The 72,089-nt window shown below is 40.6% G+C and overlaps 2 protein-coding genes and 3 long non-coding RNA genes across 5 annotated transcripts; 4 read left to right on the forward strand and 1 right to left on the reverse strand.

Annotated features, from left to right (window-relative positions):
* Positions 1-9,578: 9,578 nt before the first annotated feature.
* Positions 9,579-11,066, forward strand: LOC148937493 (uncharacterized). Its single transcript, XR_016138297.1, has 3 exons — positions 9,579-9,894; positions 9,961-10,209; positions 10,304-11,066. It is a non-coding gene; the product is annotated as an uncharacterized LOC148937493 (long non-coding RNA).
* A 9,416-nt stretch (positions 11,067-20,482) lies between these two features.
* LOC148937494 (uncharacterized) lies at positions 20,483-22,790 on the forward strand. Its single transcript, XM_089072418.1, has one exon. It carries the CDS (start codon positions 20,483-20,485, stop codon positions 21,848-21,850), a length of 1,368 nt encoding a protein of 455 aa, XP_088928544.1. The 3' UTR covers positions 21,851-22,790.
* A 747-nt stretch (positions 22,791-23,537) lies between these two features.
* On the forward strand, positions 23,538-31,027 carry LOC148937495 (uncharacterized). Its single transcript, XR_016138296.1, has 3 exons — positions 23,538-28,094; positions 28,182-28,329; positions 28,524-31,027. It is a non-coding gene; the product is annotated as an uncharacterized LOC148937495 (long non-coding RNA).
* A 4,919-nt stretch (positions 31,028-35,946) lies between these two features.
* LOC148937496 (uncharacterized) lies at positions 35,947-40,517 on the reverse strand. Its single transcript, XR_016138298.1, has 3 exons — positions 39,029-40,517; positions 38,109-38,956; positions 35,947-37,973 (listed from the first exon to the last, which is right to left on the reverse strand). It is a non-coding gene; the product is annotated as an uncharacterized LOC148937496 (long non-coding RNA).
* A 5,146-nt stretch (positions 40,518-45,663) lies between these two features.
* Positions 45,664-49,310, forward strand: LOC148937497 (uncharacterized). Its single transcript, XM_089072420.1, has 3 exons — positions 45,664-46,890; positions 46,977-48,917; positions 49,045-49,310. The coding sequence occupies exons 2-3, from the start codon at positions 48,803-48,805 to the stop codon at positions 49,242-49,244; spliced, it is 315 nt and encodes a 104-aa protein (XP_088928546.1). The 5' UTR covers positions 45,664-46,890; positions 46,977-48,802; the 3' UTR covers positions 49,245-49,310.
* The last annotated feature ends 22,779 nt before the right edge of the window (positions 49,311-72,089 follow it).

Genomic DNA, 72,089 nt, shown 5'->3' on the forward strand with positions numbered 1-72,089 from the left:
CTCTCGGCGCTGGGACGTGACATCTCCATCCGTGGAGAAGTTCGGTCCCCGAACTTTATAACTTATTCAACATATTTAATATTTCGAGTGTTTAGGCTACATGTGGATGGGATATATAAAAAAAAATTATTTTATTCGTGTGTAGGCTTACTATTATTTCTTTATTATTAATTAATATTATTAATTTGTCATTTACGCAACTCGTATGTATATGTATATGTATGTAATAAAATATCGTATTGTCTTTTTCTTCCTCCACCTTTATTATAATACTATCGTTATTTAGATTGTTAAAGATACTTGTGAAAAGATTAAAAGTAGAGTATAAGTTACTTGCATAGATTTTATTTATTTAATTATTTGTCTTTTAAGAGTAAGAAGGATTATCTATATATATATATATATAATGATCTGCATTATTTATTTTCAGAGTAGTATATTTGTATATTTATTTCGAGTATGTTCGATTCATCATTTTTTTTTTTATTTCCCCCTTTTTTTTTCTAAGTCCTTGATTTCTCTATATATATTTCTTATTTGCTATCATTATTTCTATTATTATTATTATTGTTATGAGGGATATCTTAGAGGATGGACTTCGGAGTGATTTTGGTAGGGTTAATGTGCAAACAATCCTTTCCCATCACCTTTTCACGTTAGTGTTTTTATTTATTAGTATTTATTGAAAGAAAAGGTTGTATATATAATGTATGTGTACGTGTATTCGCTTATGGTATAATAGTCGAATGTGTAATAATAATGATTTATAATGCAAAAGAAGTTACTTATAGCTTAGTGTTATTATATGTGTGTACGCGCGGTCATTGTCCGCTGTTAGATAGCCTTGTGTGTTATCGCGGCGCATGTTACAATATCTCATATGGAATAACTATCTCACATAACGTCGTATATACCAGGTGGTCAACTCGACCTTGTCGGTCAATCACATATTGTCGACATTGATAACAATCAATTGCACGTTTCGCTTGTAATAACAATTTATAACACCGTCCGCAATGCAATGTGGTATTTTGTAAAGTACGAGAAATCGCGTGCAACTGTCGCCAAAATGCGCGCGGGCGATTTAAGATACAAAATGTATGTTCCGCTGTTACGCACTCCGCACAAAATATAACGTCGTTCGATACTTGCACGTACCACGCAGATAGACAATATAATTTATACGCCGGCATAGAATTTAGATTTAAATAATCGCGATAATAAGGGGGCACATGAATCTCTCGTGATCGCTCGAGTGGGGGAGAACCTTGCGGAATCGGGATAGCTCGCTCACCTACGGCGTGTTCTCGATGTCGTGGTGATTCCAAGTTGTCATACGTCCTCCTGGATTGCTCCTCCGGCCGCGTCATGACGTTGCGTCTGTAGTTGCTCGGCTGTGGATCCATTTCCATGTATTCTGGTGATGCAAGGCCACTCGGACTTCCCGTCGCGGCGGCGGAAACAGACCGGTGATACTCGTCCTCGGCAGCTGAATCATCTTCACGTGGCCTCGGCGGTAGATCGGGTGGCGACCGCGGCAGATTGCCAGCGGCATCTATCCTTTCATCGATCTCATTCAATAAATCTCGAATGAGATCGGATGTCGGAGTAATGGTATGAGGTTCTCGTGGGGGAATAGCCTCATATTCCCGCCTGAGAAGTTGCACGGGCTCTCTAGCGTAGACTTCTGGGTCAGTCGGCCCGATGTCCATGCTTGGTCCGATATCTCGTCCTTCCGGCATGGGGGATGAAATTTCTTCGTTATGGCCAGATGGTGGATTTCTAGTATAAGAGCGGCTGACTCGATAATGTTGGTCCATGAGGATATCTGTGCTGCGATATAGTCGTCCTAGCACACGATGCCAACGTTGTCTTTCAGCGCTAATGCGTTTCTGCATCTGCTCTTAGTCCTTGTAAGCGGAAAACCAAAGAGTTAATAATAATATTTCTTACCCAATGATTTCGCACTTACGACTCGGCTTTATTTTTTTTTCCTCGTTGCGATTGTCTTCAGTGTTTCCATCCGGTGGTAGTTTTTCCGACTGACTTGGAAGATGCTCGGCATCAGCGTTTTTATTCGCAATCGAAGGGTAAGAGGGGGACGCTTTATTCCTTTGTCTTTTAAGACAGGATCGTCTGTATGCTTGTGATATTGCATTACAGATCCAAGAATTTCTGCAGGCCAAGGACAAGGCGAACAGGAGGATTCCGAGTAATCCAATACTGTATGCAGCTGCACTATACATAGTGAAGCGTGAATTTTGCAACTTTCTTTCTTTGATCTGGCGTGCCTTTTCTATAATATCGTTACACGATGCCTCTATATTGCTATATTGGTTATCCAAATTTCATGCGCGGCTTCCGTGAAATTAATTTTATATTCCCTTTGGATAGGCTCATATAATTCTAGAATGCTTAAATTATTCGTAAGGATGAAATGTTGAGCGAATGTTGCAGTCTGATAAGCTGGATGACTCATAGTGGCCGTTCTCGCTCTAATTTTACATCCTTGTTGCACAGAAATTATTCCAGAATTATTTATTTCAAATTGCTTTGTTGTATGACGACAATTCAGTCGCACAATTTCTTTTTCTGTTGTAGAGTAAATCCAATTTCCTGGAGTAGTCAGAGCTTTCCAATATGTATCTTGAAGTTCCATAATTTTTATTTTACATTTATTAAGCTTTATATTTTTATTCAATAAAATCTCGACGTCACAGCTTGGAGTTTGCCTTATCTTTTTCAAGGGGAATGTAGCTGGGCAAATAAAGACACTGTTGGATGCTATGCATTCCTCTAGCTCTCCTTGACGGAATTCGTAGAAATTATCGGCGTCTTCATTTAATGCTATATGCGTTATCTCGGTTTCAATTGTTGCAAATTTTGTTGTGTCAAATGACTGTCTAACGGGTAATGGTATTGATTTATAAAGTTTATATTTTCCAGGTGTTAGCAATGGAATTTGCAAAATATAAACAAGACGATTTTGTAGATATGCAACGTGCAGGGTAGAAATTTTTATTAACTGATCGATTCCCTCTTTATTAATAGCTACAGGAAATTCAGCATACGGAATTTGTTCTTGAATGTGTTTAGAATTTCTTATTAAATATTGTGGCGATATTATTCGCGGATGTATTAATCCTTGTTTTCCGAATAATATTCCGTCTATTAGAATATTCAAATCGATTTCATGTTCTAATATTGCTATATTTATATCCTCTATTACTCGTTCGATATCGTCATTAATTTTATTTCGAATAATTACGTCGGTTACATTTTTATATTTTTCATCTATATACTGTCGAAGATCGGCTAGCTGCGTTTTTATCTTCAGGGTCACGTTGTACAGTTCCCCGAAACGTGAGCGCGTTGCGATAGTTTGATTGATAAGTAGCGTCGCAAGATCGTTGGTTTTATTTTCGACATGTTCTATCGCATTATTAATATAATAAAAATCTTCTGCAGTTAGTGTTCCAAATAAAATTTTACTCAATTGCCCGATGAATTCTAGGGGAGCTCTTTTCATTCGTGATCCTATGAGCAATTCATGAATATGAAATTTATATTGCTTTATTTTATTAATTTTCCTTGTTAACTCTGCGAGTTGTTTCCGACCAGTACTACATGTATATGGAATTTGGTCGCATTGCAGTTTCGTTCGGTTTATTTCACGTCGAAGCCCTTCGGACACGCCTATGACGTCATCTAAATTGATGTACATTATCATTTTCCAAGATATATCTGACGTGCGCAGCTCGCCTAACGCCTCGTAGAATATTCCCGGATTATTTTTTAATTCCGTTATTGAATATTCGTTCTCCGTCATCCCTGATCTGGAATGCGAGCAGGCTTCGTTCTATTTACATGTATAATTTTGGTTTTATTTCGAGAGATTAAAATTTTTATATTATTATTTTCTAAGACTTCTATTATTTTGTACGGGCCGGTATATTCATCATCAAATTTATGACTCTTTTTTGGCTTTAACAAATAAATAAAATCTCCCTCCTTATATCTTTGTGTTCTTAATTTTCGATCATAATAGTATTTATAACGTTCTTTAGAGTTGCCTAAATTTGATGCTGCCAATTTCCTTAAATCTGCTAATTTGTCAATTAATTCATTCACGTAATCATTATAAGTTTCAAAATCGTCATCATTTTTTATTTGAGAAGGTAAACGTGCTATTTTTCCAAATACTAATTCATAAGGAGTAAATTTCGTTCCCTCGTGTACGCTAGTATTATACGAAAACATAGCATGCTCGAGCCAATTATCCCAATCTCGCTCGTTGGTAATATAATGCTTTAGATATTCGGTTAATACATGGTGACTTCGTTCTATCGAACCATTTGATTGCGGATGAAAGGCGGATGTACGATATTGTTTAATTTTAAAATATTTTGCAAATTTCTTCATCATAGAACTCGTGAAATTTGATCCTTGATCCGTCAATATTGCTTTGGGGCTACCGAATTGACAGATAAAGCGTCGAGTAAATGCTTTTGCAATTTCCTCTGAATTTGTCTGTACGAGAGGCACGGCAATGGAATATTTTGTTAGCAAATCCTGAATAGTTAAAATATATTCATTGTCATTTTCTGTTACAGGTAGCGGTCCTAGAATATCCATTGAAACTTTGTCGAATGCGTCGACAGGTGTATCGGTTATTATCATTGGCTGTTTTGTTTTTACGCGTACTAATTTTTTCTTTTGACAGCTATTGCAAGCTTGAATATAATTTTCAACTTGTTTCTTCATGTTATGCCAATAATATTTGTGACGTATCCGCGCCACTGTCTTCGCGATTCCCTTGTGTCCTCCGACACTGGATTCATGACATTCATGTATAATATGCAATCTCTCTTCTAGTTTCGGTATGCATATTTGTCCCTTACATATTGTTATCTGTATATTGGTATTTAGGAATGTTAATCGCATAATGTTGCGTATTCTAAACCACGGCACATTGATATTACTTTTACTCTGCGATATATCTGCGTGTAAAATATTCGATCGTATCATTTCACTTTTTAATTCTTTAAAGGCGTTTACAATATCATTTTCTCTTATTCTATTATTTAATTCTTCTTTAATTATTAATCCGAATATTTTTCTATTGTTCTTGTCCATAGTTAATACATGTCCCATTATTCCTTTAAAATTTGAAGGTCTTTGATATAATTTTCTCTCTATTAATTCCTGACCTATTTCGTCTGCCGGTTCTCCTTTTGTGTTTACAAAACATATTATATTATTATTTTTCATCCAAATGTGGTCTCGTGATTCTAAAATATTGATTGGAACTTCAGAGATTTCTTTGATTTTTGGTTTTGGTTTTTCCTTGATTATTTTATTCTTTTTCGCAGACTTTTTATTTATCTTTTTATTAAAAGACATTGGCTTAGATAATTTTTGTATTTCTCTATTTTTATTCTTACTCTTCTCTAATGAGCGTGGTTTAGCTTTACGAGAAGGTGGTGAAAATATTTCTTCCGATTCGGTTTTATCGGTATTATCGCTTGGCGTTTTTGGATTTCGATAATTCATGGGACTATTCTCAATTTCAAATTCCATTCGTTCGCTACTGGATGAAATTTCCATCGCTTGGATTTCGTCTTTATTTAAAGGGATATTTTCCTCTAATATTTGGATAGAATCAGTATTTTTTAATTTTGATTGTGACCTTTTTATTTTTTCGTGTTGCGTTCCTATAGAAATTTTAAGGGGTGAATGGACATCAACTTTCACTTCTATATTTCTTTCAACTTTAAAACTATCGCTTGAATGTGTTGCAATATCCATAGGTTCTTCTTCTAAATATTTATTTTTATGCGTATTTTTATTAGGTTTCTTTTTATATGGATCACCCGTTGTATTGTCTCCGCTCGCGCGCTTGCGCGTTGCTGCAACGGCGCTGTAGTCCATCGGCGTTTCCATTTCCTGACGCTGTCGCGTGGCGGCGTCGTCATCGGTATGACGCTTGACCGAATCACGCCCTTCAGCCGTATTCAGGCCTCGCCATTTCCTTAACGTTGTCGTGGTGTTTTACTATACTTTCAGAACTCGAAGTTTTAGAAAGCTTCCGTTTTTTTCTTCTTCGTTGCAGTTTGCGATGTTCCAGATTCGATGAGCTACTCTCTCGCTTTCTCTTTTCTCCCTTTCTAATAATTCCTGAGCCATCGGTTTCATAATCAGTGTCATAATAATATGATGCTGTACTATCACTGTCGCTGCTTTCTAAGTCAGCTATAAATTTACTTCTGGGCGGTTCTTTTAATTCATCATCCGAATCTTCATAAGGGGATAATTCTTCAGGTCTTAATTTTTTGTGTGGTGCGGGATTTCCAGATCCCTCACTCTCCCACATTCTTTTAAATTTTGGATGTGAAATTTTTTGTTTTTTATAATCGGCTTCCATGGAACCTTCGCTTGAAGATCGTGCACGTTTTGCTTGTAGAGGAAATATATTTTTAATATTTTCCGTAGGGTTTCGTGATAAAGGGTCGGCGTTTTTATTTTTCTTTCCCGGTTTGTATTTTATTTGATAATCATATTCCGCTAATTTAAGCCTCCATCGCATTAATCTCGAGGTAGGATCAGCTATTGAATTTAACCATTCTAGTGGTTTATGGTCCATTACTAATGTGAATTTTCGGCCATAAATATAGGGACGAAAATGTTTTACTGCATAAATCAGTGCTAATAATTCTTTTTCTGTTGCTGAGTATCTTGTTTCTGCGTCGCTTAGAACTCGAGAAGTATATGCTATTGGAAGATCATTTCCTATTTTTCCTTGACTTAATATAGCTCCAATTGCATATCCAGATGCATCTGTTGTTATAATAAACGGTTCATTAAAATTTGGATACTGTAATATCGGTCTGAACATAAAGCGTTCCGCAACTCATCAAATGCTTCTTGTTGTTTCCGTTGCCAATCAAAAGTAACTGATTGTTTTGTTAAATCAGATAAAGGCTTAGCAATCTTGGAAAAGTTTTCAATAAATCTTCTATAATATCCTGCAAGTCCAAGGAACTGTTTAATATTCTTTCGTGTTTTGGGCCTAGGGAAATTTTTCACAGCGCTTATCTTTTTTGGATCTGGCCGTACGCCATCTTCAGATATTATGTGTCCCAGATATGCTACTTCTTTCTTCAAAAATTCGCATTTATCAGGTTGCAAATATAAATTAGCTTTAGTAAGTCGTTTCATAAGTCTATGAAATTTTGTTTCATGTTTTTGAAGTGAGCGGGCGTAAATTACTATATCATCAAGATATACGAACAACTCTATTCCTTGTAATCCTGTCAAAACTTGATCCATTAGTCTCTGAAATGTAGCAGGAGCATTCTTTAGTCCGAACGGCATACGATTATATTCAAAATGTCCATATGGCGTTGAAAATGCGGTTTTATGTTTATCTGTTTCGTCCATAGGAATTTGATGAAAACCAGATGCTAGATCAAATACAGAAAAGTATTTTGCACTTCCGAGTTGATCTAATATGTCAACGATATTTGGAAGAGGGTAAGCGTCTCCGATAGTCTTTTCATTTAAGGCACGGAAATCTATTACTAGACGCCATTTTTTATTTCCTAGGGAATCATTCTTTTTGGGAACAATCCATAATGGAGAATTGTAAGGCGAACTTGATGGTTCTATAACACCTTTATCCAGCATCTCGTCAACCTGTCTTCGTATTTCCTCCTTGTGTATTTGAGGATAACGATATTGCTTGACATTAATCGGACGATCATCGGTGGTAAATATTCGGTGTTTAAAAACATTTGTCGCGCCTAAAGGTTCTCCTGGCAAATGAAATCTTTCCGCATGGGATGTTACTAGGCTAGTGGCACTAGTGACTTCCTCCTCGTTCAAATGATCGAGACGTAGTAATTGCAATATTTTATTAACACGTTCATCGTCGTTATCTCGTTTATTACTAAAATTTTCCTTAATCTCTTCTCTTATCTCTTCGAATGGATATATCTTTACAGTAGGGATCGCTAATTCTATATCCTCATTCGACGAGTTAACAGCATATAAATGCGCTATTCCGTGATGATTTGATACGACGACGTTACCTAAGTACACCTGCGGTCCTGCGTTTAACTTTGGAATATATCCATTTTTTATTTCTGGATTGGCGATTCGTACAAATATTTGTTTTCGCGTCCTAGCGGGAAGAATAACGGTCTCATCATTATGAAAATAATATGGCTTGCCATTTACGATCAGACTTGCCCTCGGGTAGTCTATGGTTGCTCGTTGGCTCTTAAAGAATTCAGTGCCCAAAATTCCATCCTGTCGAATAGGGAATTTATCCGTGACTACATGGAATAATATGTCGACGTCGAAAATGCGTACTTTTGTTACGCCTATCGTACGAGTTCGACCTTTAGTTATTCCACTTAGTTCAAACACCATTTTGGTATCGATGGGCATGTTTTTATGAAGGCAGGTTTCTTTTATTATATTAATATCAGAACCTGTATCTATCATAAAGTTTGCTCGTTCGTCAACCAAATTTTTGCTTGGTAGTATAACGGAAGGTGGTTTCCCAATTTTATTACATGCGACGTTTATTACACTGGCGTTTCCTCGCGGTTCTCGTTCGGAGTTACCAGGCGCACTCGCGGGCGTTCGTTCAGCGCTGCGCCGACTCGCTGTGCCCGCTCTCGGTTTCCCGGAGCTTCTTGCGGTCTGTTACGTTGAGAATTTTCAAGAATTCGATTTTCCAACATTCGGTTTCCGATTCGATTTTCTTGATTTCTCACATTATTGTTGTACTGCCTTTTTCGACATTGTTCCAAGCTATGCCCTGGTATTTTGCAATATCGACAAATTAATCCCATATTTCTTGAAGTAGGGAAATTTTGTCGGTTGTTTTGATTAATATTATAATTTTGATTACGCGGGTTTACATTGATTCCCGGATTTCGTGGATTTAAAATTCGTGGTTGTAACGTTCTGCATTCAGCTCGCGTATGACCAAGATTTTTACAAAAAGAACAGACCTTAGGCTGCCATTGTACGTGCGAAATCTGAGCGAGGGGATTAAAAGTACTACACGACTGAGAATTATGGCCATATCCAAGACAATTATTATACCTTATAGATTGCATTAATCCCTCTGTTATTCTCATACGTTGCATATGCTCGTTATATTCGCTTTCAGCTTTTATGGCAGATTCTATTGCGTTGTTTAATGTTCCCGGTTCTCGTGGGTGGATTCGCGTATATATATCCGTTTTTAATCCAGTTAAGAAATTTCTCACAGCATTGGTTTCTGCCGAATTTACGAATTGGATAGCTTGGTTCGGATTTTCGGTTTGGTAGCAAGATTTTAGTTGTTGTAAAATCATAGATACTCTGCTACCGTAATCTACCACAGTCTCATCCGGATATTGCGTTATTTTAGAAAGCTCTCCGTGCAATTGTGACGTAGAATAAACAGGTGCGAATCGCGTTTTCAAGACAGCCAATAAGGATTCGATGTCGTTATACTCTCCGCTTAAAGCCACTCTCAACGCTGATCCGACTAATTTATTTTTTATCATTTGAATCCATATTCCGCACTAGGAGAGACCATATTTCGAGCATGCAGACAACTATTAGCGAATTGCGATACAGGCATATTTTTACCATCGAACGGGAGAATTGTCTCGGAAGCATCACGTAAACTGGTATATGGCATATTCGCATTCGTACGACGGTTTGTGTTAACGTCATCGTTAACGTTTATACCGCCTATCTGACGAGTCAAAGAGTCTACCTCACGATCAACCATTTTTATTGTTATGTAATTAAAATTTTATAACGGATTTTTACAAATACCGAACGATTTCGAGTCTTGTTACAATTATAAATGATAATTTTGACTTACATGTGAGTCGTAGTAAAGTAAAGCAAGACAAGCGTACGCAATTCCATAATCGAAAGTTCTTATCGCAGTTCAATCCCCGCTATCACTTGCTTGAAAATCTCCTCTTCAATTCTTCGTGAGATGAGGAATATTCCACAAGATTCGGCTATCCCAGATAGTGAAGGATCTCGCCGAGTTTTGGATATCCCAGCAAATGAGGGAATCCCACCGCTGCCACCAAAAAGTACTTTGTCTTCGTGTGACGTCCTGGGAGGTCCTGGTAGATCGGACGGGGCCGAAGTCAACAGATCCTCGACAGCTACACTCACACGTTATTTGTGAGATTCTTTTCCATGCGGTTAAGAGGATAAAACCTCAGGATTAGATACTGCGAAGGAAATAGGTAACAGGAATGTCGAAATGACTTTTCAGGAAAGAGTTTTCGATTTTGGGAATAAGGAATAATATATCACACTTGTGGTATTTGAATTGGAATTTATTCACTGTTATAAATGATATATATATATATATATATTTAGCGAATGCGAGTGGAAGTACAAGTGCAAAAATGTACGTGCGCGTACAAGAATGCGAACAAAATGTAAGTGTCCGTGGATGTGAATCGCGAGTGGGTACGAATGAATGAATGCGTGAATGCCTGCGCGAAAAAGAGGCTCCAAGGTATCGTCGCTTGAGGTTTTTATATGTTGCCAAAACATGGAAGTAGGGGTGACCTAAATTCCAATGTTATGATTCTACAGGTCTGAATAAAGCCTTTCATTATGAGTCAGCTATGATTCACGCATTTAAGACCTTCTAGTTGTCCTTGACATAGTTTTCTATTGGTCGACTTAGTCTACATTTACTATGAGTCAGCGATGACTCGTGGTATTAAAATATTATGGCGCCCTTGACATTTAACGTTGGCCTACTTTCGCTTATAAACTGACCATGAGTCACACTTATGACTATTCGGTCGACCTATTTTGTTTTCAAAGAGTTATACTTCGTTATAATAATTCCTTTCATATAGTTTGCTTGAATTTAAACTTTTATCGCAATATCGTTTTAGATATACTTTACAATTTTTATAATAATAATGATTACATCATATAATTAGTATATCTAAAATATATCAGTATAACTCTTTTTACATTTGTAATACATTATTTATTAAATGTTTTTAGATACAAAATGGCTCTGATTGTGATTGGTTGAATTGTTAGGGTAGTTTTCCATGCATATTAATATTCAAGATTTTTGTCATAGCCATAGGATTAGTGTTAATGAAAAAAGGGAAGTAACAATTATAAATATAAGTCTAGGATGAAGGTTTCTACAAGTTGAACTGGTTTACCACTAGCGGACCGTATTGCAGAAATCTAGTGACAGACATAAATGGTTCGCAAGTCTCACATTCGTAATACGTCTTTCGAAATTTTAGATACATATCGTACAGTACTGCGAACTTGTTTCGCACGAAATTTAGATTCATATCGTCGTAGGGATAGAACTCGGAATTCAAATAGAGTTTTACATTAGTCAACTTACAATTGTCGAATCTAGAAATGTCTTCTGACGGTACGTTTTTTTTTCGGTCTGTAGCACAAAGATCACGTATCGCGGTTTCTTCAATTGCGTTGTCGCTTTTACCGCCCAGGAATGCTTGGTCGTGTCACGTCCCAGCGCCGAGAGTACCTCTAGTCATGTCTAATGTAAATTTTTTCAAAATTTTTAATTATTTATGACTGACTGTGTTAGGAGACAGCACCGTCAGGCCTTTAATATACACATAATAAAAGAATATACCGCTTAAAGTTATTTAAAAGCTTATACAAAATGGCCGCTCCTTACCACAACCGTATGGCGCTACTACAGCCTTAATGTTCCTAGTAAATTTTCCCTAGAACCTCACTAACAAAAAACAGAACATACTGAAATCACTTCTCCAGACTGTTCAGTAAAGAAAATAGAGCTTAATATCGCATCCTTATATAAGCATTTCCACATTAACAACAAAATCTCAACAAATAGTAAATAATGAATAAAAACAAATGTAGGAAATAAACCCTCGCCCACGTAATGCACGAAAACTATAACGAAACATTTACACAATTACACAATTATCGGTACATTGTAATATCTTTATTATCAATTAATAAACAAAATCATATAATTATATAAATAACAAAATACCAACCAATTTCTTTATATCGTCAAATATAATTTCAGAAATTAAGAAACTCTTGTATATCAAACACTTTCACTTTTGTTCCATTTTAATAATGAATATAAAAGTTAATAACAAAACTAATAACAATAGAAAGGATATGAATAAGGAATAAAAGTCATAATGACAATATAACAAAATCCATGACAAAACATTTATTCAACAGTTCACCTGATACATATCCTTATTTCAAGGATAAATTTTGTTGATGTCCTTATATGGATATCTTTTCCTTACATGAATACATTCTCCATCAAAAATCATTTCGAAAATATAATTATAGTTTGTGGTTACGATTCTTAATTCTCAAGATATAAACAAAATTAAGGGTATATGAAAGCACACACACATGTATACATATATACATACATTATACATTTCCTTATAAGATATAGTTTTCTTTATGAAATTATATAAACAACCCGGATAGAAACATATTTTATCTCAGAAAAGAAATTCTACGATTTAAATTTCGTTTAATAAAATTTATAAATAAATAAATTATTATATTAACAAATAATTATTATGAAAGATTTGGACAACACATAGGAAATTCTGCAACTTATCTCATTACACATACCTACCTAACTCGCACCGTTTAGAAGATATTTAAACAATTATAAACTTCCTTACATACACTTACTTCAAAAACTCAAATCAGTTCAGCAGGCAAATCTCCGTATATAAACCAGTTCTTGTAGAAACCTTCATCCTAGACTTATATTTATAATTGTTACTTCCCTTTTTTCATTAACACTAATCCTATGGCTATGACAAAAATCTTGAATATTAATATGCATGGAAAACTACCCTAACAATTCAACCAATCACAATCAGAGCCATTTTGTATCTAAACACATTTAATAAATAATGTATTACAAATGTAAAAAGAGTTATACTGATATATTTTAGATATACTAATTATATGATGTAATCATTATTATTATAAAAATTGTAAAGTATATCTAAAACGATATTGCGATAAAAGTTTAAATTCAAGCAAACTATATGAAAGGAATTATTATAACGAAGTATAACTCTTTGAAAACAAAATAGGTCGACCGAATAGTCATAAGTGTGACTCATGGTCAGTTTATAAGCGAAAGTAGGCCAACGTTAAATGTCAAGGGCGCCATAATATTTTAATACCACGAGTCATCGCTGACTCATAGCAAATGTAGACTAAGTCGACCAATAGAAAACTATGTCAAGGACAACTAGAAGGTCTTAAATGCGTGAATCATAGCTGACTCATAATGAAAGGCTTTATTCAGACCTGTAGAATCATAACATTGGAATTTAGGTCACCCCTACTTCCATGTTTTGGCAACATATAAAAACCTCAAGCGACGATACCTTGGAGCCTCTTTTTCGCGCAGGCATTCACGCATTCATTCATTCGTACCCACTCGCGATTCACATCCACGGACACTTACATTTTGTTCGCATTCTTGTACGCGCACGTACATTTTTGCACTTGTACTTCCACTCGCATTCGCTAAATATATATATATATATATATATATATATATATATATCATTTATAACAGTGAATAAATTCCAATTCAAATACCACAAGTGTGATATATTATTCCTTATTCCCAAAATCGAAAACTCTTTCCTGAAAAGTCATTTCGACATTCCTGTTACCTATTTCCTTCGCAGTATCTAATCCTGAGGTTTTATCCTCTTAACCGCATGGAAAAGAATCTCACAAATAACGTGTGAGTGTAGCTGTCGAGGATCTGTTGACTTCGGCCCCGTCCGATCTACCAGGACCTCCCAGGACGTCACACTAGGGGTACTCTCGGCGCTGGGACGTGACATTGCCGCGTAAATAATTCAGCTGCCGACAATTATCCTAATAGCGCCGAGTTTCTCTGTTATCGTTGTAAGGAATTAATACCCGAGGGCACCCTCTCTTACCGCTTGGAATTAACTCATTCATTTCAATTCGGATTCACCGGGTCCTAAGATTTCTGCGAGTGTTGTCATACCCCGCTTTCGTTAATCCGCGAAATCGAGCACTGCGACACGTGTTCCGAGATTTTCGTTGTTGCCCTAGAAGTACTTGAAGAAGAGGGAGAGGCTATCGAACACGTCCGCGCTCGATATTATCTTGACGATACTAACGCTGCTTCAGACATCATTGTCTCGCGCCGACTCACGAACTTTTCTGTCTCGTTGCTTAACGGTGAGGAATAATAGCTAGACGCGATCGCGCTAATACTAAAAATTAGATTCCCTGCTGCTCAATCGCACGTTTATTCTAGTGATCAAGGATTCGTACATTAATACTCCTTAACTCTTCCGAACCGCTGCTGGTGATTTGCCGCTCGATTGCTGGCAGCGTCGCCGAGAGGCGAGCGTATTCCCGCCTTTGTCCGGTGCCACGTGGTGATTTGCTTGGCAACATCGCCACCGCCCGCGACGTGACATATTCTTGGTGACAGCGGTGGGATTCCGTTAATCGGGTCGAACATTTCGGCGTATCTCACCGACCTACGCCACTTTTCGCATCGTAACGTCTCATATGTTACACACGTAAAAGAGAAGGACGGTAATATGAATACGCGTCATACAAAATCCTAAAAAGCCTCTTACCAAAGAAGAGTTAGAGCGGATTCGAGCCGCGCAGGAGAAACGCGCCGCGCAGTTAGCCGCCGAAACCGACGCGTTAAACAGAGAAAGAGAGAGAACCCGCGCGGAGAATGCCGCGATGTAGCGAGACCGCGCCGACGTCGAGGAGAATCGGGCGGCTATGCGTGAAATGGGCGACATGCTAGCGTCGCTGCGCGCCGAGTTACACAATATGCGGCGCGAGATGGATACGCGCCGCGACCCGCCTCTGCGAAGCCCTAGCATCCCGCCGGGCCAGCCGTTCGGCGAAACCTCTCCGCTGTTCGGAGACGATAACGACTCAAATATCGAGGGCCCCGCGGTACCCAAAATTACCTATCGAGAGGCAACCGAGTATGTGCCAATTTTCGATGGGTACAATATATCATTGTCGAACTTTCTCGGAGCGTGTAGGCAAGCCCGCGATATATTGTCCCCGCATTACGAAAAGCCCCTCACGCGACTATTAATGACCAAATTACGAGGGCATGCTCATTCCGCGGTCGCCGACGAACCTTGCAATACGGTGACTCAACTCTCTGATCTGCTTAATAGTGCCTTCGGGTCGGTCAAGAGCGTAGCTCAGTATCGGGGAGAACTAACCGCCGTGCACCTCCGAACGAACATATCCTGGACTATAGAGACCGCGTCAAAGAGATTAGGTCTGCGATAAGAGACGGGGAACGACGTGCTCGCGGCATCTTAAACCTCGCTATTACCCAAGAAATAGACGAGATTACAGCGCAGTGTTTCGGCGAGGGGTTACCCAGCTCTGCAGCTGCGGAGCAGTACCACTCGCCCTTCGAAGCATTCGCAGCTGCCAATATATCGCGAAGCGCGATGAAATTAAACGGCAACGCTACGGTCTGCCCGCGCGGCTAGGACAACCGCCGCCGCGACGACCGCCCGACACTCCCTGACGCTCACCCGAGCCAAACGCATGGCGTAACTCGCATTACAGACCGGCGTCACCGCCGGAAAGACGACGCTCACCCCCGCGCTTTGATGAATACAGGGGTCGAGAGCGGAATTACTCACTGCGCCCCGAATGGCCGGAACTCCGCGAAGAAACGCGATCAACATACCGTTATGAGAACCGCGCCCGGGCCGAGAAATGGAGAAGGGCCGCGTGACTCAGCACCGCCGCGGAATGACAAATGGTGCCAATACTGTAAAAACTGCGGCCACGAGATTGAGGAATGCTGAAAACGGCAATATAACAATAGTCGAATCAACGGTCCGGCAAACGGTCGGGATCCGTCTCGCAGGACGGACGCGGCGCGCGCGGATCCCCCGAGAAACCCACGTCCGGTAAATACGGTGAATACAGCGAGCACGGTGGATACGGCCCACGAAGAAGCGTCCGAATCGCTATCTTGAATCTGTCGGAACCATCTCACGCCCCGTCAGTCCTGCTATCCGCTAGCGGTTTAGTGGGACCGACCAATTTCATGGTCGACACGGGAGCCGCGCCTAACCTCATCAAGAAACGATCCTTACACCCAGATACCCCCATCGCGAGGGACGATACAATCCACCTTACAGGGATCACGAGTGGGCAAATAGAGACTCTAGGGTCTGTAGATATTCAGTTCAAAGGGAATAAAATAAATCTACATACCATTCCTGATAACTTCCCCATCGCACAGGAAGGGATCTTAGGATCCGACTTCCTTCGCGACGACGCCATCATCGATTTCGGTCGTGAAACGGTCGAGTGACGGGGAATTAGCTATCTTTTGCGCATCCAGGGAAGCTTCACGTGCCCGCGCGCTCACGGGCCACCTTTTACGTGAATGTGTCTAATATCGAGACTGAAGTCGGATACCTTCTGCGACTTAGCGTCGGAGAGAGGATTTTCTTGAGGGAAGCAATTGTTACAAACAGAGAAGGAAAAGCATACGCGCAAATCGTAAACACAACAGAGTCAGAAATTGCTATCCCCACAGTTCAGTTAGAAGAAATCGAATTAATCGCATCGAAACCCGCGCACAAGCGTCGTGCCGTCAACTGCGTCACTATGTCTCGATCAGAAGAAACACCGCGCGAAACCGATAGGGCTGCCTTGATCCGCGACTTACTTAGATTAGACCACCTCAGCGCCATAGAGGCGGAGCACGTTAACGCTCTCGTGGAAGATAACGCCGACCTTTTTCAACTCCCCGCAGACTCGCTGGGTCACATCAACGCAACTTCTCACACCATCGCAACGACGGACAACTCCCCGGTAAAACAATATATACAGATACAATAAATACAGATTTCCGCCGATGCACAGGGAAGAAATTACCAAACAAGTAAATAAACTTTTAAAAGATAATGTTATCGAGTATTCGAACTCGCCATACAATTCCCCCCTGTGGATCGTGCCCAAAAAACCCGACTCTCAGGGAAACCGGCGTTGGCGCATAGTGATAGATTTCCGCGCGCTAAACGAAAAGACAATAGGAGACGCATACCCCTCCCTAATATAGCCGAAATACTTGACCAGCTGGGGAGCGCTAAATACTTTAGTGTCTTCGACCTCGCATCGGGTTTTCACCGATACCGATGCATGAGTCGGACGCGCCGAAGACGGCTTTTTCCACGCCCTTCGGGCATTACCATTTTAAACGTATGCTGTTCGGACTGAAGAATGCCCCGACGACGTTCCAGCGACTCATGGACCAGGTGCTGACCGGCCTGCAAGGAACGGAAATGTTCGTGTACTTAGACGATATCGTTATATACGCCAGCTCCCTGCGAGAGCACGAAATCAAATTCAAGCGTTTGGCCGATCGCCTGCGAAACGCCTACAGCCTGCAGCCAGACAAATGCGAGTTCCTCCAGAGGGAAGTCACGTACTTGGGCCACGTAATTAGCGAGGACGGAGTAAAACCCGATCCAAAGAAAATACATGCCGTGAAAAATTTCCCGCATCCGCGCACGGCAAAGAATATAAAACAGTTTTTGGGCCTGGCCGATTACTATCGTAGGTTTATTCCAAATTTCTCAAAAACTGCTAAGCCTTTAACCGACTTGCTAAAAAAGGAAGTACGTTTTCAATGGGAAGACCCGCAGGAACGTGCATTCGAAACGCTAAGGGCGGCCCTTTGCTCCGAGCCATTATTGCAATACCTCGATTTTACGAGGCCTTTCGTTGTAACAACAGACGCTTCGAAATACGCCATCGGCGGTATTTTAAGTCAGGGACTATTAGGCAAAGATCTTCCTATAGACGCTTCTCGACTGTTGAGCCCACCCGAGCAAAACTACTCGACAATCGAGAAGGAACTCTTGGGCATTGTTTATTGCGTAAACTATTTCCGCCCGTATCTTTACGGTCGAAAATTTCAGCTGGTCACCGACCACAAGCCTCTGACGTGGCTACATTCGGTCAAAGACCTGACGTCGCGCTTGGTACGATGGCGCCTGAAACTTGCCGAACACGAGTATAAGGTGATCTATAAGGCGGGCAAAATGAATACAAACGCGGACGCGCTTTCGCGAAACCCCGTGCAGGCGATACCCCTAACGGCGATTCGAGAACCACCGATCGAAATAAGCGAAGCCGAGTCCGACGAATCACTATTTAATGGCTCCACGCCACGGAACCCGCGAACTTCCGCCGCCGTAGATAGTAAGGAATCAGGAGTAATCACCAACAATAGCAGCGATGAGGAAGATAGCGACAGTGATTGCCCGACTGAAAACGATTTTGAAGCAGACTCCGACAGCGATGTCGACGAGCGCATGAGCGACACGACGGGAAGCGAAGATTTGTTCGATGGTGATAGTGTGCCATACCAAACACATCACCTTAGGTTAAAGGAAATCAGGGATAGCTTCGCGAATCGCAGAGACAATCTAGTAGTGTTTGTCGACGCACAGAAGAAACCGTGCGACCTGGGATCGAGGATCCTAAATAAACAAGGCCTCTTGCCTGAACCCTGCGACGTTATGGGGCGCGGCAAGACGCGTAGGCAATAAATATGTTATCGCGTTGCCGATCGAGAGGAATGTCTCCTCTCTTACCGTCCTCGAGGGCGTCCGAGAAGCATTAAAGTCGCTAACGGATATAATCCAGGAGCTAAATCTGTGCACGATCTCAGTCTATAAGGGCGACGTTAATAACGTATCATTCGCGAAAATAGATAGGGCGCTCCGTACCGCCCTGTGAGATCAAGACCTGGAGGTATCCGTCTGTACAAATGAAATCGTGGTACCACCCGCGGGCGATAGGACCCGGATAATCGAGGAGTATCACGCGTTAGCTGTGGGAGGCCATAAGGGCGTGACGAAGACGCTCGCGCGAATTAAAGAAAGGTACTCCTGGCCCGGAATAAAAGAGCAAATCGGTCGGTACATAGCAAGCTGCCAGAGTTGCCAGCTGAATAAACTCAAACGGGTAAAAGTTAGACAGCCCATGATGCAAACAACTAACAAACACGCCAGATAGAGCATTCGATAAAATATCCATGGATATCATGGGGCCGCTCTCCACTACGCGCTCAGGCAACGCATACATCCTGATATAAGATCTCCTGACTAAACATTCAACCGCCGTTCCCCTCAAAGGCATCTCCGCTATCGACGTCGCGGATGCCTTCGTAAACGATACATTTGCGCACATGGTGCCCCTAAAGCAATCCTTACGGATCAGGGTACACACTTTATTAACTCATTGATGAGAAATATCGCGCGAAAATTTAGAATCAAACAATTCAAAACTACTGCGTACCGACCACAATCCAACGGGTCAATCGAGAGGTCGCACCACGTTCTGTGGGAATACCTCAAGCAGTTTGTCAATAAAAATAAAAACTGGGATGAAATACTAAAATTAGCCAGTTTCTCGTATAATATCAGCGTGCACGAAGGTACTCGTTTTACACCCCACGAATTAGTGTACGGGAGCGCGCATACCCACTAACGAGTCCGGAGAGATCGAGGAAAACAATGAGAATTACGCCGGGTATTATGCCGACTTGTCCGCGAAGCTCTGCGAAGCACAAACGATCGCGCATCGAAATCTCAATGCTGCTAAAACTCGGTCGAAGAAATATTACGATCAGCGCGCGAATGCATGCACTTTCCGCGAGGGCGAGCGAGTCTACCTACTCAAAGAGTCTCGGAAGGATAAATTAAGCCCGCAATATACAGGGCCGCATACTATTGTAAATGTACTCGATAATAACAATGTAAGGTTAGAATTAAGTTCAAGTAAACTGCGCACAGTACACGCAGACAAACTGAAGAAGATAGGGAGTCAGAGCCCCACCACGCGTCATTCCCCGCCATTATCGCCCGAACCGGAAGAGAGTGAGAGACATCGACGCGACAGTAAGGCGAAGTCAACCAACATGGAACTACGCCGACTAACTATCTTCCTAATCCTGCCGGTCTGCCAAGCCCTCCTGGGCTACGATTGTGGAGGCAGCGGCCTAAACATCACTACACTGTCTCTTCTGGATATTGGAACGTGCAACGACAGACTAGAAAGCAATATTGAGACCTATATTCAACTAATGCAGTCTTCAGAGTATAACAGCGTCACCGCCATCCAGTGCAGGTTAGAGATCGACCGCACTATCTATTACTGTGGAATGCACTCCTACGTCTCGATCGTCTCTGATGGCCATAAGGAATACGTCAAAGAAATCGGACGCAAAAACTGCCAACGCATCCACGACACCGGGACGTCGGGATCGCGATCGTGGATCGCCTAAAAATAAACGCCACAAACCACAGGAGTGTTACCATGGTCGGTCAGACTCACATCGATGGGCGCCGGAACTCAATATTCAGATGGATTTGGGATTTGGGAGAATGTGATGGTGCAAGCCACGCTGAGAGTGATTCTCCGCTCATTCGACGCCTCGTACAAGCGATCAATAGGTGCAATCATCCTACCAACAGGAACGCGGTGCCAGGAGCAGCACGGGAGCTGCATCGATTACGATGGGACCGAGACCTTCTGGATCGTGGCACCAACAGACAGCTGTCATTTCGATCAATATGACGTACTATACGAGGGCATCGCCACCAAGCTATCTCCCAGGGAGAACCAGACGACGCCAATCGTCTATACAGTAACAATCAAAGAGACGACCTTTGTACTAGCGAAAACTACTGAGTTCAACCTCTGTGGATATCAACTCTATCGAACAGAGCATCCAAAGCTGATTATATTGGAGACACAAAAGGGAAAAACGTTCGCTGCCAGATCACAGATCCCTGTCAATAACCTAAATATATTTGCCTACGTGAACTCGAAGTTTGTTTACGTAGAAAAACATGTGAAGCATCAGCTCACCCGGCTCTATCATGATATTATGGAGCAAAAGTGCGCACTGGAGAGGCAAATCCTGCAGAACGCCTTGTCCCTCTCCGCGATAGCTCCTGACGAGATGGCCTACCGAGTGATGAAGTCGCCTGGGTACACCGCTGTGACCGCCGGTGAGGTCATCCATATCATTCAGTGCGTGCCAGTGACCTGTAAGCTGAGACACACAGAGACATGCTACAATGAGCTCCCGGTTACATACAAGAACACTACGTATTTCTTGCTGCCCCGCACTAGGATACTTACCCGCAAGGGTACGCATAACAGCTGCAACAAACTATTGCCTAGCATGTATAAATTGAATGACGTCTGGTACAGGCTAACCACTAAGCCATTAGAGTCACTCCCACCTCCAATTATACAGTCGCTCTCCACATCCAAATGGAAGTATGTAAGTCCGGACGCGCTTGCGACGAGCGGGATCTACTCCACTGACGATCTCGACCGCCTAAGGGACCATATTATGTTCCCGGTTGAAAAACCGTCCACGTTGAATATAATAGCGCGGGGAGCGCTGGGGCAAGACATCCCGGGAGGTAACATCTCGCTAGTCAATCTACTCGATGAGGAAACCTTCGACAAAATTGCAGAGAGCGCTGGAAAGCGAATCTGGAACGGGTTCATAACCTTCGGCTCCGCCAGCGCTGGAGTCCTAGATATTCGTAATAGCCAGAGTAATCAAGCTGGTTATAGACACTATCATTCACGGATATGCGCTGCACAGCATATACGGTTGGAGTATCCATTTGGGAGCCGTTTGGTCCTCAATCACCAACCTGTTGTTGCACATGGGCAGAGCCGATGACTCAACACGACGCACACAGTACCGAGTGCCTCATGCTGCCTCGACGAGAAGCTGGTGACGAATCTCCGCCAGCCACCGCACCAGGAAAGGACGACAAGGATGAGCACACACGTTCCTACAGTGAGCTGTGGAAGTACTTACGCGAGGACATAGTATAGAGACAAATAAGTGCGATAACTACTTACCAGTGCTAGCATATAAGACGAATAAACGTAAGTAAAACAATTGTAGCTCAAAACTTTCGCAACCTAACCTCTAGTAGAGCAGGAGAAACGCAGGACACCTGGCCATATATTTCTTCTTAGGGGGGAGGTGTAACGTCCGGAGAGCCGCCATATATTTTTTTCCCTCTTTTTCTTCCTACCGCGCATGTAGTATCGCCTTAATGTAATTCACCGCCGGGCCCACGACGGAGAACGACCATTGGCTCTCCTGCCGTTCTGCCTAATATGGCACGCCCCATCATTATTATGCTATATAGATGTAATATTATTTTAACCTTCTTCGATAATTATAAGCATTAACATTTAACAACACATATTCGATTATGCTAACCATTTTCCTAGCCATAAACAATAGTATTTATTATAATGCATGAAAAGTTTTATAATTATACTTTAAATATAATGTTCCTTAAACCTACCTAAACATAATGCCTATATCAATAATGGGATTATATTAACGACATCAATATTGCAATAATGCCTGCATCGTTGCTGCCGCGCATCATCTCCTGCCAGTCGCGTTCTGATTGGCCGATTAATGCACGACATAGACATGTACATCTGGCTTAGCTGCATAACCCGCGCCACGCCGGCGCCACGTGCATTGGCGTACCTACGCCATCCGCTATCTTACTCCACAGCGCCGCCGCGGCCGAGCGCTGCAGTGTCCGTCGAAACACCGACACTCTTCTGCGCGTCGTCGAACATCACAAGCATCTTGCTCCGATCTCTGGTATGTAATTCAAGTTCAAGTTGTTTATTCAATTTCTAGTTCGTAGCCGTTCTAGCTCATATTCCGCTACAATTTCTAGTTCTAACTAATAAGCGATTTTGATTGTTTATCTCGTATTAGTGAGTAAAGTTTCGTGAGTGTAACCTTTAGTTAATTGTTTAAATATATTAATATTAAATTCAAATTGCCACATGTTTGCTCTTTCATATAGTTCATCACTGCGTCTATTAACGGAAGTGTTCGCGAGGGCACGAGGCGACTAGGTGTTAATAGCAAGTCCAATATTGATTAATCGATTAGTTCATAATTAAGGCAAGAATTCCGATTGTTTCTGGGGGCAAGGTGTTATGCGTCATCCGCACTTACCACGAAGGAAACATCGGACTTCAAGCACGTGGTAGCTCCTGCATTCCGATGCGACGCCGAACCAATGCGTAATTGGTTCGCAGCCGAATGTGATATCCTAATCCTAACTTTTTATTAAATATAATATATACCTAAAGCCTCCATCGAATGCCTAAGGCACGGAAAAATCGCGCGAGGCGTAGTAACGCTATACGACATTTCGAATACGATCTTCATGTGGCCGATTTTCGATCACAACGCAATTATCGGCGAAGAGGTAATCTTCGACGGGGAGTACGAGCTTCTGGTGCACGACCGTCTCTGGGGCGCCCTGCCCGCGCAGCCTGCACCAGCCAGCACCACCCAAGAATTCCGCTCCCAGCCGCGAATCTCTCTCCAAGACTACTTGCAGAGAGCTTTCAACGAAAGGTAAGTAGCTAAATTGTTATAACAAATTATTATAAGATATATGTATACGCGTATATTTCTCGCGCTATTTTCCCTGTTGCGTCAGCCGAACGTGTCCGTGCAAGTTCAACGATCGCTTCTACAAAGGGAAAGTCTGACCGGAAGGGTTTACGACCGACCCCTTTGTTTTTTTGGGCATAGTTTTTGCCCCGTCCGACGACTTCACTCGGAAAATGCACTCTTAAATGCTTGTTTCAAACTTTCTAGCTCCGATAATATTCCGTAATATTATTCAACGACATGCAGGGACGCGTTTTACCTTCGCGGATACTATTAATTAATTAGTGTAATGTGCTTCCTTCGGTCTGATGCCCGCGGTTCGCGCACGCATCCAGCTGCCGTACTCCAACATCGCGTCGGTTCAGTGCGCTGCATTACTTCCTTCGGTTATCGCCGCGTAAATAATTCAGCTGCCGACAATTATCCTAATAGCGCCGAGTTTCTCTGTTATCGTTGTAAGGAATTAATATCCGAGGGCACCCTCTCTTACCGCTTGGAATTAACTCATTCATTTCAATTCGGATTCAATTCGGGTCCCAAGATTTCTGCGAGTCGTACCCCGCTTTCGTTAATCCGCGAAATCGAGCACTGCGACGCGTGTTCCGAGGTTTTCGTTGTTGCCCTAGAAGTACTTGAAAAAGAGGGAGAGGCTATCGAACACGTCCGCGTTCGATATTATCTTGACGATACTAACGCTGCTTCAGACATCATTGTCTCGCGCCGACTCACGAACTTTTCCGTCTCGTTGCTTAACGGTGAGGAATAATAGCTAGACGCGATCACGCTAATACTAAGAATTAGATTCCCTGCTGCTCAATCGCACGTTTATTCTAGTGATCAGGGATTCGTACATTAATACTCCTTAACTCTTCCGAACCGCTGCTGGTGATTTGCCGCTCGATTGCTGGCAGCGTCGCCGAGAGGCGAGCGTATTCCCGCCTTTGTCCGATGCCACGTGGTAATTTGCTTGACAACATCGCCACCGCCCGCGACGTGACAATGGATTGCAGTACTGAGGCATAAAGAGCCCTCTTCTTCTGGCCCGGGCCTCTCAGATTCGGCATCAATCGACCCATACCCAGAGAGATCTTCTTGATTCTAGGAATCAAAGCATGAAAATGTTCCTTAAAACTTAGTCTCGCATTAATTATAATGCCAAGATACTTGATCCTACCCCCGATTGGAAACCTCAATATTAATCCTTAAGGATTTAGTACCAGGTGTGAAGGAAAACCGCCCGTCAACAAAGATAGTAGCCTCAAACTTAGAAGGAGCTACAGTAAGTCCAATACTCTTAATTTTGTTACAATGATGGTGAAGGCTAACTCTGCACGTATTTTGGCCATTTTAAAATCTGCCACAACCAAAGTATCGTCTGCGTAACAGCATATTGAGCAATCCGGAGAAAGGAAACTCTCGAGTATACGATTATAAGCTATGTTCCACAAGAGTGGTTCAAGAATCGACCCCTGTGGAATATCGTAGTACACCTCCATCTCGACCAATTCGCCACTTCTGTTGACATAGACAATTTTTCGATCCTTCAAATAATCATCTAATACATTAGTACAAATAGGCAGGAATATCGAGTTCTTTTAAGGCATTCAGTATCTCATTCCATGGAATCGAATTGAAGCTGTTCGATATATCAAGGCTAACCGCGACCACGTAATGATTATTTCTAGAAGCCCTTCTCACTATTTTAGTAAACTGGTGGATAGCGTCGATTTCAAATCTGCTTTGGCGGAAGCTAAACTGCCGCGTTGATAATAGTTTTTTACTTTTTATAATTAGTGAGAGTCTATTAGCTATGATTTTTTTCAAAAATTTTGCCAAAAGTGTTGAAAAGGCACAAGGGCCTATACGAAGAATGCAAATCCGACGGCTTGTTTGGCTTCTTGAGCAGAGCCAGTCTGGCATATTTCCATCCAAGTGGAAACATACCGCAAAAGACCAATGAAAAGTGAGCAAACTCCATCGCCACAATACTCCCGCCAAACGCTCCCGCCAAAATTTTGTAGGTTATGCCATCAGGGGCCTTTCCATTACCTCCAAGTTTCTCGACAACTAATTATAACTCAGTCAATGTAACCTCGGATATTTCATTGGTGTTCCTACTCCTACTCGGCCTATCATTATCGTTAATTAATGGAAATAACAATCGCGCAGTCTTATGTACGAACTCCGGTTCCAAGGATTCGCATATAGGTAAGGAATAGCCTCTCAATTTATTATTAACTATTTTATAGGGAAGACTCCATGGGTCACATTCTAAAGATTCTAACATCTCACTCCATGCTCGATTCTTCGCTTTAGCGATGGCTTGTTTTAATGCTTTTTGTGCTCGCTTGAATTCCTGCTGCATCGGCTCCCAGATTAATCTTGATTTGCGTGCTCTAGCTCGGGTGTATTGTCTTCGCAGTATTTTGCATTGTTGCCGAATTTCCTTAATCTCATTATTCCACCAGTATATTGGTTTTTTTACAGGCTTTTCGAACACGAGGCATAAAGAAATCGCAAGCATAGCGAATAGTAGAGGTTATCCTCTTCAGAGAATTCCCTAGGTCTTCTTCATGAGGCTACGTTCAAGTTCCAGCCATCATTGCCGCAGCAAATCCTCATCGAGTTGTTTCATGCTCCAAGTAGTAAATATTGTCTGTTTATCTGTTGTCCGAAAAATAGGAGTGTCTATTTGATAGACAATCAACACATGATCAGTATACACAAATTCGCTATCTTTACATAATTTTTAATTGCTTAATTAAAGAACTCATGGATGATGTGCACAAAGTGAGGTCCACAATAGAAGAACCCTGAGGGCGGATGCAGGTAGGCATTCCTATTTTATTAAGTAAAGTTAGATTCAGCGAAGATGCCCAAACACATAATGAGTTACCTCTAATGTTGTTACATCTATCCCAGGCATGTGATCTGGCATTAAAATCACCCGCCAGTATTACCCTCTTATTCCTGATGAGGGCTAAGGATAATTTAAGATCCTCAAGGACAGAATCAAAGTATCTTATGTTTCTATTAGAAGAGATGTATACACTGAAAAGATAAAATTCATCTACTTTTACAGCCATAAAGCACGGAGAGGCAAAAACCGTTGTACGGTTAATCAGATTGCTGTTTACAAATATAGCAGCATGTGGAGGTGAGCCAGTTGAGAAGAACCATTAAGGATGATCAACCGGAAGGCCAGTTGGTTTCGAGATGATCGCCACTCCCGAGCCACGCTCTCGCAAAGAAGCCAAGAGAAGCTCCTGAGCAAATCTTGAGCAATTACAATTAAGTTATATTAATTCCATTATTAATGTGAATAGAAGTATCTCCAATATTTGTATTATCCTCATCAGGATCATTAACTGACATATTATTATCATCACATCTCTGACATTCATATTGTCAATATTATTGTTAGTGCTTCGTGGGGATCGATCCCTCAAATTGACAAGAGGTCCAGGCGGACGAGGAGGACACACCTCATTACCAGCACGATGATCGTGTGCTTTACCGCTTTCCCCGCATAATAGGGAGTCCGGTTTATTCTTGCAATCGATTGCTTTATGTGAAAATTCTCTACAATTGAAGCAAGATCCAACTCGGTTAATCTGATTAATGCATCTATGTCGAGTATGACCTCTTGCAAAGCAGCGGAAACATTTGACTGGCAGGAGGTAACAAGCGAATTCTAGCCGAATACATCCATCCAATTTTAATAATCTCCACGTTGGACAACAAGATTGCAGCTGCGAGAGGGTAACGTACTCGAGTCGAGCCAAATCCATTTCTTCCTATCCACATTTCTTTGCACAGGACATTTTCAGGTGAGCATTTGGAAATTTCTATAACCTTTTGTTCAATCTCTTTTTTCGAAACCGAGTCATCAAAACCGCTAATTAGAATTTTTGCCATTTTCTGAGGTCGATTGACTCTGACATTATTATCATTAATAATCTTTCTCATCTTTTTAGCGAGTTCGTCTGCTTTATTTCCAGGGTTATCGTCCCTAACCTCTAGGATGATTCCTCCGAAGAGGGCTCTTCACACTCGCATATCATCAATATTAATTCCGTCAACGAGATCTCGTTTCTAGCTTTACTCAGGATAGAAGAGTACGTAGGGCCATCGTTTTCCGTGACAATGGTGACTGCAGCCATTAGGCGGCGGTCTTTTTTTATTACCGGGTGTATTTACAGAAACTATTCTTTGTCGTTGCCTTGCATTTATATTTTCTGTCACCACTTGTACTCTTGAAGAAGAAGCTATCATTAAAGAATCATCATTACGAGAGTAAGAAATAGCTCTACGTTTTTTACGTTTAACGACTTCAGATCATTCCGTGGAAGAATCAGTATTACGGCTATTAATTATATTCTTTTTAATTTCAGGTACCATTCTTCGAGGGTTAGGGACACCGAGGGATCCATCATCGAGGAGTCAATCCTGTCAGCCACATGAGGAGGAGCAGGTAAGCTATCATCGATACCTAATAGTTTCTTCATAGTGTTAGTGAAGTAATTAGCAAACTCATTAATGATTTCATTCTTGTCCCTAGATACAGAAATGTCAGGCTGTGTAAGGGAAGGTCTCAACTGTACCTTCGTATTAGCCAAAGAAGACTCAGAGCCGCCACGAAAAGTCAAAGGGAGTTCCTGGCGAGCTCTATCCAGTCTAGAAGACACACCGGCTGTTTCTGGGAAGTTGTACGTTTGTTTAGTATTACTAGAGCGTCGCTCTTCAATCCTGATAGAGAGAATACATTTATGCTGACTGATTTCTGTTTTCATTTTATCAATTGTATTACGTAATTCATTATTTTCTTCGCGAATTCTTTTCATTTCTTCACGCATTTCTGTAAGTTGTTCTCTATAATAACTGACATCTCCGTCTCTTTCAGATGATGCTCTGTAAAGTAACTCATTGATACCGCATCTAATAGATGCCAAATTTATCTTCATTCTATCGCTTACTTCACCTTGGAGAGAGCCAGAGAGCCTTTGCGTAACAGATCCGTATCAGCCGCCCATTCAGTGGTTCGTGTCGCCACATCAGTCGCTGAATGTTTTTAGATCCTTCATTCGCCGCGCAATTTCATCTTTCTGTCCAGGAGTAAGTCTGCTTCTATCACCGTCGACTGGAGGTGACCGAATCATTCTTTTTCTAGGTTTTTTTTTAGGAAAAAGAGCACGACCAATTAAATCTCTAATGTTGAGATATGATTGGGATCTCTGAGATTGAAGCCCCTCATCTTCTGAGTCCTCAATCACGATGGAACTACCAGCAGCGACATCAGTTGTACCATGCGACGTAGACGCTCTGTCGGCCTCAACCACGAAGGTACGTTCTCAACGTAAGGTTACATTGAAGTCAGAGGTACTAGCATGTAGTGAACTGCTTGCAGTTCCAGGATTACTAAAAAGTGGATTAATCTGCTCCACAGACCTGATCGTTGGGCCCGAAGCCTCTTTCGTCAGATCAATCACAGCTTCCAAGATCCTCCCATAAGTTAACAGGAAGCAAGGACCTACCGGAGTCACGATCCTCCTGAGAACGTATCCCAGGAGGACTCTTAGCCTTTTCAATCGCACACCAGTTGCTCGTTGTCAACCGAAGTAATGGGACCGGGCTAATCCCCCTCTGCCTTTCCCCAGGTATCCGAATCTCCGGGGGTGACTTATTATTTTTCTTGTCCATTATTATGAGAATTAATTAGTTTGTTCACAGAAGTGACCGTCCCGCTATACAGTGTAATCTGGGAAGGACCACACCATTCGTCAACGTAAAGAGCCATCCAGCAAAAAGAGAAAAAAATATATTAAATAAAAATATACTAAACAATTTGACTACCCCTCAGGTCAACCCTAAAAAATAGCTACCATCAGCAAAAACTGCGAGGTATAGGGAAGTACCATGAGTACTAAATTCAGCAATCATGTGAGTATAAGCCAGTTATTACCAAAAAACTATTTACAATATATACAATTTAACTTAACTAACTAAATCTAAAATAAGAAACTAACAAACAAAATAAACAGAGTAGCTAAGAAAAAAGAAAAGACTAACCAATAAATGAATAAAAAGAAAATAACACTAAAAGATAATCGATAAATCAGCAATAATTACTAGAGAAAATAATATATAATAACGCATTAACTTAAATAATAATCAAAATGACAATATTAATAATAATCTTAATAATCTGACTTATTTACAGCGAAGCATCTATTCACTTCTCGAGTGGTTCAGTAAAACGTTTTTACTCTGTACATTGTGCTATGTTCATAACGCAATCAATGTGTATATTACCTTAGCAAAAAACATCTATCGAATACAATAAATAAGTAAGTATTGAGAGACCATTCCTCAAATCAGATGATATACAATATAAATACAAAACATAACTGACAATCATATGCGCATTAAGAAGACATTACAAGCATAGTAAAGAATATAAAGAAATATATCTGAACATGATTGTATCTCAGAAATGAGTTGCGTTCATAGTAGTAATAAGGGCATAATAATTCTATCAATCAGACTGATGACCAAAGTAATACACAAGACTATCTGTCGAATACGATGTGTATTGAAAGACTATTCTCACTTACATTGGAATGCGATAAAAAAATAAAGCAACCAGATAAAAGTAAAAGTGTACACATAATAGACGCTACGTGCATTATAGAGAATATACAATTTAATTATAAAAGTAGGTATATCTCAGAAACAAGCTATGACTAAATCTAAGTGACTAAAGAGATATAAACATAGTCAAGAGAAAATCTATTATTTGGTGTGGACTTTAAAGTGAATAGAAAACATGGACTTAAGTATTCATGAATATGTATAATAATTAAAAACAGAATATTACACAAATCAGTAAAAAACTTAAATAAAGAATCGTGACCTTGATTTATAATTTCAAGTATTAATTAAAAAGATAAAAAAAGGATGTCAAATATAATGGAATACTTCAAAATGTCTGATATTACTATAAAATTACCTTTTTTTAAAAAAAAAGGTAAAAAAGGGTGTTAAGTATAGTGAATATTGCCAACTCAAATTTTATAAAATTTATATAAAAGATTTGATATCAATAATTGGCACCTGTGTGACGATAACCCCCCAACATTGAAAAACATAAAGTTTCTATAATTCATTCTATTGCTCATCGTTTGCACATGTATGCACATTTCGAATTTTCGTTTGCACACTTCTAGTAAAAAAGTTATTAACAAAACAAATTTCGGGGGGCCATCTTCACACTAGTCCCCCAACTATGAGTAAATTAAATAAAAAATAGCTCAATTGATAGATATTCGTTTGCACATTGCCAAACAGGTCGATTTTTCGTTTGCACACCTCTAGTTAAAAAGTTATTAACAATTAAAGTTTCAGAAGCGAGCGAATTCGGTAGATGAAATAGAAACAAAAATGTTGTGCTTAAAATGGTATTATTCGATAGATTTTTGTTTGCACTTTTCCGAACAGGTTGAATTTTCGTTTGCACACCTCTAGTTCAAAAGTGATTAACAAACAAAGTCTTGGGGAGTAGCAGTTCTACTATCAAAAAAATTCGTTTTCAGGATGAATTCCGAAGATACGCGATTCAAAATAGAACCAATCGATAGATATTCGTTTGCACATTGCCAAACAGGTCGATTTTTCGTGTAACAGAGCATCCGAAAGATGCTCCATTACTAACGCGCGCTAATGCGGCCCGCGCCATCCGAGGCCGCCCGAACACTCCCGACCGCGACCGACCGACACACGCGCGCCGACAAGCTGTCACGCAACGACGACGTGACAGCTATTGTTACATTAACAAACGCTAACAAACTAAACGGTGACACGTGGCGCGGATACGGGTATAAATACCCGACAAATTTTAAGACGAACAACCAGTCCTATCCGCTCCTCCGACCTGTCCAGCACAGACAATCGTTCCGACCAGAACAGCGAGAGAAGATTCTCTCAGCGAATACCGAGCGTTCTCCATATTCCTATTCTATCCTTTCTCGAGAATTCGGAGTGTTCTCAGCTTTCTCGCTCTCGCAACGAATACCGAGCGTTCTCGATATTCTTGCATCTCCCGTCTGGGGAAAAATCGGAGTGTTCTCAGATTTTCCTCCTCCTCCCGACAATACCGAGAGTTCTCAGTATTGTCGCTCCATCTCATCTCGAAAGTCGGAGCATTCTCGGACTTTCCCGCGACATCCGCCCCACGTGCCACGGCTAGCGTCAACGGTTGCCTAGCAACGCACACGCGCGGGCCCGGTTGCCTAGCAACGCGCATACCGATACGGACCTGCGTCTGACATATCCGTAATCGAATCGCGTTACATCACAAAGCGACCGGCGAAGAAAAACGGCAAAGAACGACTGCGCAAAACGAGAGGCGTCACAAATTTATTATAATTAGAAATTAAAGCTCAGCGGCCGCAGCACCTCACACGAACCCGGCATTCGATGAGCGATAACCGAGCGCACGTCCCCGCGTCCGTGCCCAGAGATAAAATCCGAGCGCACAGGGACGTACCGTTACATTCGTTTGCACACTTCTAGTTAAATAGTTATTAACAATTAAAGTTTCAGAAGCGAGCGAGTTCGGTAGATGAAATAGAAACAAAAATATTGTGCTTAAAATGGTATCATTCGATAGATTTTTGTTTGCACTTTTCCGAACAGGTTGAATTTTCGTTTGCACACCTCTAGTTCAAAAGTTATTAACAAACAAAGTCTTGGGGAACAGCAGTTCTACATAAAAAAATTCGTTTTTAGGATGAATTCCGAATATACGCGATTCAAAATAGAACCAATCGATAGATATTCGTTTGCACATTGCCAAACAGATCGATTTTTCATTTGCACACCTCTAGTTAAAAAGTTATTAACAATTAAACTTTCAGAAGCGAGCGAGTTCGGTAGATGAAATAGAAACAAAAATGTTGTGCTTAAAATTCAATGCTAAACTTATCAGTTATCACAAGATATAACGTTTAGGTACAGATATTAAAGATGAGCGAGAACATGCAATAGATTTACGAGAAATAAACAAGAACCGAATATGAATGAAAACGCCACAACTTTTCGATTGATATCATTTTAAGCACAATATTTTTGTTTTCACTTCATCTATCGAACTCGCTCGCTTCTGAAACTTTAATTGTTAATAACTTTTTAAGTAAAGGTGTGCAAACGAAAAATCGACCTGTTTGGCAATGTGCAAACGAATATCTATCGATTGATTCTATTTTGAATCGCGTATCTTCGGAATTCATCCTGAAAACGAATTTTTTTATGTAGAACTGCTGCTCCCCAAGACTTTGTTTGTTATGTTACGTCCGTGATTCTGGATGTAAGATAATATCTCTCGTCAGGAGGAGGAGAACTCGGGTGGACGCACAGAACCTCTTCTGTTCTCACGGAACGACGTGAGGTCGATCCGCGAGTCGAACGCGCGTTAAGGGAGCAGGGATCGGGTCAGCGTCGGTGACGTTATTACCCTTGCCTGCGCCCGCGCTATCGGTAGTCCGTTTCTAGGTCAGAGAACCGAATCTCTTTTACCAGGGATGGACCTAGTGCGATCCTCAGGGAGCCGGGAATGGCTTGGGGTCAAGTTTTAGGGTAAAGAGATTAAGACGGAATTCAGGTTAACTAATTTAATAATAATAATAAAAAATGAATTACAATGTTTTCTTTGTGTACAATCAAAAGGGTTGAGATACTGGTTACAAAAAGAAAAGAAAAAATTTTATACATAAAGTTTTGAAATATAGTAAATGACAGCAGACAAAGGAAAGTCTGGATTTATATACCTAATTGTTCCAATTGGGGTAAAAAATTGGTAATCGCGAGCATGTCGATGGGATCGGGTTGCAGGTGTGGCGGGGGATTAGGGTGCGCGCTGCGGAAAGCCTTGACTGGGACGAGATAGGAAAGAGGATCACGGGAAATATACGTAGGGATGGTATCAGTGATTTGGTGTTTGGAGATCTAATCCCAAAACTGGCTGTCAGGTTTGAACTTTCTTTTGATGAAGAAGGTGCCAGGAGGTGGATGGGTGGGAGAGCGAGGAAATTGGCGGACGAGATTAAAGAACTTCTCCACGTCGAAGTTCTCTGGAGTGCACTGTTTTTCGAATTCGGTCGCGGAGCGGAGGGCGGTGGCGTATTGGTGTAGCGAGATGTTGGCTAGCCCCGGTTCTACTTCTATCAATTGTTCCGCGAGTTCTTCGGCGTGGCAGGTTTCGCGACGAATCCACTTATTTGACTTCTTCCGACGGTGTCGCAATGCCCGTTTCGTTCGTCTATTCGGGATGACGTTCGTTTGGTTCACTATGTAAAAGAGAGTAAGATGAAAGAGAAATTGAAGAATCGAGATAAGGCAGCTTCACCGAATCAATCGACGACTTGCCAGGTTGGAATGTTGTGGAATCGGGAGAGGCAGCTTCACCGAGTTAATCGGCGGTTTGCCAAGTCGAAGTATAAAGAAATCGGGGAAGACAGCTTCACCGAGTTAATCAGCGGCTTGCCAATTTAGAATGTTGGAGTGTTTTAATGAGATAAATATGTAGAGGTCGCGAACCAAACTGCCAATTACCGCAGGAAAAAGTGATAAAGATGGACTTACTTTTATTGTAGCGGCCGCTGGTGATGGTCGAGAAGTGTAATGAGATCGTCGAATCACACGAAAATGTAAGAATCGCGCACAGATTCTAACTGATAAAAAAGATTTGTTGACAACTTCGGATGGTCCCGACCGTGAAGGCGTGGAGCAATGAGAAGCGGGAAGAGAGCGATCCGCTCCAAGTCACGGTTTTTAAAGGGTTCCGAAGGGATGGGAATATCTGAGGGCGTGATGGATTTCCGCGTTGACTTGTCGAATGATAGTTTAGGAAAATTGTGAATATAGAGGAAGGAGGGGAGCGGTGTTCTGTGAATTGTGGTTGTTTTTATATTTCCAGATTTCCTAGCGAATGATGGAATTAGTTAGTAAAAATTTTCCCGCCAGTCCACATCCTCAATCGTTCATTGGTGTGGCCGCCAATGGCCACTAATCGTTTCTTCTTGACTGGCGGTTTTTTTTTTAGTTTCCCCACCAATTTGGGGAGTGTCACCCTCGAACGATCCGACGCGTTTCTTATCCGTTAGGAATTTGCTTTTGTTAATATTAATTTTTTATTGGTAGGTCATAAACTTGTCGATGCCGACAAAGCTGTTTATCCCAAGAATTTTTTTTGATAGTGAGACATATCTCGAGAGGAAATTTTGTTTATTTAGGGTTTCTTCAGATCGTTCGAAGCGCTTCGTTTATAGATTAGCAGCCGTTGTTTTTTTCTTCCCGAAAGAGAAGAATTCGTGAAATCCCCGGACGTAACAGTTAATAACTTTTGAACTAGAGGTGTGCAAACGAAAATTCAACCTGTTCGGAAAAGTGCAAACAAAAATCTATCGAATGATACCATTTTAAGCACAACATTTTTGTTTCTATTTCATCTACCGAACTCGCTCGCTTCTGAAACTTTAATTGTTAATAACTTTTTAACTAGAGGTGTGCAAACGAAAAATCGACCTGTTTGGCAATGTGCAAACGAATATCTATCAATTGAGCTATTTTTTATTTAATTTATTCATAGTTGGAGGGCTAGTATGAAGATGGCCCCCCGAAATTTGTTTTGTTAATAACTTTTTTACTAGAAGTGTGCAAACGAAAATTCGAAATGTGCATACATGTGCAAATGATGAGCAATCGAATGAGCTATAGAAACTTTATGTTTTTCAATGTTGGGGGGCTATCTTCACACAGGTATAATTGGCGCCAAGTTATAGTCCTACAAACATGGAGCTACAAGTCCATTTTAGTCAAATTAGATATTTCAATCGTATAAAAGATTTGATAAACCACTGTTTTAAAAAATAAAACTCAAGTAGTAGTTTCTTTAATTTAAAAATAATAAAAACCAAATTATGTGTACATATTTCTATCCATTAAAAATTTTCTAACTCAAATGGTAGTAATTATTTAGCTTTAAAATATTATTATATCACAAAATTGCTTTACTCAATCTACGTTTTTATCACAAAGAATTATAAAGTAACAGTATAAAATAAATGATAAAATTTTATTTAAATAAAAAAAATTTTTATGTAAAAACACTAGGCGCTGCTTAGATCAGACGAAAATGCAAAACTAATGATGAGATTATTTGAATGTTATAAATAAAGGCAAAATTTATTATTTAATATGAAATTAAATTATAATTACACATATATTACATTACATATATTAAATTATAATTACACACACACACACACACACACACACACACACACACACACACACACACACCGTCTTATTCATGTTCTTTTTAGAAGTATAAGCCCTTTTTTAAAAAAAGGTAATTTTATAGTAATATCAGACATTTTGAAGTATTCCACTATACTTAACCCTTTTTTTATCTTTTTTAAAAAAAAGATAATTTTATAGTGATATCAGACTTTTTGAAGTATTATATTATATTACCAGCGGCAATCGATAAAATAGATAACAATTTTTTTATTCAATTATTTATTTTTTTTTTCTTGTAATCTCCTATCTTATTATGTTATCCTAATAATTTTTACGATTTTCGAAGGTATCGAGAGACACGTGAGGATAACATGATGAGGTAGGAGATTACAAGAAGTTGTACAACTTAAATTTGACGCCATGCAGATAATAAAATATTATTATATTACCGGCGGCAATCGATAAAATAGATAGCAATTTTTTCAATTTTTTTTTTTCTTATAATCTGCTATCTTATTATGTTATCCTAATAACTTTTACGATTTTCGAAGGTATCGAAAGACGTATTCCAACTCTCTTCCGCTGGGTCGATAAAATTAATAGTGATCTCGTGATAGACGTTGCAGCCATACAAAGGCAACGATGATGACGTTTCTTAAAGTAAAAATTTCCAAATCGGACTTTGCATAGCAATATCTCTGCTTGTAGGACACATAGCAAAAAAATAAAAATAAATAAACTGTTAAACAGTTTTAAAAAAAAGGAAAAAACAAAACATGAGATTGATAGACACACATAGTCCATGGTTTGCAAGCGATAAGTTTACGTGACAATTGCAAACGCCCAATACACTATTCCGAGAAAGTAAATGCTTGTTGAATAGTTTATTGCGCAACACACGATATTGTTAACTGTGTATAATTTTAAAAATGTAATATTAAATATAGTTCAATATTACGTGATAATACGCAGGGCGCTGTATAAATATTTCTAAACACGCAAATATATTATAAAATATTTTCCTGAAAATCATATTTCTCGCTTCATTATGCGATCTTCCTCCGATTCTATCGAGATTTGATAAAATTTTTGCTTTTATTATGCAAGTCGGACTCAAGCTATCGATCAAGCCTACTTGGAACTTGATCGATTTAGCCATTATTAAAATTCGATAATTTCAGATGCTCGAACCTTGACGACTCGCATAAAGTCACACGGCAGTGTTCTCGGTTGATTTTGACTTGACACCCGAGACACTACCGTGTCTCCTGATTTAACTATAAATTTATTTTCATCATGTATTCGTAGCACAAACAATACACGTGTTTCTTCAGTCATGAGACAGATGTCAATCTGCGTTGTTAATATAAGATTTTCTCATATACTAAGAGTCCAAGCCGCTTCATTCCGATTCAGTGACAATATACAAAATTGTCTTCCCCTTACAGTATATTCATTAAGTAATTTGAAAACGTACACATGTCATAATGCATCTTCACATTGAAAAATAAGAGTTGCATATGATCTCTTATAGCGTTAATTGACCAAATTGTATACGCAATGCTACATAGGCCATACATGGTCATCTCGAGGAGAGAGATGTATATTCCAAAATAAGATAAGTATTTCAGCATAACAGATAACTTATGCTTTCTAAGAATGCATATGTAACTTATAAATATACAAATATTTAAGACACAACAATATGCAAGTACAGATATTATATTCAATCTTAGTTTCTAAGACGTTAAGAATAAATAAGTAAATGTTGTTCCAATACATTATAATAAATAATTCAGATGAGGAAAGGTACATAAATAAATAAATAAGTAAATGAATTCAAAACATACATTAGCAAGCCAGACGAAGTTCCTCACTGGAGGAACGGAAGTAGTGCCGCTTTTATGGGTAGTACTTCCGGACAAAAGATCGTTCAGACGTGTCTCACAATATGCCATCGATCAGTTAGTGCACGATACACATTTATTAATAAGGAAAAGATTTCTCCAATATATCTTATTGGGAGCTTCACTGCGCACCATCCAGGTTTACTCATCTGTAAAAGTATGTTACCAGAAAATAGTCGTTCAATAATTAAATATAGTTATCATTGAGTTTTGTAAGAATAATAATAGTAATATTATAGTAATATTATTTTTGTGAGCACTATCATTTGTAAATATCCACTCACTTCTCTAAATTAAGTACTTGAATGACACTAATCAATCATTCAACGAAACATCATACACTTGTTATATGTGTTTGACACAAAGAACTCCTGTGTTTGTTTCAAAGCTTCTGTGAATATACTAATTGTTCGATCTTCTAATTAACTGAAGCATAGCATAGAAATATTAACGTATATCAAACTCAAAGTAAATAAAGTGTTCAGAGAGTATAAATATAAATTGGATGTTCAGATAACCTATAATATGCCACGCTTACAGGGCAGCTAACTTACGCTCCCTGATTTGTGGCTCCTCCATTAACTTCAAAATTATGTTTATTGTATTATGTAATTATGTAACTCTCACATTAGCAAACTTGTACGAATGTTCTTTAGTTTCTTGAATTTTATTAATTAATAAAGAAAAATTGTATCTTTGCGATTTAAGAAGAGAACATAAGTGCCTATATAAATTCAATTATTAAACAATAATCCCAAATCAGTCTTCATGATTATTTGGAAAAATCTTTGTATCAGTAAAATCTAACATAAATAAAACAAATACAAAGAAAATATAAGTATTAAGAAATTAACATATTGAAAAGATACAACGAGGTATCTATTAACCTTAATATTGTTTTATCAATGATTAACTAAAATTTTTAAAGAAAAAAATCTATCTGATGTTCTATTATAATATTAAAAAATAAGAAAAGTAAGATGTGTATTGTATTCTTTCATTAATATATCAAGTCTGCATCTGTCCAATTTAGCCAATTAATAAGTATCTACCATAATATCGACACATTATGTCTTAAGAATCCATTGGTTATGTCTCAACAGTAATTCATCGCTTAGATGTAACATTCAATCTATTCATAAATTAAGTAGGTTAGAATTAACATAAATCAACACATCTAAGGAACATAAAAAACATTTATTACCTTACACTTAACTTACATAATCCAGACTATCGTCTGAGATATTATAGGATATATTTCCCAGCCAATAAGTTACGTTTCTTCTCTCATCCGTCTAAAACGGAGCAATCCGTCCACATAGTGTCTGGGTTCACGATAGCCAGGTTGTTATAGTAGAAACATCGAGAAATCCAAAAGTGAAGCTCTCCGCAACCATCCACTTTCACTGCCACGAGTAAAAGGAGAAAGCCGAAAGCACTCAGGAGATAGGCACTCACTACACTCGTATAAACGAGTGTGTCACAGCAGTATCACAGATGTCAACATGAATTCCAGTCAAACCAGCGGAACGGAAATTAATAATTCATGTTACAGCACTAAGACATATGACAGAGTGTTATACATACTATATGATTACATTCAATAGGATGATTAATTATAAATTAGAGAATCTCGATTATAATCATTCTCGCATGTGAAAAAACATAAGTATATACATGTGTCTGCTTAAAATGATCCATTATAAGTTCACTAATTAGGCTAGGAAATGGAAAGATTTATGATAATATTAATCGAATATAAGGAGTAAAGAAAAGTCATTAATATTAAATACATTACCTAAATAAACGAGGGAAGAGATCTATACTGTCTATTAATTAACATTAAAAGATTAATCAAAAGCTGCATTATTCACTCAGTATCCTTTAATTATGAAATATATCGTCACTCACTCACCCAAAGGCAACTTATAAAGTCGTGATAATATGTACTATGACAAAGACGTACGTCGCTAGGGGCAGGGATAGCACAAGACACTTCAATAATTAACTAAGTTATTATAAAGCAATCACTCACATATATGTTATAAAAATTATATCATTGAGCTCCGTAGAATATAATAAAACGTCTAATAATAAATTCACTTTCCAAAAACAGTTAATAAGACTAATGACTCACCCAGCGGAACTCCGAGAGAGCACGTCCGCTCGCTACCGCAGCCCCTGCGCGACTAACCTAACCTAACCTAACCTTTTTTTTGTTTAGAGAGGAGAAATCTTCGTAAGACTCCCAACGGACAACAGTTGGGGAGTGTGGGATTCGAATGGGCGGCATGTCGAACGAAAAGTCCAGCCTCGCCTACCCACTAAACCTTCTCTATAGTCCTATCGATCATATTGGGGAGGGTCCTGGAACGTTGACGGAACAATACATCACGAACCCTCCCCCGATCTTGGCCCAATGGGCAACGTACGCACTCGTCAACTTAAAATACCTGCGAATATATGTTCACACACATAACTAATTAAAGAAGTTTAAAAGCTAAGATGAGAAACATACAATTAAATAAATTATATACGAACACACCTGTAACAAAGGGACATACAAGGAGAACAAAGAACATACCTCTATAAGAGGTGATTCGATGGAGATAAAAATTATATATAATATTAAATTACATGAAAACACGCTATAACGAGGGAGACATTTTGAACACATCAGAAAGTGTGTTCAGAAGAAGAACGTACGAACACACCAGCAGGTGTGTTCGTAGGACATAATGTTACTAAAACACGCATGAATCAACGAGAACCAAGATAACGGACAAAAAGGTTTAACAAAGGGATATTTCCAGACGCATACATACACATAAGGACTACCCAATGCCCTGCCGATCCCTCTCCACCTGTTCTTTAGCGGGTCATAACTTTCTCGGCAAACAGATGCACAGCTATCCATTGCTGCTGTCCATGAAGCATCGCTTCTAAGATCTTCCCAAGATTTGGAAGATCGATATCTCCCAATTCAAAATCGAGGGAATCATAAAGATTATAACGATTCCAAAACCATGCCTTACATTCCAACAGGGTATGATCCGCGCTATCCCGCCTCCCACTTGTACAATAAGCACAAACGGGGGAGGGAGCCTTATCTATCTTAAACAAGAATTTATTAAAGCAACCATGCCACTCAAAAGTTGAGTCATACGAAACGTTAGTGATTAATGAGTGCGACCCAACCATGCTCCAAGAAAAAAAGTTAACGCCTCCCTGATTCTAACCCCAGACTGCCTATGATCCTCCAAGAGAGACCTCCAGTCCTCGACTGCCCTAAAGTCTGCCTTCTTTCTCAGCTCTCTCCTCGCACGAAGAGAGAGAGTTGCAGTCTCTGCTCCTCTCTCCCTCTCCCTCCAATACAAGTGCGCTAATCGCTCTAATTTTAAAGGGGAAAATCCCAGCCAACAGTATTGCATCTACATATGAGATTGTTCTATATCCACAGATTGTTCTTATCGCTAAAGTCTTTACTATGTCCTCCATTTCCTTAAGCGGAGATGATTTATAATTTAAACGATTCGCCCAGATAGGAACATCGTAGTACATGACCGATTGCACGACAAAAGCGTACAGCCGTCTATTGCTTTGTCCAGGTCCTTTCAGATTCGGCATTAATCTGCTAACAGCTCCTACCAGCCGTCTTGCGCACGAGATGACATACATAAGGTGCTCTCTAAATGTAAGTTGCGTCAAGTTGCATAAGATCAAGATATTTAATCTTGGTAGTTACATCTATAACAGATCCTCGAATTCTTACTTTGGATAGGACTTCTGGCAAGGGAAGATCCCTCTTGCAGAAGACTGCGACTTCAGTTTTCTCGACAGTTACATTTAAACCTAATTTTTCAATTTTATTTACCACTGTAGCAGTAAAAATTTTTGCTCTTTGGACCGCTGCCCTAAAGTTTCTAGCCACTGCAACCAATAGTGTATCGTCAGTGTAACATGACATGTGACAACCATCAGCGTTTTCTTCAAAAAGAATCTGATCATACGCTATGATCCATAATAATGGTCCCAAGACTGATCCTTGTGGAACTCCTCTAGTAATCTGGAAATTCTTCAAACATCCGTTTTTATCCGTGTACCGCTTTCCTATTGCATAAGTACACCCTAATTATAGTACGTAAATAATACGGTACCTTTCCTTTCCAGTGCTGATATTATAACACTCCAATGTATGGAATTGAAAGCGTTTCTGATGTCCAGGCTGACCAACACTGTGTAGTAATTCCCTACGTTCGCTGCATCAATTATATCCACCACTCTCTTAATAGCGTCGACTGTAGATTTGGACCACTTCTAAAATCGAACTGATAGTTCGATAACAGTGTCACGTCGCGGGCGATGTTGCCAAGCAAATCATCACGTGGCACCGGACAAAGGCGGGAATACGCCTCTCGGCAACGCTGCCAGCAATCGAGCGACAAATCATCAGCAGCGGTTCGGAAGAGTTAAGGAGTATTAACGTACGAATCCCTGATCATTAGAATAAACGTGCGATTGAGCAGCAGGGAATTGATCTAATTCTTAGTATTAGCGCGATCGCGTCTAGCTATTATTCCTCACGGTTAAGCAACGAGACAGAAAAGTTCGTGAGTCGGCGTGAGACAATAACGTCTGAAGCAGCGTTAGTATCGTCAAGATAATATCGAGCGCGGACGTGTTTGATAGCCTCTCCCTCTTCTTCAAGTACTTCTAGGGCAACAACGAAAACCTCGGAACACGCGTCGCAGTGCTCGATTTCGCGGATTAACGAAAGCGGGGTACGACTCGCAGAAATCTTGGGACCTGGTGAATCCGAATTGAAATGAATGAGTTAATTCCAAATGGTAAGAGAGGGTGCCCTCGGGTATTAATTCCTTACAACGATAACAGAGAAACTCGGCGCTATTAGGATAATTGTCGGCAGCTGAATTATTTACGCGGCGATAACCGAAGGAAGTAATGCAGCGCACTGAACCGACGCGATGTTGGAATACGGCGACTGGATGCGTGCGCGAACCGCGGGTGGCATCAGACCGAGGGAAGCACATCACACTAATTAATTAATAGTATCCGCGAAGGTAAAATGCATCCCTGCATGTCATTGAATAATATTACGGAATATTATCGGAGCTAGAAAGTTTGAAACAAGCATTTAAGAGTGCATTTTCCGAGTGAAGTCGTCGGACGGGGCAAAAACTATGCCCAAAAAAAACAAAGGGGTCGGTCGTAAACCCTTCCGGTCAGGCTTTCCCTTTGTAGAAACGATCATTAAACTTGCACGGACACGTTCGGCTGACGCAACAGGGAAAATAGCGCGAGAAATATACGCGTATACATATATCTTATAATAATTTGTTAACAATTTAGCTACTTATCTTTCGTTGGAAGCTTTCTGCAAATAGTCTTGGAGAGAGATTCGCGGCTGGGAGCGGGGTTCTTGGGTGGTGCTGGCTGATGCGGACTGCGCGGACAGGGCGCCCCAGAGACGGTCGTGCACCAGGAGCTCGTATTTCTCGTCGAAGATTACCTCCTCGCCTATGATTGCGTTGTGATTGAAAATCGCGGCAACATGAAGATCGTATTCGAGATGTCGTATAGCGTTACTACGCCCCGCGCGATTTTTCCGTGCCTTAGGAATTCGACGGAGGTTTTAGGTATATATTATATTTAATAAAAAGTTAGGGTTAGGATATCATATTCGGCTGCGAACCAATTACGCATTGGTTCCGCGTTGGAATGCAGGAGCTACCACGTGCTCGAAGTCCGATGTTTCCTTCGTGGTAAGTGCGGATGACGCACAACACCTTGCCCCCAGAAACGATCGGAATTCTTGCGTTAATTATGAATTAATCGATTAATCAATATTAGACTTGCTATTAACACCTATTCGCCTATTGCCCTCGCGAACACTTCCGTTAATAGAACTAGCGGTGATGAACTGTATGAAAGAGCAAACACGTGGTGATTCGAATTTAATATTAATATATTTAAACAATTAACTAAAAGTTACACTTATGAAGCTTTATTCGCTAATGTGGATTGAAGCGGTGATGGAGCATATAAAAGAACGAACACGTGGTGATTTGAATTTAATATTAATATATTTAAACAATTAACTAAGGGTTACACTCACGAAGCTTTACTCACTAATACGAGACAAACAATCAAAATCGCTTATTTAGAACTAGAAATTGTAGCGGAATATGAGCTAGAAATAGAACGACTCCGAACTAGAAATTGAATAACCAACTTAAATTTGAATTACATACTAGAGATCGGAGCAAGACGCTTGCGATGTCAACTGTTCGACGATGCGCACAAGAGTGTCGATGTTTCGGCGGACACTGCAGCGCTCGGCCGCGGCGGCGCTGTGGCACAAGATGGCGGGTGGCGTGGGTACGTCAACGCACGTGGCGCCGGCATAGCGCGGGTTATGCAGCTAAGCCAGATGTACATGTCTATGTCGTGCATTAGTCGGCCAATCAGAACGCGGCTGGCAGGAGATGATACGCGGCAGCAATGATGCAGGCATTATTGCAATATTGATGTCATTAATATAATCCCATTATTGATAGGCATTATGTTTAGGTAGGTTTAAGGAACATTATATTTAAAGTATAATTATAAAACTTTTCATGCATTATAATAAATACTATTGTTTATGGCTAGGAAAATGGTTAGCATAATCGAATATGTGTTGTTAAATGTTAATGCTTATAATTATCGAAGAAGGCGATTAAAATAATATTACATCTATGTAGCATAATAATGGTGGGGCGCGCCATGTTAGGTGGAACGGCAGGAGAGCCAATGGTCGTTCTTCGTCGTGGGCCCGGCGGTGAATTACATTAAGGCGATACTACATGCGCGCTAGGAAGAAAAAGAGGAGAAAAAAAATATATGGCGGTTCTCCGGACGTTACAACAGGTTATTTTCTCTAGAAATTCGTATAATCTATTGGCTATTATTTTCTCAAAGAGTTTCCCTATGATTTAATAGACAGATTGGTCGAAACGAGGATAAAGAGTCCGGAGGTTTGTTTGGTTTATTCAGTAAAACTAATTTTGATAATTTCCAATCTGTAGGAAAATACGACTCTCGGAGATATCTCGAAAAAATCGTGGCAAACACATCCTTTGTCAAGTCAACCGTGGGAATGAGGATCTTATACAGATATCCGTCTGGCACTGGGGACTTTCCATTATTTTTCAATCTGTTTGCAGCAATTTCCAGTTCCGAAACAGTGATCTCGGGAATATCATTTAAAAGCACATAAGGACGGAAACTCCACGGCGCATCATGACAATCATCATGCGGGAAAAGATGGGTTATCACATTACTTACGAATTCTGGTTCAAGAGTTTCACATATCGGCGGAGTAAATGCTTTTAGTTTCCTAGTGACCAATCTATAAGGACGACTCCAAGGATCATTCTCAATCGAATCGATTTATTCTTGCCACGCATCATCTTTGGCTTTCGCAATGACTATTCTAAGCTTTCTCCTGGCCGCCTTTAACTCCATCCATAACTGGTGCCAGATACTGCTACTCTTTCGAGCCCGTGCTCTTGTATACTTCCTTCTCGTCTTCTTACACTTCTCGCGGAACCCTGCAATCTCCTCGTTCCACCAGTAGACGTGCTTTTTGCCGGGATGTCCAGAAACTCTTGGCATTGCAACATTGCACACGTCCCTGACGATCCTTTTCACCCTCTGAATAAGGAGGTCCAGATTCATCGTGTCGATTCCTGAGAGAGTCCAAAAACCCACATGTAGTGACGCCAGGAATCCGTCCTTATCTAGTTTATTGAGACTCTACATTGGGAAATATTCTAGAGTCCTAGGGATCTTTTTGGAGCTACCATATGGAATGTCAATAATGAATAGTTTTATGATCAGACGCATTATAGTCGTCCAATATCCTCCAACGTGGAGTCGAGTTTCAAAGTAAACTATTACACCATGATAGATCCACCGTCGAGTCTCCTTGCACTCTGCAGCAGGTAGCTATTTCAGGAGTATTTAATAAATTTAATTTTAAACTGCAAGACCAATCAGACAGCATCTTACCGTGGATATTATTACATTTGTCCCATTCATAAAAACGAGCGTTGAAATCGCCGGCCAATAAAATGTATTACCAGCAGATGCGATGATATTTAACAAAGTCCCCAGAAAATTCTCAAATTCCCTGATAAACCGACTGGAAGCGAAATAAACACTGATGATTAAGTAGTTGTCAGCCCTAACTGCCACAATGCCTGGAGCAGAATCATATAATTGCCAATTATGTGTAAATTTATCATTCACGAATAAAGCCGCCGTAGAGGGGTTGTCCTGTAATAAAAACCATCGATCGTTGTTACGGCTCGCAAAATATGGCTCCAAGATAACAGCAACATGAGCTTTTAATTCGATAATCGTGTTAACTAATAAATCCTGTGCTGTCGAACATTTGTTTAAGTTAATTTGTATTATTTTCATTTTAGAGGCTCGATGTCCATATTATTAATATCATTCGCATTATTAATAGTATCATTCCCGTGTTCCTCCGGGCTGTTACTCCGGCTAATGGATTTCCCTTGAGGTGATCAAGAAATTAATCTATCCCTCAAATTACATAGGGGGCCAAGTAAAACAGGTGTGGACATTCCTCATTGCCGGCTCTATGTCCACAAGATAAGCCCTTATCCCTGCAAACAGGGCAGTTCGGACGACTCTTACACCTAATCAATTTGTGTGATGAATCACAACAAATAAAACACCAGCCAGATCTATCCACATTGCTGGGACAACGATGTCTGGTATGTCCCCTGGCAAAACATTCATAACATCTTACTGGCCTGACCGAGAACAAATCCACTTTGACAGCTTTTATCCAACCAAGCTTTATATTCCCTGCATTGGAGAGCTTTAGCGCAGCCTGCAAAGGGCATTATACCCAAATTATTCCGAGGCCATCTCTAGCAATCTTAATTGGACCTGATACTCTCAGGGGAGCAACATCCAGCAGAAAAAATTTGCTGTTTAATTTCCTCTACAGTCACCGAATCATCGAAGCCTGTAAGTCTTATGTCCGCGTTTCGTTGTTTTGGTCTATTAATTCTAATTCTTAGATCGTCGATTACATTCTTCATTTTTTCCACCAGTAAATCAGTTCTGCTAGACGAATCATCACCCCTCAGCTCTAACAGAACACCACTCGATAGCGCTCGTCTGACTCTGGTATCCAGGTCCTTAAGCTCCTGTTGAGGAATATCTTCTCTGGCCTTACCAAGGATGGATGCATACGACGGATCACCATCTTTCACCACTATTGAAATAGCCGCTGTATTCGGAGAGAACGCCCTCGGCTTAGACTTCCCAGAAGCCGCAGGACGAGGAGTACATTGTGGATGTATAATTATTCTTAATCCTTTCAGCTTGATCATTTCTTCTTCCAAAATTAGCATCCGGTATTCTGTTGCCTGTCCTTCTCCTCTTGCTTCTTCTGGCAACTTTCCATCTTTCCGATTCTTTCCCTCCAACATCTGAAGATGAGGCAGGCGTATTGTCCGCTAAAGACGGCACCAATCGTGACCTCAGATATCCTTCTGTTCTCTCTCGCCGAGTCTCCAAGTTATTAGGTCTAGTTACATTCTTTCCACTAGTCGCTCCTGAGTCATCGACAAGCAGCGATCTCATCGTATCCGTAATACGAATAAGTAACTCATTCGCTACTTCTCATTTTTCACATCTACTACTATCTACTTTATTCACCTTTCTTCTATTATTCTCATTGAAATTTATATTATTTGTTCCAGGTAAATCCCGTGCAGCCGCGGAAGGACAATCACTCATGCCTTCATCCGAGCGTATCCTAGCTACCGCAGAGTATATTGATTGTTCTACAAGGTTATTCTCAGCCAAAGACTTCTTACTATTCAGTTTGTCCGTAAATGACTTAACTGATTGCCTTAGCATCCTGTTCCTCTTTAAGCTTATTAAGTTCCTCTTTAAGCTCTTGATAATGATCTCCATGTAAAACTTCTTTGTTCCTGACGTCTCTCCTAGAGACAATATCCTCAATCGCTCCTTTCGCCGACCATAAGTTAACTTTCATTACTTTGCTGACCGGGTCCTGCAAGGAGCTTGACTTTCTCCTACAGTTCTCTATTTCGCTAAGCCATTCAACAATTTGATTTCCAGCATCAGCTACACTGAGATATCTAACTATGTTCTTTCTGTCTTCAATTTCTAATTTCTGACCTATGATCAGGCGATCTCTATCTTTATTTTTAAGGGAAGATCTTAGTCTTCTTTTTTTGGATCTACCAATCGAAAACGCAGGATTTTGTCTCCAAAATTGGCTGAAGACTCCATGCCCGCATAAGAGTAAGAAACAAAACTCACATCGTCATCGGACTCAATTAAGCTAATTACTTCATCAGTTTGTCCATTCGGATCCTTGCTACAGCCAGCTAAATTATCCCTATCTCTATCTCTATCTTTTCCAAAGGAACTGCCTTCAATAGGATAGTCAATATTCTCCTGAGATCTATCCACATTCGCAATTCTAGGGTCTGGAAACCTAACCGTTTCCGCAGTAATGCTAGGGGTCTCCCTGGGATAGGAGTCACCCCTGCCAAAAGTCACTCATCTGACCAGCCGATTCAATGCCTACCTGCCAGTTAACGAAGACCTACTGAAGGCAGGGACTCGACCTCCAGCGCCACGACCCTCTTGCTTTCCCGCAACAAGAAGGGTCCCGTTACTCGATGACGACCGCATAGAGAGCGGGTTCTCTCCACGAGGCCGCCCCGCCACCATCCGAAAAGCAGCAGGGGGTGATTTTTCCATTTTTCTGTTCATATCCATGTAATTAAATTGTTTTTTTAGCAGGAATCATCCTCTCCTGTTCCGCCATTGTTATGATGGAGTGGGAAGTTCCAGCATAGTCGTCAATAAACATCCGTCCGGAGTATAAAGAATACATATGACTTTTCTACAGAAGTGGTCATCCTCTGTCCCACAATGTTGCATTAAGGGTGGAGATTACAACATAATAAAAGTCATCAAAAGATCCATTCGACTAATAAGAAATTGTTCAGGTAAGAGATTTAGAAGTAATTAATATATTCAAATCTTATCCTAGTTTCTATACATTACAGAATAGCTGCCCGTATCCAACTGAAATATTACTAACAAAATGATACTAAGTATTCATAATTTTAACAGCATATAGACTGGGCCGGCTCGACGTAGGGGCGGAACTCTCCTCCGCTACTCCCTCGATGCAGATTGCTGCCTCCGGTGGCTCCCAGAACTCCATATACAATAAAAAAGAATCAATATTACCTACGCTGACCTCAAAAGCCAGATCTCTGCGAACAGCGTGCCTGGAGGATCATTTACCAAGTCTACAGCGACTGGGATAGGTATGTGTTCCAAAGAACAAATAAAGAATATATACTGTTTATAAAACTATCAATTGAGATGCTGTACCTAGCAGAACAACTATCTAATGCTCCTAATCATGTTGCTAATAAATATATAATAATATAAGATAAAATAAAGATAATATAAATAAGTGTAAAGAAAAATTTATAACAATAAAATAACACAAATAACAAGATAAAGATATAATATGATGAAAGAGAATAAAATTTTATAATATATATTTAACACTACATTAAATTATTAAGATATATATAAAAGATATATATAAAAGATCAATAAATCAACAATACATCTAACACAAAAATTAAACTAAACTGCAGTGTATAACAAATAAATAAATAAATAATTAAATACTAACGCTTATACATACAAAGATAATAATAATAACAGTAAAACGCAAAAGAGAAATATTAGGTGTACAAAAAAATTCTGAGCTTTAGACTTCATACAACCGAAATAACAATTTAAATTTTATATATCTTCCCGCCCTTTTGCGAATTTAAAGCGTTGACATTTGATTTTCTAAAATGCCATTCAGTTTGGCGTTTGATGCACATAACCTCAAAAATCAGTAGTGTTCACGATGGCAATAACAAAAGAGCGTATTCGATTTTCCATCCACTTAGCGTTTCATCTGGAGAAAAATGCTGCTGAAACCACTGCAATGATTTATGCTGCATATGGAGAGAACGCTGTAAGTCATACTACATGTAAAAGATGGTATCAAAAATTTCGCCAAGGAGATTTCAGTCTTGAAGATAAACCGCGTGTTGGACGCCTTCAAAAGATTGAAACGGACGAATTGCAAGCACTGCTGGATATAAATTCTGCGCAAATTGAAAAGGAGCTTGCAGAACGCTTAGCGTTACGCAGCAAACCATTTCCGTACATTTATATACGATGGGAAAAGTTCAGAAGGAAGGTAGATGGGTTCCACATGAATTGTCCGAAGACAACAAAAATCGTCGGCGTGACACTGCATTCATTTTGCTTTCAAAGTTCCGGAAAAAAGATTTTTCTGCACCAAATCATTACAGGCGATGAAAAGTGGATTCTTTATGATAACCCTAAACGTAGAAAATCATGGGTTGATCCTGGTCAACCTTCGACATCGACGCCGAAGCCCAATCCACGCCAAGAAAGTTTTGCTCTGTATCTGGAGAGATTGGAAAGGTGTGTTGTATTACGAGTTGTTACAACCGGGTGAAACAATCACGGCAGACCGTAACAACAATTGACCAATTTGAGCGATGCATTAAAAGAAAAGAGGCCATTTACTGGCCAAGGACGTCGTAAAGTGATCTTGCTTCATGACAATGCTCGACCACATGTTGCGAAAGCGACTCAGGACCATATCTTTGCGTTAGGCTGAGAACTTCTCCCGCATGCGGCGTCTAGCCCAGACATGACGCCTTCCGATTACTACCTATTCCGGTCACTGCAGCATCATTTGGCTGATACACATTTCATGAGATTTGAAGAGATACGAAAATGCATTGATGACTTTATCGTTTCGAAGTCGGTGAGCTTCTATCATTAAGGAATTCGCAAGCTACCCGAAAGATGGCAAAAGGTTGTTGATAACGGGGAATATTTTGCTGATTAATATTTTTTTGTTTGTTTTTGAATAAAGATTGAATTTTACAAAAAAAGCTCAGAACTTTTTTGTACATCTAATAATAAAAACGTTACATCAATTAAAGCAGCTTAACTAAACAATATAACACTAGCAATTTAATCAAAATAATAGCGATTAAATTAATAAATAAAAATATATGTATACAACAATAACAAAAACAATGCAACTCAACATGATTGGAGTACATTTACGTCGACATCATAACTCATAAAATTTAACATACGCAAGAGCTAATCGCTCAATTATGAACTAATCGCCAAAAATACACTATTCTCATTCAGAAACAATAAACGTAAAATAAGTTAAACAATCAGAGTGATTTAAGATGTATATATATATATATATATATATATATATATATATATATATATATTGTTCTCTAACGGTTATAACTTGTTTCCAGACATTGATATTTTAGATAAACGAGAAAAAGAAAATCGAGGCTTATTCAAAAGAAAATATTAAATAAGTCCACTCAAACACTGCGTAAGATGCCACTCATTATCAAAACTTCAACAGTAATGACGAGGGAAAGATTTATTGATGTAGAGGGACAGAAAAATTTGTTTATAAATACTGTACTTATCCTACAATAATTCGTGTAACACAAATATTCGATTCCAAAATGAGATTATTAAATAAGACATATTATAAAGTTTAAGTGTTCGTAAAGTGATAAACATATCTTAGATACACTCCTTAGCAGCAAACAGTACTTAATTAATAAGTATATAGAGATTAATGCATACGGCATTAATACTACGTCAAACAGTATCTTATCATTAACAAAGGCTTGGCTTTGCAATCGTCACACAATAAGCCAATTCACTTAAAACTAGCTGAAATATCCATACGGTAATTTCAGAATAGCCAAGTAACTGGAGTATACAAACACAATCTTAATCTAGAAACTGTATCTTGTATTGCAGGAATAAGAACTCAGTCACTGCCCCAGTCAAAAAAGAAGGCAGACGCCAGACAGATCAACTCGAAAACCACGCAAAAATATCAATTATTATAGAGGAAATATGTTACAATGAACTAAGGCATGTAAAATACCATAATAAATAAAATTTATTAAATATCATAGTGCATAGACAAATATATTTAGCCTCACAAGAGCATTTAACAAAAGATCTCATATTAATAGAGCTAAGATAATTATAAGAAAGATCGGTAGAGTCAAGAAAACCGACAGATAATACAACAGAGCAAGCAACAACGCTACAATAAGTATACAGTAATTGTACAAACAAACACATATATTCTCTTAGGAATGAAATCGAGAAAGTAAGACTATAAATAATCATCCTACCATTGACGCAATGAGATGACCGTAACAGCCCAGAATGTAGGCAGACAAGAAAAATATAGTAGAATCTGCTGATAAACTTTTCCATTAACAAGTAACGCATCTGATCCAAGATAAAATATATAATACAGAGATTTTACTGATACAAAGATTTTTCCAAATAATCATGAAGACTGATTTGGGATTATTGTTTAATAATTGAATTTATATAGGCACTTATGTTCTCTTCTTAAATCGCAAAGATACAATTTTTCTTTATTAATTAATAAAATTCAAGAAACTAAAGAACATTCGTACAAGTTTGCTAATGTGAGAGTTACATAATTACATAATACAATAAACATAATTTTGAAGTTAATGGAGGAGCCACAAATCAGGGAGCGTAAGTTAGCTGCCCTGTAAGCGTGGCATATTATAGGTTATCTGAACATCCAATTTATATTTATACTCTCTGAACACTTTATTTACTTTGAGTTTGATATACGTTAATATTTCTATGCTATGCTTCAGTTAATTAGAAGATCGAACAATTAGTATATTCACAGAAGCTTTGAAACAAACACAGGAGTTCTTTGTGTCAAACACATATAACAAGTGTATGATGTTTCGTTGAATGATTGATTAGTGTCATTCAAGTACTTAATTTAGAGAAGTGAGTGGATATTTACAAATGATAGTGCTCACAAAAATAATATTACTATAATATTACTATTATTATTCTTACAAAACTCAATGATAACTATATTTAATTATTGAACGACTATTTTCTGGTAACATACTTTTACAGATGAGTAAACCTGGATGGTGCGCAGTGAAGCTCCCAATAAGATATATTGGAGAAATCTTTTCCTTATTAATAAATGTGTATCGTGCACTAACTGATCGATGGCATATTGTGAGACACGTCTGAACGATCTTTTGTCCGGAAGTACTACCCATAAAAGCGGCACTACTTCCGTTCCTCCAGTGAGGAACTTCGTCTGGCTTGCTAATGTATGTTTTGAATTCATTTACTTATTTATTTATTTATGTACCTTTCCTCATCTGAATTATTTATTATAATGTATTGGAACAACATTTACTTATTTATTCTTAACGTCTTAGAAACTAAGATTGAATATAATATCTGTACTTGCATATTGTTGTGTCTTAAATATTTGTATATTTATAAGTTACATATGCATTCTTAGAAAGCATAAGTTATCTGTTATGCTGAAATACTTATCTTATTTTGGAATATACATCTCTCTCCTCGAGATGACCATGTATGGCCTATGTAGCATTGCGTATACAATTTGGTCAATTAACGCTATAAGAGATCATATGCAACTCTTATTTTTCAATGTGAAGATGCATTATGACATGTGTACGTTTTCAAATTACTTAATGAATATACTGTAAGGGGAAGACAATTTTGTATATTGTCACTGAATCGGAATGAAGCGGCTTGGACTCTTAGTATATGAGAAAATCTTATATTAACAACGCAGATTGACATCTGTCTCATGACTGAAGAAACACGTGTATTGTTTGTGCTACGAATACATGATGAAAATAAATTTATAGTTAAATCAGGAGACACGGTAGTGTCTCGGGTGTCAAGTCAAAATCAACCGAGAACACTGCCGTGTGACTTTATGCGAGTCGTCAAGGTTCGAGCATCTGAAATTATCGAATTTTAATAATGGCTAAATCGATCAAGTTCCAAGTAGGCTTGATCGATAGCTTGAGTCCGACTTGCATAATAAAAGCAAAAATTTTATCAAATCTCGATAGAATCGGAGGAAGATCGCATAATGAAGCGAGAAATATGATTTTCAGGAAAATATTTTATAATATATTTGCGTGTTTAGAAATATTTATACAGCGCCCTGCGTATTATCACGTAATATTGAACTATATTTAATATTACATTTTTAAAATTATACACAGTTAACAATATCGTGTGTTGCGCAATAAACTATTCAACAAGCATTTACTTTCTCGGAATAGTGTATTGGGCGTTTGCAATTGTCACGTAAACTTATCGCTTGCAAACCATGGACTATGTGTGTCTATCAATCTCATGTTTTGTTTTTTCCTTTTTTTTAAAACTGTTTAACAGTTTATTTATTTTTATTTTTTTGCTATGTGTCCTACAAGCAGAGATATTGCTATGCAAAGTCCGATTTGGAAATTTTTACTTTAAGAAACGTCATCATCGTTGCCTTTGTATGGCTGCAACGTCTATCACGAGATCACTATTAATTTTATCGACCCAGCGGAAGAGAGTTGGAATACGTCTTTCGATACCTTCGAAAATCGTAAAAGTTATTAGGATAACATAATAAGATAGCAGATTATAAGAAAAAAAAAAATTGAAAAAATTGCTATCTATTTTATCGATTGCCGCCGGTAATATAATAATATTTTATTATCTGCATGGCGTCAAATTTAAGTTGTACAACTTCTTGTAATCTCCTACCTCATCATGTTATCCTCACGTGTCTCTCGATACCTTCGAAAATCGTAAAAATTATTAGGATAACATAATAAGATAGGAGATTACAAGAAAAAAAAAATAAATAATTGAATAAAAAAATTGTTATCTATTTTATCGATTGCCGCTGGTAATATAATATAATACTTCAAAAAGTCTGATATCACTATAAAATTATCTTTTTTTTAAAAAAGATAAAAAAAGGGTTAAGTATAGTGGAATACTTCAAAATGTCTGATATTACTATAAAATTACCTTTTTTTAAAAAAGGGCTTATACTTCTAAAAAGAACATGAATAAGACGGTGTGTGTGTGTGTGTGTGTGTGTGTGTGTGTGTGTGTGTGTGTGTGTGTGTGTGTGTGTGTGTGTGTGTGTGTGTGTAATTATAATTTAATATATGTAATGTAATATATGTGTAATTATAATTTAATTTCATATTAAATAATAAATTTTGCCTTTATTTATAACATTCAAATAATCTCATCATTAGTTTTGCATTTTCGTCTGATCTAAGCAGCGCCTAGTGTTTTTACATAAAAATTTTTTTTATTTAAATAAAATTTTATCATTTATTTTATACTGTTACTTTATAATTCTTTGTGATAAAAACGTAGATTGAGTAAAGCAATTTTGTGATATAATAATATTTTAAAGCTAAATAATTACTACCATTTGAGTTAGAAAATTTTTAATGGATAGAAATATGTACACATAATTTGGTTTTTATTATTTTTAAATTAAAGAAACTACTACTTGAGTTTTATTTTTTAAAACAGTGGTTTATCAAATCTTTTATACGATTGAAATATCTAATTTGACTAAAATGGACTTGTAGCTCCATGTTTGTAGGACTATAACTTGGCGCCAATTATACCTGTGTGAAGATAGCCCCCCAACATTGAAAAACATAAAGTTTCTATAGCTCATTCGATTGCTCATCATTTGCACATGTATGCACATTTCGAATTTTCGTTTGCACACTTCTAGTAAAAAAGTTATTAACAAAACAAATTTCGGGGGGCCATCTTCACACTAGCCCCCCAACTATGAGTAAATTAAATAAAAAATAGCTCAATTGATAGATATTCGTTTGCACATTGCCAAACAGGTCGATTTTTCGTTTGCACACCTCTAGTTAAAAAGTTATTAACAATTAAAGTTTCAGTAACGAGCGATCGAAAAGTTGTGGCGTTTCAGTTATTACAAGATATAACGTTTAGGTACAGATATTAAAGATGAGCGAGAACATGCAATAGATTTATGAGAAATAAACAAGAACCGAATATGAATGAAAACGCCACAACTTTTCGATTGATATCATTTTAAGCACAATATTTTTGTTTTCACTTCATCTATCGAACTCGCTCGCTTCTGAAACTTTAATTGTTAATAACTTTTTAACTAGAGGTGTGCAAACGAAAAATCGACCTGTTTGGCAATGTGCAAACGAATATCTATCAATTGACCTATTTTTTATTTAATTTACTCATAGTTCGGGGGCTAGTGTGAAGATGGCCCCCCTCCCGAAATTTGTTTTGTTAATAACTTTTTTATTAGAAGAAGGCAAACGAAAATTTGAAATGTGCATACATGTGCAAACGATGAGCAATCGAATGAGCTATAGAAACTTTATGTTTTTCAATGTTGGAGGGTTATCTTCACACAGGTCACGAGATGTCATTATTAATCTTATCGATCCAGCGGATTATCAAACTGATAAGTCAGGGTTATTATAGAATCTAGCGAATCAATGTTCGTTGGGTCCTGCAGTGACCCTAATTTATCGGCCTGATTTATCCGCTAGGTCGATAAAATTGATTGATGTAAACACGGTAGTGTTTTTGGTTAGACCTCTCGGGTATCAATATAATAATAAATACGCGTATATTAAAATTAAAAAGGAAACATTAGCAGTATTAATAAATTGCATACTACTATTATTCTTTTTCTGCACGTCCGAGTGGTGGCCAACGATGTTGACGTTCGCGACGAGTTTGACAATTTGTAATAATTTCGGAGTGTAACTCATGTTTGTGTCTATACTTTCCAGGAAAGTTCTATTTTTCATTTTATCAGAGAACAAAGATATTATTCTTTTATTCAATCTTATCTACATACTCTTGTTATGTCACTCTAGAAAAATCAGTTCCAAATCGAATAAAAATGAAAATTTGTCAAAAAAATAACATATCTAGAGAACTATACATATATTATAATTTTGAATCATATTTCTAATCAACTATTTATTATTAGACAATTACATACATATATATATATATATATATATATATATATATATATATATAATTGCAAAATTTACAAAGAATTTAAAGATTGATATTTGATAATTTCCAACTTATATTGATCTTAAACTATTTAATAACAATATATATGTGTGTATATATACACATTATTTGATCGGATTGCATGAATGATTATTTAAGTTTATTATTTCTTCCAATATATATATATATATATAGAATATATGAAATAATAAAATTACATGTTTATTTATTAGGTATATATATATATATATATATATATATATATATACACTATAAAATTACCTTTTTTTTTAAAAAAAGGTAAAAAAAGGGTGTTAAGTATAGTGGATATTGCCAACTCAAATGATTGTGTAAAATTTTGTAACGGAGCGCATCCCTCCGCTCCGTTCCTTTTCCGATTTTCCCCCGACCGACCATCCGTCGGGGACCGCCGAACAACAGGCGGAGTGGCCGCAAGAGACAGTTATGCCTCCTTTTTTAAAATATCACAATACGCGAACTCCGAAGCGTCGGAGAATACCACGAAAACATGTATGTTTTCGTGATATTTCCTCGCACCGCGCCACGCGTCGCGCTACCAAGCGCTAACACACTCCGCACTGCGCCACGCATCGTACCACCGAGCGTGAATGCGTCCCGCGCCGCACCGACGCCGCGCCACGCAAGCCAGCGAGCATCCCGCACCGCGCCACGACCGCATCCACAAGCGCGTGATCACCCCCGCACCGCGCCGTTACCTTCCCACCAAATTCCTTCCCTACCTTTAACCATCCCTCGCTCCTATTCCGTCTAATCCCCAAAAAACCAATTATACCCGATCCTTTTTTCCGCTCCTGGGGAGAGGGATGCTAACCCCGAGATCGACCAATCCGACCGAAAATATCGAGGTCGATCTCGGGTATAAAAAGGCATCACTCTCCACAGGAATATACTCCTCATTGACTCCTGTTCCTAGCTTGTTTTCCGAGAGCCCGTCAGTAGGCGAATAAGGAGGGTCCTAAGCCTCTTAGGCATGTTGGGGGGGTCAGGAGGAGAGGGGGGTCGTAGAATCTCCCGGGGGCTTAGGACTCCCCTTGAGTCGGTAAGAATGATTTTCTTTCCTCAGAGGGTTCGTAGCCGGGGAGAGAAGGTGGATCCCTCTGGCGGTCGTCGAGACAAGTTTATCCCTCTCGGTCGGTAAGGCGCTCGCGGGATTTCCCCGGGTCGGTTCCCCCGTTCTCGACGCCGCCCGCGCTTTCTGTTTCGGGCGCGTTCTCGACGCCGCCCTAGCGTTTTTTTCGGGCGCGTTCTCGACGCTGCCTCCGCTTCTTGTTTCGGGCGCGTTGCTTCTTGTTTCGGGCGTGTTCTCGACGCCCTAGCGTTTCCCGCTAGGTAACCCCGGGCGCGTCATCGACGCCGCCCTAGCGTTTTCCGCGCGGTCTAGCGCTTTTCGCGTAGTCTTGGACGCGTCCTCGACGCCGCTCTAGCGTTTTTCGCGGGGATCTAGAGCGTCCTTTTTCGCGGGGTGTGGCGCTTCCCGCGTCTGGGCGTTTTCCGCGGGGTCTAGCGCGTCCTGTTTTCGCGATTTGTCGCGTCGCCTTAGGCGTGCCTGTTTTCCATAGTGTCGCGATTTGGCGCGTCGTCGAGGTGATTCGCGTTGTTTACAGGATGTTGCGATTTGTCGCGTCGCCTTAGGCGTGTCTGTTTTCCATAATGTCGCGATTAGGCGCATCTCGCACGTCGCGATTAGGCGCGTCTCGCGTCTGAGCGTTTTCCGCGGGGCTTAGCGCGTCCTGTTTGTGGTTTGACGTGTTTTTTACGTCACTTTAGAGAGTATTTAACTAGGAATGTCGACGATACATTGTTAGTTTGCGAGATGGAGAGTCAGTCTAATGTTTCGGAGAGTCAATTTAATGTTTTGGAGAGTCAATTGAAGGATCCGGAGATAATATCGCTTTTAGACGATTCGCTCGAGCTCTCGAGAGAGATCGCGAGATAGTGGAAGAGATAGTGGGAGAAACACGCGATGACGATGGGGCGTGAGAAACGGCCTACGATCGAGCGGGAAAAGGAGAACGAGATATCGGCGGAAGTCGAGAGCGATGCGGTCGACTCGCTTGAGTTGATGCGCGCGATGTGGACGTCTATGCATTCGACGTCGTGTAATTTGCGACTAATGATGGCGTTTTTGTCTAAACATCTGGCTTCATCGAGGAACGGAGCCGATCGCGCGTATACGCGAGGCTGAGCGTATGAGGAACGCTATACGTATCGTTACTGATGTCTGGAGTCGAAAGGGTCCGTGGAACTCGTACTGTTCTGGGGACAGTATGGTTCGCTTGGTCGAGAGTTCCGCGACGCCGGACGAGCATGCGTCGCTTATGAAAATCGAGATAACGAAGGAGGCTTCTTCGAATTGGATACGAGATTACTGGGAATATCTGGCGCGTTTGAAAACGACGAAAGGGGATCTCGACGACGAGTACGAGAAGTATCTTGCGCGTTTGAATACTACGAGAGGGAATAATGAGAGTTGTGGCAGTGGTTTAGACGCGTTGTTTGCGTCTCTATCGGGAGATAAGGAGGAGGCTGATCGATTCGTTTAGTATGTGACGAAGTTGAAGGGTGGACGACAGCTCGAGGCGAGATCTCCGTTCGAGAAAGAGATCGATTGCGAATTGGTTCGAATGTATATGTACAATGTCAAGGATATAATTAAGAAGAAGAGACGCAACTGATGGAAGTATGCGAAATTGAGAGTTCATCGTGATCCGCGATGACGTCGCAGCCGAGAATTTCCTCTAACCACTTCTTTTTCTCCAAGCCTTTGACGTACACTTGTTTAGGCGCGTCTCGCGATTGATCGCACACGCTGTTTCGAATCATGTGCTTCGAGAGTCTGTCGCCGTCGCTCCACTGCAGGCCGTGATAATTGGAAATTATCCAACACGCTTTAGATTTTTCCGTTTTTGTAAGAAGATTCCAAGGTATCGCTTCTCGAAATATTCGATGGGTCAGCTCTTTTCCATTTTTTAATATTGCCACCTCTTTAACCGTAAATTTTTCTCGAACGGTAAAACCTTGCAGATCGACGAAGATCGGTATGTTCGGCATCGTTATCGTAGGAAAACCGCGATTACGTGAGTTTACGTACGATGTTCGTCAGTGAGTTATACTCTACAACTCTATCGTGAATGATGAGACAATAAGCCGTTGTGTTAGCCGGAACGTTCTCTTTGCATTCGAATTCTACGCGAACGTCGACGGTGGCGCTCTTGATCGATTCGTTCTGGTGGGAGCAATCGATGACCACAAGCGGACCGTATTGCAGAAATCTAATGACAGACATGAACGGTTCGCAAGTCTCACACCCGTAATACGTCTTTCGAAATTTTAGATACATATCGTATAGTACTGCGAACTTGTTTCGCTCGAAATCTAGATTCATATCGTCGTAGGGATAGAACTCGGAATTCAAATAGAGTTTTACATTAGTCAGCTTACAATTGTCGAATTTAGAAATATCTTCTGACGGTACGTTTTTTTTCCGGTCTGTAGCGCAAAGATCACGGTTTCTCCAATTGCCGCTTTTACCGCCCAGGAATGCTTGGTCGTACTTTGCAACAGCAGAAATTCGTATAGATCCCACGAACGAAAGCCCATGCTCAGATATCGTCCACTGTCCAATGTTCGCAGAAGCGATAGTTTGTTAACGTCATTAAGTATCACGTGTGGCATTCGCCACTGTATTCTTAACAAGGTGATCTTCGGTCTCTGATCTGAATACGACGCAATTGTTATCGTTGCGAGTGCGTATCAGAATGAGTTCGTGTCGCCCGTTTATCACTATGCGTTTGTAATCCTCGCAGAAACCAAGGAGTACGTTGAGAGGCACAAAAGTTGAAATTATCCAACGCTATAGGCGATATTTCCCATCCGGTGTTCTGTAAAACTCTATCTCTCTCGTAGCTCAACGATGCATAGTTTTTCATCAAGGTTGTTATGCCGACGTTTCTGCTCTTATCGATCTCTATGCCATTAAGCTTGTATCGAATCTCGTTGAACATAAACGCGACGCAGTTATTGACTAGCTTTGTTCTCGTAACTTCTTTCGTCGTGCCTTCCTTCGCCGTGCCTTCCTTCGCGCTCTCTCTCGTTACGAATTTTCCCTCGATGTATAGAAAACTTTCACACGGCAACGTATACAGATCCTGTTGCTGAATAGGTATTCGTATCTCGTCGCTGTATCCGAACGTAGTGTTAGCATATGGATTGTAAGTGTGAGTTTCTATTTTCATGATACGATCGTCAAAGATCGGGGCATCTCCAATACTTAAAATGTCGCTCGCCATGTCGATTTTTCACGACGAAACCTAAAGATATTAAGAATGCAACGTTCGCGGCGTTCAGCTCGTTCGCTCTTCCCTCGTGTGCCTTCCTCGTCGCGTCGTTTTGCGGTGGGATCGCGGATGTAGCGTTTGCGTCTTCTCTTCCTCTCGAGTACCATTCATTTAGAACGAGCATCTTTTGCTCTCGCGCATTTCTCTCTAATGCCTTCGTCGTCGCATGTGAAGTCGCGCCGTTATCTCTTCTCCGCGAAAATCGATCGGTCGCCTTGATGATCCACGATTCGAAGCGTGATATCGGTAACGTTTCGCGCATGATCGGAAAGTAAATGATCGATGTTGGAGCGTTCGACAGTTTATATCCCGGAGAAACATTCGGCGAAAACTCGTGTATCGTGTGAAGCGGCTCGTTATTGCTGTACGCACCTGCGGTGATATTGCACTCCACCCGAATGATATTTACGCCCATGATATTCACGAGTCCATCGGACGTATGCCATTTGTTCGGTCATAGCACGCGCGACGATGAGAATCCCAGGAGCGAACCGATATTGTTCGGTTTCGCGAAATCGATTTGATGCTCGCATCTAATTTCACTTCTTATAGTATTCTCATTGGCTCGAATGATCAGAGACCGCGCGCTTCTCTCGCCCTCGTCGCTCTCGTCATAGACGATGTTGTCGCTCTCGTCATCGTCGCTCGTCTTCTTGCTTCGATCTTTCGCTTTTTAGAGATAGCGGCGTTTAGATATCTGTCTATCGCACTTAATTCGTACGAACCTTCGGGAATCACGATCGTTTTGTCGTCGTAATAGAACTTATTATTCGTGGAATCGACATTCGGTATAATGTTGTACGTCTCGAAATTCGTGAGACCTAACTCGTAATCGTCGTCGCTCAGATCTAAAGCGGGAAAATAACACGCCGTGAGAACGCTACTCCTACCGGTGAACGAAAGACTCAGCGACATCGCGACTGATTTTCGAGAGAAATCGCAGGCACAACTAACCGCAAATGTTCTGATCGTACGTCTGATACGATCCGCGATTGTACGTTATATTTACGCCGCCGAGATATCTCTCGAGTTCCCTCGGCAGTCGAAGATTGCCGAAACCGTCGAAGTAAATCGCGTCGTTTCCCCTCTTCGCATAGGCGACCCAGTTAGTCCCGAACCCATCGAGTCGTCGAGATTCACGATGCCACTCTCGTTACGTCGCGCTTTTAATGGTAATGCGTCACGCATAAACACTCCTCTAAAGAAGGGTACTCGTAGACGACGCGCCGAACGATTCAATTGTTCGCTCGTCGTGATGTCGGAGAACGGTAACCTGAGCGATCCTAACGTTTCTTTCCATGATTTTTTTTTTCGTTCTTCTCGTCACACCGCTGCCACGTTTGTAAGGCGCTAGATATAATCCGTGACCCTCCATCGCTCGATTGTGACGTTGCAACTCCTCCAGTTGGCGCCGTGCAGTTTTACTGGCGTTTACCGACACCTGCCGCGCCACTGATTAAAGAACCGAGTGCGCCTAATATTGGAAAAATGGGTAACAAGCCTCCACGTTTCACTGTTGGAAGTATCCTCCTTCTCGTTATCGTCTTCCTCCTCTTCTTTCTCAAACCCATGCCTAGCTTTGTCTTTGTTTTGATAGCAGCCGATATGGCGGTCGCGGCAGCTCTCTCGCCGAAGGTGGAATCTCCGGCTGTTATACGTTCGCGCGCTTTCTCGGCGAGAGCTCGGTCGGCGTTGTGGCTATCGGCGCGTTTCTTATTTCACAAATAGGCGATGTTGTGCTCGCGGCACGCCGCATCCAACGGATTTACGCCTCGATCGCCGCGCGCCAATCGTTTCGCGAGATGGGTGCCGGACCCACAAAATTAATATCCGGGAATATGTAGTTCGAAGGGAAGCGCGTTTATCGCCGTATTGAGTAGTCCCACGCCGCTAAACATTCGTTACAACTTTTGATAAGAGGCGCAGGATCTATATGCGATTGTTGCCACGGACGATTATAATGTTCCAGACACACGCGACAACGTTGTACCTCGGGATCCGCTCTCAGATGATCGGGTAATCTGTCCGACAGTAGCTCCACGTATCTGTCGAAATCACGCATGTATCACGCACGAGAACGAACTTCGGAATAAGTTGCAACTGTTGAGTGGATAGATTGAGAATCGAGTATAAATGGAGCAATTATCGGTCGCGTCTTCTCGAAGCGCGTAAATGCGATTCGTTCGACGATCGCCAGCTATAGGAGTGCTCAATCTCGATCGTAAGGCTCGACGAATCTCGGACAACGCGGTCGGGAGGGCGCGCAGACACGGCCCTCTACTACCGAACACGATACGTTGCATCATTTGCAGCCCCTCCAATTGCGGTAAAACGAACGTGTTGATAAGCATGCTCGAAAGTCTGCACGCTTTGAGAATGTGTACGTCTACTCGAAATCTCTGCAACAACCAAAATATCGATATCTGGCGGAACTGCTCGAGTCGATGGACGAGATGGGCTATCGCGCGTTCTCAAACAATAGCGACGTCGTGCCAGCGAGCGAGGCGCTTCCCGATTCGATACTCGTGTTCGACGACGTGGCCTGTGACAAGCAGAATGTGATCAGGGAATATTTTGCCATGAGTCGACACTCGAACATCGATTGTTTCTATCTTTGTCAGACATACGCTAAAATTCCGAAACACCTGATACGCGACAACGCGAATCTCTTGATTCTGTTTAAACAAGATGAACTAACCTAAAGCACGTTTACAACGAGCACGTGAACACGGATATGTCGTATGAGAATTTTTACGCCTTATGTCGCGCGTGTTGGAAACGCAAATGGTTTCGTAGTCGATAAAAACAGCGCGTTAAGAAATGGTAGATACAGACAAAGATTTAACGATTTCGCCGTGGTGTAAAGCGATCAGTTGTGCTACGAGAATGGACGTTGACGCTTCGAATCGCTAAGGTGCAACACACGAATCCTGTGACGTATCTGTTAAAAGACTATCGTAAAGAACCAATAGCCGGAGGGTTTTACGAACACGAGTTACTACGAGTTTCCAATCCTGATATCTGTCTCGTTGAGAAAGTATTACGTAAAAAGGACGATAAAGTTTTTGTCAAATGGCTAGGAATGGACAATACACATAATTTTTGGATTCACAAAACAGCTGTATTATAATGAATAAAGAATGTACAGTATCACTTATTCTATATTAGTACACATTTTACTTATTCTATATTAGTATTATTACAATTTTTTTATACTACATTAGTATGTAATAATGGTATCTTATAATGGCCCCACGGTAATGTATTAGTGGAGTCAGGTATTAAGTATCGCTTATCGTCGTAAGGACTCAAAACTAGCTTTAATTCAGACACAGTGTAACCCTCGTGCAGCATCGAGCATATGCACGTCTCGATTGCTGCAACGATTCGTTCAAGCAACACACGAAATCCTCGAACGTTATCGTTTTCGCGACGGTATTCCTCCTAACGCCCTTTATTCTCTTTGTATCGCTCTTTCCCAAAACTCTCAGAGCATACATCTTCGCCCTAAGTCCTATGAACTCCGTCATTATCGCACCGTTGTTCTCATCTTTCATCAAAGAACCTTCTTATTCGCGCGCGGTATATCGTACGCGTTGTCGTCGGAATATTCGCTAGTATCAAATCTCGCGATATCTCGCTTCATATTCTCGTAAACATTTTGACATTCCAAAAAATATATCAAGCTATCGGTATCCGTGTACATAATTTTGCATTTAGAGTGATAAAGCGGTATCATATAATCGTAATGAAAATCGTACAATCGCATCTTAGATATTTCTAGAATGCACATACCGACGCAGATTGGTTTGTTAAATTGAACCTCGAGTTTGCGTAACTCGATAGCCATAAGATTCTCGTCGCAAACGCTCCAACTGTGAAAATTCGGTTTCGCGATCAGCACCTCTGCGCCATATCTTCCGTCCCAACGCGTCACGAGTCTCACGTCTACGTAATTGCGCACGTTCTCCATTGTTTTATCGAAAACCGCGTTGTTCATCAGCTTATACAGATTTCTCTCGAACTCGTTGCTCGCGCGAGTTCTCCGTTCCGTATTGAGCTCAATGTACGCGCGCAACCAAGGAGACTGCGCGAATCGCAACGCGCGATAGATCTTTGTCACGCGTAAACCGTGTCGCACTGCTGAAGATTGCGATAATACGTCACGTAATGCGACTTGTACAGCGTGGCGAGTAGCTTTTCGTTTCGATTTCTCGGCGGTCTCTCGCGCGTCGGGCAAAACGGAAGATCCGCGTGGTCGTCGTGAACATGTCGCGGATTTTCGAGATCGACTTCTAGAATATAACCAATATCGGAGTCAGATGGCACGGACATAATATCGAGACCCTCGACATTCTCGATCCACCGAAATTCCGCATACGGTAAAGGTTCGCACATGGCCCAGCCGTAGAGATTGTTCACATCGTAATACATAAGATACGACGACGGCTGAGACGAGTCATATGACGATTCATATCGATTATTAACTCGCGCATATCTATTCGAGCATTGACTTAAACCGCCGCGTATACCGCGCTCTACGAACATCATCATATCGATATCGGTGAGCAGATCGAATCGAACGTTCGTATATTTCAACATAGCGTCCCACATATATCCCGGTAATGTGAAATAATGCGCTGGATCTAAATTGTAACTTTCCATACAAGTATCTCGAAAATTTTCAAAGACATCCGCCAAGAGAAGCACATCCGTTTTCAAATAATCTTTCCATAGATCGCTGTATTCGCCGAGAGTTTTCACGTGAAAACGTTCCCATATCCTTCGCGCGTGTTCGTAATCACTAACACTCACAGTTTCACCAGTTAAAGAACTGTAAAAAGCTTCGATCGGCGGTAATTCGGTCACTAACAACTTTATCAACGCTATCAATATACTCATAAGGAAATACGCCCTTGCGCGTGAGCAACTCGAAAACCTCCGCGATGAGATCAGAAAATTCGAATCGCGAGATCCTCAATTTTTCTCGATCTAGATACGAAGCTACTTTTTCTAAACTAGTATTAAGAAACTTAAACGAATCCACGAAACGTAGCTTAACACAAGTTTTCCATTTTCCGTACGTCGAATCGTTGACGATTTTCGAAAACGCGATGTAATTTTCCTTAGTCAACGGTAACAAATCGGCTCTACCCTCGAAAGCGTTCGCTATATCCTTAATAATGAAATGTGCATCATAACCGGATAGATTGTGAAAAAAAACAGGAATAACGAACGCGTTCTGATAGTTCTGATAGTTCAAATTGCAACTCGCGTGCGCGGGTCCTCTATATCGTCCGATAAGATGACAGTGATCACGCACACAAATATCGTACGACTCAAAACTCTTTCCGCACACGTGACAATTTGTCGCCTTTTGAAAAGCGTTCCACTCGTTCGGCGTGAGCTCCGACATCGGTACGCTCGCGCACAGAATCTTCTTCACGCGACACGCGAGAGCGCGCAGCTCCTCGACGAACCACGAAACGCAGTCGTCGCCTCGGCGAAATCAATACGCGGAAACGATTCCGTCGTACGTGCTATGCAAATAATATCCTACGCTAAACGCCTTGTGGTGTTGATAGGCGAATCTATTGTTGAGACTTCCACTGAATCATTGATTTCCCTTTTCTAAGACACACTCCAGATCTGCATACACGACGAATCGTAGTCTCTCCTTTCTGTCGTGATTGTGAAAAGAGAGCAACTTGTCGTCCTCGCTCGGAAAAATAACAGCACAGTCGTTCGCTTTTCCGCACTCGATGCTATGCGCGACCAATTTCTCATTTGAATAAAAATAATGTAGACATCTGAAAAATACAATATATAATTAATACACAATTTATCTCGCAACGAGAATAATCTCTCTTACGCTTACCGATCGCATATGTATTTTTTTTCCTTATGCTTATTTATTTGCGTTAACATTAACAGTCGAGATAAGTGCCTTATCCATACGAAATGACCGCCATTATCGCCTCGCCGTTCGTTCGACAGATAGAGCAAATTTACGTGCGTAGACTTTTTGTTTTCCATAAGCGACAAAGGAACGATCATGATATCGTTTCTTCCCGTTTTCTCTCGAATAGCAAATATGTTAATAGACAAATCATTGAGACGTTCGAATCTAGCGATATTTCGTAGTGTCATAGGAAAATCAATACCATCGAAATTCAGCACCAACGAATAGTAAGGATACAACGACGATCTATCCGAGTGTATATCAACGGGATATAGAGCGGCCATCACCGCCCACGCGAAACACGCATTATCGTGTGAACGTACATTAATCACGGCTCTCTTATATTTTATCTTCGGAGGAAGTAACACCCAACATCCAGCGTGCATAAGATTACACTTATTTACATTAATCATTATATTTAATATTCGAAATAACGCTCAACCGCTATCGCGTTCCTGAAATTCTTCTAGCGACGTCAGAACAACATTCATAACGTTCCCGTCGTACCATTCTCGTAGATCGGACATACCGAATAGCTGACAATTCTTCGTGCGAATGCTCTTAACGGCGCTTTTCTCATTCGCGACGAACTCCCCGTGAAACACGGTGTTGATCTTTAAACACGCGTGCATATCAAGATCGACTCGCACTCGCTCGAGCACCGTAGCCCTCGCGTTCTCAAGAAACCGTCGAGGTTCGATGTACTCGATATTTACCACAGCACCCGTTCGTACGCGATTCGCGAAAGCCGTCTCGATATCCACCCATTCGAATCCCTTCGAACCGTCTGCACCCAAGTGACTAAAACGTCGACTCAAAGCGAATCTCGCACCCTCCAACTGCGCTATTCGAGAGATTAAAGAATTTATCGTTCCGGTAACCGTAGGATCGACTCTATTCTCACATCTTTCTCTCAAGACCTCGAAACACTCGATACACTCCTGTTCCCAAATACGATAGGCGCACACCCCTCCAACTCCCGCCGCGCGTTCGAGAAGATCACGACTCTTCTCCATGTCACAACTTCCCACACTGTGTTACCCCAATTGCCGTAGGAACGACGAATTTAACGTCTCGAATTTTTTTCTCGCTGTTCTCTCGTAGATTAACGCTCTATTGCTCAGAGCAACGTTTCGATCCACAGTTTCTCTCGCGGACTCTCCGTACCGATCCCCCGTCGCAAGTGATACGTGGCCACATTCCAGCGAACATTTTCTCTCGTCACGATCCACTCCTTGTCGTTACCGGGCGCAATAGTCTCGTGACACTCTAAACTATCGTCACTCTCAATAAGCAACTCGCAACCATCGTCATCGGAATCGCGATACGTCACGTTACGATCGAAAGCGCGTAAAAACGATTCGTCGCTCTCGCTCGAAGACGAACCACCGTTAGACGCGACTGTTTCTATATACGTTCCTAACAATGACAGAAAATGCCTCTCACGACTAGATATATACCCCCCGAGACAGCGTCGAAAATGCGACAACCGCGACATTCCGAAATAACAAAATACGTGACATCTTACATAATCAAAACGCCCGTCTTCCCGTTGCAATGAAAACAGGATGCGCTAGATCTCCGCGAAAACCGTCTAGACACAGAACGCGCCTAACCGCAACATAACCTACAAATAGCTCTTTCCTGTTTTTATATGCCTGATACAATAATACAACAATAGAGTAATAAAATAATAACAATAGAGTAATAAAATAATAACAATAGAGTAATAGAATAACAATAGAGTAATAAAATATTCTCTCATCATTAATACTCCTACGACAATTCCCCCTCCTCGCACGACCTCCATCTTTCATACATTCCCAATACCGTTGTCCTTGATATTGCACATTAAATCTCTCATTATTAATATTCGTGCGACGATTTTCCCCTCGCGCGGTCTCCACCTCTCGTTACTCATACGTTCCCAATAATATAACGTCATCAATAATATAACATCCTCGGTATCACTAATTGAAGATTCCCGACGCATCGTCAATCCGCCTCTCGTCTCCGCGATACGCCGCAAACGAACGAGGAAAAACTCCGTTTCTCTCTCGCGGTTAATCTTATTCTCTCATACATATTCATATATACAATCCATAGTTATATTACGATTATAATACATACTTACATGCGCGCACACTTAGTTGCGCCAATTGTTGCCAACGCGCTCTCTTCTTTTTCTCTCTTCCTTGTACGCGGCTGATGAAACGACACCGCTTTTCCTTCCATACTTACGATGAGCGCAAAAAAACATCTCGTCGTCATTGTTATCATTAAACACATCGTAATAACCGCTTTCGTGAAAATTCACCATGTACTCCTGTCGCCTGTTAATCTCGATCGGCTTCTTCTTTTCGTAGAGTACCTCCAATAACAGATTATATGCCATCCCTCGATAATGATGACATACGCACGCCTCTATTATCTTTTTAGGCGAAATCTCACGTTGAGGCGGAACTCGACAACCGCGCCTCTTTAATTGATTGGAAATCGGTGCGTATTGTCCTCTCACGACGTATTCCGTCACATTGACCGATGGATACGTCGTGATATTTCGCAATGGAGAGGATGTTAGATCATCCAGCGAATGGCACCAACACATCTCATCGTCGTCGATCATTCGTGTCTTACATATCTGGCACCGATTCGCCACTTTAACGGTTCTCGCCATCGTAAACACATGGCGACAAGTATCGCTCAAAAAATCGCCGACGCGTCAAACCACAACGTTCTATAAAACAAGACAAGCGGGCATGCGTTATATATCCTCATAGTCACCTAGACATAAAAACACGCCTAAGGCGATGTAACAAACCGCGACATCCCGCGCAACAGGACACGCTAGGCCACGCGAAACGCGCCTAATCGCGACGTTATGGAAAACAGACAAACCGCAACATCCTGTAAATAACGCGAGTCGCCTCGACAACGCGCCTAATCGCGATGTTATGGAAAACAGACACGCCTAGGGCGACGCGACAAACCACAACATCCTGTCAACAACGCGAGTAGCCTCGACGGCGCGACTAATCGCGACGTTCGCGCCCAAGGCTACGCGAAAAGCGCTAGATCGCGCGAAAAACGCTAGGGCGGCGTCGAGAACGCATCCAAGGCTATGCGAAAAGCGCCAGACCGCGCGGAAAACGCTAGGGCGGCGTAACGCGCCCAAGACTACGCGAGCCCGAAAAAAAACGCTAAGGCGGCGTCGATGACGCGCCCGGGGTTACCTAGCGGGAAACGCTAGGACGCGCCCGAAAAAAAAAACGCTAGGGCGGCATCGAGAACGCGCCCGAAAAAACGCTAGAAAAAACGCTAGAAAAAACGCTAGAAACAAACGCTAGAAAAAACGCTAGAAAAAAACGCTAGAAAAAACGCTAGAAAAACAAACGCTAGGGCGGCGTCGAGAACGGGGGGAACCGACCCGGGGAAACCCCGCGACCGCCTTACCGACAAACCTGTCTCGACGACCGCCAGAGGGATCCACCTTCTCTCCCCGGATACGAACCCACTGAAGAAAGAAAATCATCTTACCGACAAAGGGGGTTCGAGGTCCCCTGGGGATTCTCTACGATCCCCCTCTCTCTCCTTGCCCCCTTCCCATGCCCCTAAGGGACTTCGGACCCCCTTTGTTATCCTACTCATAATCAATCATAATCATAATAAATCATAATCAAAATTTAAACATGCATTTATTATTTACGTATTTTTATGTATATGTTTGATGCAAGACGTAATCGTCCAACAAGGAAGTTAGGGCAAACTCTGTTCGATTTTTGCCGCCAATCTGTTCGCATAGCATGTCAACAAACTTTGCTCGATTTCTGTCGCCAATCTGCTGGCATAGCACGTCAACAAACTCTGCTCGGTTTCTGCCGTCAATCTTCTGCATAGTATGTCAGCAGGCTTTGTCGATAAATCCCAAGCCTAATGCGGACACAGATGGCTATGGATTTGCAGTCAAATCCATAGCCATCTGTGTCCGCATTAGTTTAATTTAATTCGATTAATCAGTTTAATCGAATTTGTTGCCAATTTGCTAACATTTTTGCTAGCATTTTGCTTGCTGGGAATATGAGTTGCATAACAATCTGTACAAACCGTAGTATCTAAACATTTGTAACTTTCATTTCTGCAAAAAAGCATAAATGCGTATGTAAAGGATAATAAAATGAAAAATAGAACTTACCTGCAAAATATAGACATGAGTTATTTGCCCCAAATAAGAAGGGAGGATGTGCGTCACGACGGGGCCCGACCACGAACCAGTCGTGAAAACTCGTAATTATTTTTGCGAAAAAATACCACCTTAGTCAGGAATCAAACCTGGATCTCCTGCTTACCGGGCAGGCATCTTATCCTTTCGACTACCGAGGTATGTGATGATATTTATCGCAATAACATGTTTAGAACAAGTCAACAATACAATGACATACACACATATACATATATTACAATATACATATATATATATATATATATGCATATTTTCTCGAATCCCCACGACCGGTACTCCAGAGAGATGATGGTCCTATTCTCTAGATGGATGCAGGTTGGACTGCAGCTGCGACACCCTCCAACGCCATTGGCAAATATACAAATAATCCTCCTGGAGCACGACAGGAGAGATTGCATCAAGCATGGCTCGAGCCCCCGAATAAGAAGGGAGGGTGTACGTCACGACAGGGCCCGACCACGAGTCGTGAAAACTCGTAATTATTTTTGCGAAAAAATACCACCTCAGGAATCGAACCTGGATCTCC

The sequence above is a fragment of the Pogonomyrmex barbatus genome, unplaced genomic scaffold (assembly GCF_055798465.1).
Source record: "Pogonomyrmex barbatus isolate J1 unplaced genomic scaffold, ASM5579846v1 scaffold13, whole genome shotgun sequence".
Lineage (NCBI taxonomy): Eukaryota > Metazoa > Arthropoda > Insecta > Hymenoptera > Formicidae > Pogonomyrmex > Pogonomyrmex barbatus.

What these genes read in the sequence shown, in the direction of transcription:
- LOC148937494 (XM_089072418.1), top strand. Translation starts at nt 20,483, where the DNA reads ATGGGCGCCGGAACTCAATATTCAGATGGATTTGGGATTTGGGAGAAT.
- LOC148937497 (XM_089072420.1), top strand. Translation starts at nt 48,803, where the DNA reads ATGACTTTTCTACAGAAGTGGTCATCCTCTGTCCCACAATGTTGCATT. An exon ending in ACTAATAAGAAATTGTTCAG is followed by an intron (nt 48,918 to 49,044) that starts GTAAGAGATTTA and finishes TAATTTTAACAG; the next exon opens with CATATAGACTGGGCCGGCTC.